The following is a 72,089-nucleotide window of genomic DNA, read 5'->3' as shown; positions in this document are numbered from 1 at the left end:
GACACATTTGTATGAAGTTCCAAAATCGTATTGCACGGCTCAGAAAACCATATCAGTTGCACGCAAAAATGAATCTCAGAACTGATCTGATGTATGGGATGCAATAAACAAACGTTTCTTTCATTATGAAAGCAATGCAGATCGAAAAAAAACGAACATTCAACTTACAAGATACCCAGATGCTAGCGAACCAAAACAAAAACACGAGTACCCTCCCTTGCATCGTTAGCAGACGACTTTTGAGAGTCTGTCAGTAATGTGTTTGGTGTGCGTCTTCAGTTTCTCTGGCAGTGTCGGTGTGGGAACTGACAGAAGCTAGGGAGCACAGATAATAGAAGCCCTGTCACATAGACTAATCACACAATCAATACACATTTGGCTCATGTTTTAAATGTTTCGAGTTTGTTAGTCAAACTCAAAGCAACAACACTGTCACTGGTGACATGCGTAGCGAGACCGAGAAGCGTCGTTACCTGGCACGGTTTGGCTTCGCTATCAAACATCGGCTGTTTCACGTGTTTTGCGAGCAAGTCTACTCTTTTGCCTGGCTCTGCAGTAAGTCCACATTGGCGATGAAAGTATCCAAGAACTTAACATGTGTGTATTTTTCCGTAATCCAGTCATATTCCTTCAAAATGCAATCAATCGGCGGTGACAGACGTGTCAGCAATTCGCGACTTCACCAACTCGGTTCCGTTTCCCTCACACCCATACCAGTTTAGGTTCATCAATCCAAACACACTCGCAAAACAGTTTATCACGTAGATACATTTCAAATAGGGAGCAAATGGTTAAATCTAAACCTACATATTTGTTCCCTAAAATTTGCTTCTCTGTCAGAGGCTCGTGTCTCCCGATGATATTCATCCGCTGGGCCTTGACTGAAATACAAGCCATATAAAAAACCACTCGTGTTGTAACCTATACATATATATCAACAGCATGCGCCTACAAGCTGTCTGTAGGAATTCCTACTTTGCATTGAATGATAATTTTGGGAAAGATAAAGTTAATTGTTATTAGCAGGCAAAGGAAAATCAAGATGACACAAACAGAATTTGATTGTGTGTTGTTGTTTTTACACAGAAAGGACAGTCTTGCAACCTTGTGGCTGCCACAATTATCGCTGCTTCACACTACACGGCTGAGGGAATCGACACTGTGCCAGCAGACAAAACTTGTACCACACTACAAATGTATGTGGAAGGGGCATGCTGCCAAGAAAACTGCACCATCTGCTCTCGATGACATACAAGTAAATAGGGCGGTGGTGTATGTTTGTGTGTAGAGCAATTTCCGGAAAACTACAACATTATGTTTAGGTTAGAAACAAACCAGCCCTGAAAGTGGGAAGTATTTTACTCGCCATAGTGAGTAGAAGCATGCAACTGGTGAGTAGAAATGTTCATCTACTCGCCAAATGCGGGTGAAGATGCTGAATCAAATTGTTGGTTTGGTTAGTAAAATTTGCTCTCTGGCTGGTACGTTTTCAGAATCACTAGCCAGAGGCTAGTGCATCATTTTTTTGACTTTCAGGGCTACAAGCTTAGACAGTTAAACAGATTGTTTTTTTAAACACAGGGAAGCGCGCTTTCCTGTGGGACGGTTTTGCTACTGCGCTATGCTGGGTTGTCACTTCAAGCGATCAGCGAGCCGTTACCTTATTCAACGTGGATGCTGGATTTCAGCTAAACATTGTCCTTGTGAAATGTACTGCGTTCAGTATCATTCTGTGAGTTTGACAGACTGGCGCAACTTGTTTTAGCATCTGTACCCAGCATAATATTTGCTTCTGTGTCAAGTAAAAAAAAAAAATTCATTTTCAGGTATGCTTCAAGACAAGTCAAATTTCCCCGGACTATCTTGAAGGCCTCAATTTTGACCCAAGAAGTCCGGATGCAAGGAAGCGCGACTAAGAGATCTTCAACAACCGGTACCAACCTTTGAAGGCTGCATATAGTTATGATATACTGAACTAGGGTTTTCAAGGTGTGATATTTTTTTCCAATACCAGTTAATTAAGTGAGTAGCAACAGTTAACTATTCTGTCAAGTAAAAATGTATGTAGTTTTGATATGATTACGGTATCTATGAGCGATCGTCGACCTATTTGCATAGGTAAAATCAGTACTCTGTTTACAGCGAGGGATGGTACGTAGTGCTCTCACCTCTGTGTGTGAGTTCAGGTTTAATTTTTTAAATGCCTGCAGTTAAGACAGAAGATTGTGGAAGCTGATGAGAACTTGTGTCAGAGGATAGTAAGAAGTGTTTCGGCTTCGTGCGGACCATACCATCTTCCAGGACTTACGTGTATTATTCGGAGAACGTATCAGAGCCGAGGACATGTGTTGTGAACAGCGATTCTCAGTGATGAAAGTGTAGTGTGTGTAGTGCCGGACTGTGTTCTTCTTCGGCTTCGGAATGGCAAGGAGGTATTGTGTGAGATGATTTATGATTTGATATCCATGTTCTGATGATTTGATTCAATAGCGAAATGTTTGAAATGTTCATTCGTTTTGTGCCATGTTTGTTGTTCAAGAGCGTGTTGTCACAATCCCTTATGGATGTGCCGATATGGACGTGTGTGAATGTGGGTGCAGACATGCGCGTTTGAGCGAGTGAATTTAGAAGCCCCGTGCTTGAAAAAGTCATTACCGGACCACTAAATCAGCAAACATAAAAATTCCTTAACATACACATTGATCTGATCGAGGTAATAACGTTAGCACTTTTTTAAAAATTTATTTATGTTATTTTTTATTTTTGGAGGAAATTATAATGCAATTCACTGATTTTTAAAAACATGATTCCAATTGTCTTACTTGAACAAACATTTGTGTACACAATTTGTTTTACTTACTTTTTTTTTCAAGGCTATAACAAGGAAAAATCTTATTGAACTGATTTTGGGACCGTGTACAAGCTGACAGACTTGAACTCAAAAGTTGCGGAAGATTCTTGGTTGCGACTTTTGAGTTCAAGCCGATCAGTTTGTGCACAGTCCCAAGATTTGTCTATATTTATTTATCACTTAAAATGAAATACAGTTTTTCTTTTAATTAAACTGTAGATATGTCAGACTGTTTTGAATAATTTTTTGGGGGTAATTTTCCTTAAGAAATAACTTAAGTGAAAACAAATTGTGTACTAAAGTGTCTTTACAAGGGAGACAATTTGAAGCCATTTTAAAACTAAGCAGTATATTGCATAATAATATCCTTCAAATATAACAAGAAATAAGGAATAAACGTCTCTTGACATGTTGTCTACCTAATTATCTTCATCGCATTTATCTAAAGTGGAAATCGTTATGTTTGTAAGCCCACATACAATCATTTATGCAACAAAGTCAGACCAGACCAGATATTTGATTGATAATGGGCCCTTTATTTTATACAGCGCCAGAGTAAACGATATATTATACACCATTACATGACAAAATAAGCTTCTTGCTCTTTGGAGTGATGTGGCCTTTGGTAGCTCATCAACCCAGTAATGTAATGTAGACCTGCCTTTTTTACAAAATAGGTACATGCATACCGGAAGACCACCATATGTGTACAACCATACTGCAGTGTCGTTTGTCAGTAGAGAATCGAGAGAAAAAGAGCGTATGTTTTCCTTCAGCTTCATGTTGTCTTTCTTCAGGCCAGAAACATCTTCAGTCAGACGCTTAATCACAGAGGCCTGTTATGTAATTGTCATCTGCAGCTCTGCCAACTTGAGCGTAGTCTGTGTTCCAATAACAATACCCTAACAGGTAGTCGTGTCCCTCTTTGCAAAGGCATGATCTGGCCCTGGTCCTCAGCTCTCACTAGATGCGGAGGGCAAAGGAATGGCTGCTTCTGTAAATACAAAATCAAATGTATACATGAGCAATAGAATTAGCATCAATGATCTTGTATCAGATTACACATGCATCACACTCACAGCATTTAAGCATGAAATACACGAGTGAAATAACTCCTGAAATTGAAACAAACTTAGGGGTGCGGGAGATGCTCCCCGGAAATTATTTCGGAGTGTTCTATGCAAAATCAAAATTGTAGAAATCTAGAGCTATTTTTGTTGTTACATCAATTCAATGGTACATTTCTGAGAATAAAAAAGTGATTCAGCATGGGCATCATCGATGCCCTGAAAACTGCATCACTATCTGTATCAAGTAACCTCCTTAATCTTCTTGATTTAAGAGTCGGTTGATTGAATGCACGCGGCTTGTCGACATATGTCTAGATCTTGTTTGTTTGTTTTCTAAAATTTTGAATCTGTTTCGTGACCCTTCCTATGCATCCTTTTTAGGCTGCCGATTCATTTTAAATTTCTTATACACTGATGTAGGAAGACAATTTGAAGTCAGCAGGTCATACATTGATAAAAAAAAAAGCTTACTGGGCTCTGAGTCTCTTCCAGTTCCAATGATATTTTCAGCGTTAACACTGGGGGGAAGCAAAACCGCCTGCTTGTCGTCAGTCTTCAGCGGACAAAGTCACGTCTCCGACCAGTACCTTGTCCTTCTGCTAGAGTCACTTGTTCTTGATGTTCTCTCAAATCCAAGATTAAGGGTGGGTACGAAGTCAACGGAGTTGGCATCGTTGATGGCCATGCCACAGACACGAAGTGACGCGAGCAGACTTTTGAATGGCACGACAAACCCCTGTCGTCGGGTTGCTTGCACCCATCGCGTCCTTCGCTGTTTGGCCTTCGCACTTGCACCCGTCGGAAAGCTATACAATGACAAATTCTGTCCACCGTATTTCTCTTTCTTCCTTCCACTATTGCACTTGCAGTTGTAAACACAACAGTAGTATTTGCCTCGTCGTCTCCGCACTTTACTTTGCACCAAGCCTCGTTGTCGATTTTTCCTTTTGCCCCCTAGTTCCGGTAGATCTAACAATAAAGATCACAGCGCATGCGCCAAAATCTAAGTGAAAAAGGTCTATTATAGAAAAAGTCCTTAACAAAAGTTGCGCGAAAGACACCAGAGACAGTATTTTTTACCTCTTTTGAAACGATCATAACATTTGAGCCCGTAAAAGAATGTTTCTGAAACTTGGCACACATGTCATGGCACCCTTCTGTGCAAAGTATACAAAGTTGAGTGCATGTCACATTTGTTTCTTGGACGTTACGAACGTTCACAAATGTTTAACCAAAAACCGTTACAACGTCCATTCTCGGGTTCTGTTTGCTCTAAGTACTGCAACATATACAGATGAGGGCCTTTTCCATCGTTCTGTGAAATGTGGAGAGGCTGCTATTTGTAGTTTTAGATTTATTGCATATCAACTGCGACTACCCAGCAAAAACACCATAAAAACCATGGATTTTTTGCCGTTTTTGAGGATTGTGGTCGCTCTCCTTTGCACGCTGGATCAGCCTGACTGCGCGACGGATTTGAACGAAATTTGTATGACTTGATAGGTAAGACACCATATAAACCTTTAGGTGTAAAAAATGCAAACTATCCATCAGTTTAAGTCACCGTTTCGACGGTTGAAAGTGAATCATGTCGTCACAAAACGCAAATTGTGAGGGTGAGCGTGGTCAAGAACCTGGGACGTCATACCCACTTATTGCTCAAATTAAAGAAACACATGTTTGAGCGGAAGAAAGACTGATCTTCAAATACACGTACACGTATATTTCTGACCAAAAAACTGCTGTTTAACGTCTGGGGTATACCACTGAAAAAATATCCCTAACTTTTTGTGCTCAGTGTATGTATGTATGTATGTATGTATGTATGTATGTATGTAAGTATGTATGTATGTATGTATGTGTGTATGTATGTATGTGTGTATGCATGTATGTATGTATGTCAACCGCGTTGTTCCGGGCTTTAAGCTGATTGGAATACCCCAGGTATTTTACCAAATGGTGAGCACGCTTCCTGAGTGTCAGCGCTGCGATAGGTTCTTATCAGGTCTGGCCAAAAAAAATGCAAATACCTGCACTTGTTATCATTTGTGACACACAATTCATTTCCAAGAGATGCGTTTTGAGATAACGTGATATATTTCACGCGAATAGACGAATGTTGACCTCTATGCAAGAATTTATGCAAGTCTGTATGCATGTACTATGTTAGCATATGTGTGTGTGTGTGTGTGTGTATCTATATATATATATACGACTTGTTTCTGTGTGTGTGTCTGTGTGTCTGTGTATCTGTGTATTTGTGTATTCGCCATGCACGGCCAAAGTTCTCGATGGATCTGCTTCAAATTTGGTGGGCATATTCAGGTTGACCCGGTACAGGACACAACCTGGTCGATATTTCAACACGTGCTCTCAGCGCGCAGCGCTGAACCGATTTTGGTTCCACCTCAGCTACCCGGGCCCCCATACCGACACACCATAGCCGCTACACCACATCACAACGCCAAAGTTCTCGGTGGATCTTTTTCAAATTTGGACACCGTATTCAGCTACACCCCGGACACAATATCATCGATGAGATATTTCAACACGTGCTCTCAGCGCGCAGCGCTGAACTGATTTTGGTTTTTGTGTTCATTTCACCATTATAAGTAACTCTTCCTTATCTCCTCATCTTCTCCAGGTTTTCAGCGTTTACCTCCCTTCCTTCGTATGGTGCACTATAGTTTGAGGGAGGCATCTTCGGATATTCCCGTTCTGTTACTATTTTTAGAAGGTCACCGCAGTGTCCAGAACGTAAATTGGACCCGTAAATTATCCTCACTGTAAAAGTGCAAAGGTCGAATCAATTTATAGCCACGCGAAAAATACACTGTCATCTATCTCTCTATAGATATGGCTTCTCTGTGTTTGTGTGTTTGTGTGTGTGTGTGTGTGTGTGTGTGTGTGTGTGTGTGTGTGTTTTTATGTGAGCAACACCTGTGCATTGTTCAGTTCTGTTTGTGATGTGGTCTGGCGGCTTTTGTGTAATTTTATGTACTGGCCTTCCTTTCAGAAGCCATAACAGTTCAAAAGGGCTTAGAGATAAGCTCTAAATTGCTCAATCCTGTTTGAGTGGAGTTCGCCTCCAAAGGTGATTAACACGGTTACATTCGTCGACAAGGATGGGACTCGATATGGTCAGGAATGGCATTATGGCCACTGAATCATTTTCGTGCTGTTCCCATTCCACGAATCTGGGAGGGACCTAAGCTTGGCGGGTCCATTGTTCGGACCCGGCGAAGCCGGCGTACGGCTCTAAGTACTTCTTCCCGGCGAAGCCGGCTACCCGGCGAACCGGGTATTCATTCTAGTATGTGTGTGTGTGTGTGTGTGTGTGTGTGTGTGTGTGTGTGTGTGTGTCTTTACATGTACAGAAAACAAATCTGCTTCCAGATTATACATCTTTCTTTCTTTATTTGGTGTTTAACGTCGTTTTCAACCATTCAAGGTTATATCGCGACGGAGATTATACATGCAAAAGAACTATCACTCAACAGCTACTTGTGCATATATTTATTATGCGGAAGATATTGCTGAAGAATTGAAGTCAGTTTTCACGTCAACTCTTGTCTGTATATGTTGTTGGGTGTGACTTTCTCGAATGATAAACCGATCAGTTGAAATACAAGGGCATCACAGGGTTAGAAGTATTAATTATATGTTATGAATAATATAGAGTAACAGGGGATATGTTTAAGTGCGCCCAACCTGGGACTGAACTGGATTCGTAAAGGGGGGCTCACACAGGCGGAGCAAGGGTGGAGTATGCTGCACCAGGCGGAGAGATGACGCTACTTCCGTTGCAGGAGTGGAGAAAGTGGTGTGTGCGGTGCGGAGCAAGGAATAGGACACGTTTCTATTTTTTGGCTCCGGTGCAGCGGTGCAGCCAATCAGCGCACTCATCATTTTCTCCGGAAATAATATGTGAGTTGCTTCCCTTGTTCCCCCAAGGTAACTGATCGAAAACATGGCGCCTCCGATGACCGATGAAGAGACGTTCGATTTCATCGAGCAACTGGAGTACCATGAATGTCTGTGGAATCAGGCTGTACAATTTTTTTTACAATCGTTCGGCATCGAAAGAAGCCTATCTAGATCTTGCGCGGCGATTCAACTAGACTGTGTTTTAAAACCGTGCAAGTTTGCCGAATAACCACAAAATGGGTCACCACTTGCCAACACATTGGAGTCACTACAGTTTGCACGTGAATTTAGTGCAGCGATCGCCGTGTTGATGTCTGTGTCAAATAACGGGGTCATATCATAGGGGAATCCCCTACCGAAGCAGGATCGGAGCGTGTGTGTGAGAGGGCAGGTGGAGAGCGCTCCGCTCTTGCTCCGCTCGTGTGTGAGCCCCGCTTTAGGCAGAGGAATGTGGAGAAAAGACCAGTAAGTTTTGACACAAGACAGTTGGGTATGTTACGGCACATATTGTCGCCCCTGCATATATTGTCGCCGGCGACAATAAAAAAAGCGACCTTGGCGGCTCATATTGTCGTCCCGGTGTAACACGAGAAAATTACTCCCACGAGATTTTTACTCCGGAGTAAAAATTTCGTACGAAAATGTTACTCCCTTTACGAAAAAACCACTCCCCCATTACACGAAAAGATTACTCCCCACGACAGGTGAGTTCCGAGTAAACATTTCGTACACAAATGTTACTCCCCAGACGAATAAAAAACGAATAAATTACTTCACCTTAACACGAGCAATTTAACTTCCCATGTCAGGTGTACGAAATGTATACTCCCTTGTCCCCTGTTAGTCTTGGTGGTGGAAGTGGTGGAGGGAGGGTAGCGCGACATTCGTTTGCGCGAGATCACATATTGGCATTATCCCTTCGCCCGCATCCCATTTTCGCGTATGAGATTTTTACTGGAAGTAAAATATAGGGGAGTAAAAATTGTGGAGGGAGTAATTTTTTCGTTCCTTTGGGAGTTCTTTTCTCGAACGAAAAATTTACTCGGAGTAAGAACTTCGTACGAAATTTTTACTCCGGAGTAAATTTTTCGTGGAGTAAAAATGTCGTGTTACACCGGCACATGTTGTTGGCCGTTCGTGCGCTTATCTTCTATTCGAAAGTGTGTGTGTGTGTGTGTGTGTGTGTAGGTGTGTGTGTGTAGGTGTGTGTGTGTGTGTGTGTGTGTGTGTGTGTGTGTGTGTGTGTGTGTGTGTGTGTGTGTGTGTGTGTGTGAGAGAGAGAGAGAGAGAGAGAGAGAGAGAGAGAGAGAGAGAGAGAGAGAGAGAGAGAGAGAGAGAGAACTCGAACTCGAACTCGAACTCGAAAACTTTATTACCGAGGGATGATAGCACTAGGTCCATATGGTCCTTTCTTACAGCTAGTCCCTACTATAATACACACATGAAACAAAGAACAAGTATGAAGAATAAAAAATAAAAAATAAATCACACACAAAAAATCAAATAAAACAAAATTATGTAGAGAAAAGTATAACAAAATAAAAATAAAAAATTCAAAAGTGTGCTTGTTAATGGAAGCATACTATACACTTTCTCTTTCAGGTAGAGAGGTAGAGAGAGAGAGAGAGAGAGAGAGAGAGAGAGAGAGAGAGAGAGAGAGAGAGAGAGAGAGAAGATAAGATAATTCTTTATTTACGAGGGTGATGGAGTAAGCATGTGAAAAATTGCTTTTTTACATCCAGCCCTCGCCCGTGAGGAAAACAATCTAATCAAATAAACAATGTGAGTAAATTAACAATTTGTAAACACACACACAGAGACAGAGAGAGAGAGAGAGAGAGAGAGAGAGAGAGAGAGAGAGAGAGAGCGTGCGTGCGTGCATGAGCGAGGGTGTGTTAGTGCGTTTGTATGCGCGCGCGTATATGTGTGTGTGTGCGTGTGGTTGCGTGCGTATGTCTGTTCAGGTTTTATTCATCTCTTGGGCCGTCTAGGGGTATGGAAAAAATACAACAGAACGCGACTTTACTACAAAAACAGTGTGTGTGTGTGTGTGTGTGTGTGTGTGTGTGTGTGTGTGTGTGTGTGTGTGTGTGTGTGTGAGTGTGTGTGTGTGTGTGTGTGTGTGTGTGTGTGTGTGTGTGTGTGTGTGTGTGTGTAGCGACCCTCAGTGCATATTTGTCGCCACTTCGTATATTGCCGTCAGTCGTCTTTTTATATTTAGTCAAGTTTTGACTAAATATTTTAACATCGAGGGGGAATCGAAACGAGGGTCGTGGTGTATGTGCGTATGTGTGTGTGTGCGTGCGTGTGTGTGTGTGTGTGTGTGTGTGTAGAGCGATTCAGACTAAACTACAGGACCGATCTTTATGAAATTTGACATGAGAGTTCCTGGGTATGAAATCTCGGAACGTTTTTTTCATTTTTTTGATAAATGTCTTTGATGACGTCATATCCGGCTTTTCGTGAAAGTTGAGGCGGCACTGTCACGCCCTCATTTTTCAACCAAATTGGTTGAAATTTTGGTCAAGTACTCTTCGACGAAGCCCGGGGTTCGGTATTGCATTTCAGCTTGGTGGCTTAAAAATTAATTAATGACTTTGGTCATTAAAAATCTGAAAATTGTAAAAAAAAATAAAAAATTTATAAAACGATCCAAATTTACGTTTATCTTATTCTCCATCATTTGCTGATTCCAAAAACATATAAATATGTTATATTCGGATTAAAAACAAGCTCTGAAAATTAAATATATAAAAATTATTATCAAATTTTTTTTTTCGAAATCAATTTAAAAACACTTTCATCTTATTCCTTGTCGGTTCCTGATTCCAAAAATATATAGATATGATATGTTTGGATTAAAAACACGCTCAGAAAGTTAAAACGAAGAGAGGTACAGAAAAGCGTGCTATGCAGCATAGCGTAACCACTACCCCGCTCTTCTTGTCAATTTCACTGCCTATGCCGTGAGCGGTGGACCACGAGTATACGGTCTTGCTGCGTTGCATTGCGTTCAGTTTCATTCTGTGAGTTCGACAGCTACTTGACTAAATATTGTATTTTCGCCTTACGCGACTTGTTCAGTTTCTGTTACTCTTTCGCTGAATATAGGACGGGAAGGCTTCCCTCGTTTTTCACGAAGTTGACTGTAAACTTCTCTTTCCGTACTCCCGCTGTCTGTGGCCACTCAGAACTCTGCTCTTCTGCTTTTTATATTTAGTCAAGTTTTGACTAAATATTTTAACATCGAGGGGGAATCGAAACGAGGGTCGTGGTGTATGTGCGTGTGTCTGTGTGTCTGTGTGTGTGTGTAGAGCGATTCAGACTAAACTACTGGACCGATCTTTATGAAATTTGACATGAGAGTTCCTGGGTATGAAATCCCCGAACGTTTTTTTCATTTTTTTGATAAATGTCTTTGATGACGTCATATCCGGCTTTTCGTGAAAGTTGAGGCGGCACTGTCACGCCCTCATTTTTCAACCAAATTGGTTGAAATTTTGGTCAAGTAATCTTCGACGAAGCCCGGACTTCGGTATTGCATTTCAGCTTGGTGGCTTAAAAATTAATTAATGACTTTGGTCATTAAAAATCGGAAAATTGTAAAAAAAAATAAAAATTTATAAAACGATCCAAATTTACGTTTATCTTATTCTCCATCATTTGCTGATTCCAAAAACATATAAATATGTTATATTCGGATTAAAAACAAGCTCTGAAAATTAAATATATAAAAATTATTATCCAAATTAAATTGTCGAAATCAATTTAAAAACACTTTCATCTTATTCCTTGTCGGTTCCTGATTCCAAAAGCATATAGATATGATATGTTTGGATTAAAAACACGCTCAGAAAGTTAAAACAAAGAGAGGTACAGAAACGCGTGCTATCCTTCTTAGCGCAACTACTACCCCGCTCTTCTTGTCAATTTCACTGCCTTTGCCATGAGCGGTGGACTGACGATGCTACGAGTATACGGTCTTGCTGAAAAATGGCATTGCGTTCAGTTTCATTCTGTGAGTTCGACAGCTACTTGACTAAATATTGTATTTTCGCCTTACGCGACTTGTTTGTTTGTTTGTTTGCCTATGTGTCTGCTTATCTTGTTTTGTTTTGTTTTCTGGCTGGGCGATTGGTGTTTGTTGTTTGTTTTATGATTGTTTGGTTGTTTTGTTTTTGCAGCTCCTCTGGGTTTTTTTCTTTTTGATTTACTGTGCGTGTAAGCGTGCTTGCGTCTGTACGTACGTGCGCGTTTGTGCGTATGCATGTGTCTAAGTGCGTGTGTTCAAGCATCTGTGCGCGTTGATTTATGTTCTGAATCGGTGACTGCTTCAGAGCTTCACATTTTTCTCAATTTTAGTATTTTAAAAAAATGTTCTTTTTTATTTTGATACGAAACTCTGCTGCGCGCAGGACTTTTTTTTCCTTCAATACATTGATAGTGCCGGAAAATATGATACAGCTCATTTCATGGAAACTTATCTTTTTGTATGGTACTTGAGCTATAAAGTTACCAAGCGGCATGAATAGTAGCACACACATACAGAGAGAGAGAGAGAGAGAGAGAGAGAGAGAGAGAGAGAGAGAGAGAGAGAGAGAGAGAGAGAGAGAGAGAGAGAGAGAGAGAGAGAGAGAGAGAGAGAGAGAGAGAGAGAGGAGGGAGGGAGGGAGCACGCACGCACGCACGCAAGCAAGCACGCACGCACACACACACACACACACACACACACACACACACACACACACGCACACACACAAAAAGGCACATACATACACTTATACACTTACACACACACACACACACACACATACACACACACACACACACACACACACACACAGACACACACACACACACACACACACACACACACACACACACACACACACACACACACACACACACACTAGTACGGTTGGTAGAAGCGCTGACCAACAAGTGTTCAGATATTTTTCTAATTGTCGTTTCTAGACAGTAAAATATGTGCTGAAAACGGTCAGCTATCGCACCATCAAGAAATCGGTTCCCTCGTACCCCTTTAAGGCTCTGGAACCACCCCGGGTGGCAATATCGGGTCGCAACAAAGAGTGTTCCCCATAGCCGGAAAGAGCCTCAACCGTGAAAGATAGAAAGAAAGGTATTGAACAAAAAAGACGCACAGCACCAATGTAAACCATTTGTGGTATCATACTTTTATTAAAATATTGATGACCATGGAATAAATGGGTTATTTTTAGATTTCTGACAAAAAATCGCGAAAAACATGACAAATTGTCGTTTTTATAGCCTAAACGATGAAAGATTTAAAGAAAAGTATTGAACACAAAAGATAGCAATGGATAATGGCAACAACATTTGCTCTCATTGTTGTACAAAATTGTTGATTGTTTTTTAATACTTTTCCGTTTTTGTGGATTTCACGAAGCATGCCAATTAAACGGCAGTCCAGGTAACTCGTCCGAATTTTTGCGGCTAAGAGCCTCAACATTTGAAGATAGAAAGACTATCATTGAACAAAAACTATGGTAAACACTAATGTTAATAACTTTTGATTTCACACTGATATTGAAATATTGATGACCATGCAATTAATGGGCTATTTTCAGATTTGTGGGTACAAAATCGCCCAAAACATGACAAATTGTCTTTTATCTAGCCTAAACTATGAAAGATTTAAAGACAAGTATTGAATATAAAAGATTGAACGGGATAATAGCAACAACATTTGCACTCATTGTTGTACAAAATTGTTGATTGTTCTTGAATATTTTCCGTTTTTGTGGATTTCACAAAGCGTACCGATTAATCGGCAACCCGTGTCAATCATCCGAATTATTTCATGCTGCGCCAAAACGATTGAAAATGGATGGAATATTAGTGTTTGAAGACAAAAGGCGCACATTGTCATGTTAAGCATATCTTGTTACACCGTATACACATCAAAATCGTGATAGCTCTTGGTTTGAATGTTACAATGTTTGATTTTGTGCAAGTTACACACATTGATACTGACAAAATGTAATGATATTCCAGCGCGCTCTTTGGGTCCCCAAAACACTGTACATGGTGAGTCCCATTGTGGTGCCAAAGTAGAAAATAATTATATTCACTTTAGCGATAGTCCGCAGTAGACGACATCATATGACACAGACTGTAATGATAACTCAAAACTCGTCATCGCTTTCAGCAAACGCGTCAAAGTCAACCTCCTCATCTTCTTCCTCGTCTTCCTCGTCATCCTCTTCTTCACAACCACCATCTGCCAGAAGATCGATCAGCGACACAGGTAGGATGGGCTTGAGGCACCACACGGGTTCCAGGACACCGTCTGCATTTTTCGTCCATCCCTGCCCCCGGTCGTAGGGTTTGGGCCTCTCCAGAATGCCTTTATGAGCACGCTTGTACAGGGCAACGCGGTGGTTTACTCGCTGAATGTGCGGCATCAGAGCAGATTGGCAGGGAGGCATGCAGGCTAGATCGACCTTAAACTTGGACGTGAGTTTCTCGTTGTCTCTCACCATCTTGCGGAGTAGCTTTCCACGAACGACATCAACTGATTTCTCACGACTGTGATTGTACATCAGGCACTACTAACTACTAAATGTAATCCCTAAAATTTTAATCTCATTAACAACGTGGAAAGGCAGATTAGGTTCCGTTGGTTCTCTCCCCATTCTCAAAGCTTTCGTTTTATCTAAGTTTAATTGTAGCCCTGAGACTTTGCTAAATTGGTTCAATATGTTCATTGCCGTGTAAGCATCATCTCAGTTTTTTTAAAAACAGGGTTGTATCATCTGCCATTTGTTTTATCTTTATGACCGTACCATCCTGATTAATCATGTTCGGTGTAATTATTCCAACTATTGGGGAACACTCTTTGTTGCGACCCAATATTGCCACCCGGTCCAGAGCCTTAAAGGGGTACTAGAGAACCGATTTCTTGATGGTGCGATAGCTGACCGTTTTCAGCACATATTTTACTATCTAGAAACGACAATTAGAAAAATATCTGAACACTTGTTGGTCAGCGCTTCTACCCACTAAACTACACACACACACATTTTCGAATAGAAGATAAGCGCTCGAGCGGCAGACGACAATATGTGCAAGCACGACAATATGTGCCGCTAGGGTCGCTTTGCCGGCGACAATATATGCAGGGGCGACAATATGTGCCGTAACAGCGTATCTTCTCTGTCTGTCTGTCTGTCTGTCTGTCTGTCTGTCTGTCTGTCTGTCTGGCTGGCTGTCTATGCGTCTGTCTGTCTGTCTGTCTCTCTCTCTCTCTCTTTCTCTCTCTTTTAAATGTGAAGGTATCTTGTCAAAACAACTTCAACAAAGCGTAAATTAGCATTTAATAAGTTAAACCATACAGCAATAAATCCAGACAAAACAAAAACCATGCTTGTAACTACTAGACAAACAAAATCATAACTTAAAATCTAAACTTCTGCCATGAAGGATTGATAATCATTTTGCTGAAGAAGTTATAACAATCACACAGTTCAGGTTGTAATTCTTGATAACGTTTTCTCCTGGACTGATCCCGATGTACGAGTATGGTAAGTAATTCTCACGAGGTTTTACTTGCAAAAAGCCCTTTTAGAACCAGCATTACAGGTAGCTCTTTTTTAACGCTCATATTGAATCAGACTTTGTATTACTGCCTTTAATGGCTGGGTAAAAACGGTCATACACGTACAAATCCACTCGTGCGAAAACACGAGTGTACGTGGGAGTGAGTGTCAGCCAATGAACGCAGAAGAAGAAGAAGAAGAAGAAGAAGAAGAAGAATCAGACAATGATTATTCGTCAACATTATGAGAGTAATTGAGTGCATCTACTCATAAACCATTTTTTAGTTGATATAAAGGTTATTTTGTTACAAGTCTTGGTTTTAGACGAAGGTTATCAATTATTAACCAACCTTCCACTCATAGGTATATGATCTTAAAAGTTAGTATCCCCCTGCATTGCGTATGTCGACGCCCGTTTTTCACTGCTTTCTTTGTATATGATAAACCGACCAAAGGCGGCATCGTCCCGAACATAACCTTCACACTGTCCAAAACCGTTTGGAATTCTGGGTATACAAATCCTTTCATGAAATGACGTCAGTGTTTTTTGTCGATTGGTATATGCATTGATTTCGGAGCTGAACTGCCAACATAATTGCAGTTACATTTGAATGATATGCTACTTGAGTTTACTTTCCAAACTGATACAAAGTGAATGGTCAGTTATCAATTTACCTCAAACAGTGAGATCAACAGAACGAACAGTACACAAATAAAAAATAAAAACACCTCGGAAACCTGTCTGTTTTTGTTTTTGTTTGCTTGATTGTTTGCTTGCTTGTTATTATTTTTGTTCGCATACAAAAACCGAAACATTATTACATTTTTTTCTCTCTCATGGGTGAGGACTGGATGTAAAAACACACTTGTTTGCTCAATCAATTTTCCTCGGTGATAGAAATACAATTCGTATTTTAGCATGCTTAATTTTGTTCATTCCGTCACACACACACACACACACACACACACACACACACACACAAACACTCACAGACACACACACACACACACACACACACACACACACACACACGCCGTGGCGCACACATGGACAGAAAAAAACCAGTTTCACATTCGTGACTTTATTATTGACTTTATTAAGTTATACCGCTGTAAGTAGCTTCAAGTAACCTCTCACAGAAAGTACCCTTTTTGTATCGACTTCCAGCATAGTAGCTGGGACATCTGCAACAGTGTCACAGTGACACAGGGTTGGTAAGGCAGCGACAACATTTTTCACTGATGAAAAACCTGCACACACAAAACAGTTTTTCAGTCGATTCTAATGCATTAATGGGCATTTCTACATGTCAACGCACACACATGCACAAGGTTAACAAGAACTCTCTCTGCCCGCCTGTCTTTCTCTCTGCTACTCTGGTGAAGTCATTAGCATTAGGACGTAAACGAGCGCGCGAGTGTGTGTCTCTCCCTATTTCTCCCGCTCACACACTGTCAGACATGACATTTATGGGTTTTATGTATGAACATGTATGTAATATGAGTACTTAATTAACAATGAAATGATGAAATGATACTGTTATTAGTATGCATTATTCAGGGCCGGACCCAGGGGGGGGTTCCAGGGGTTCCGGAACCCCACCCCTGGAAAAAGCATGTACCTTGCTTTGAGTGTTGTTGTTTTTTTTAAAATAAATTTTGTGTGTGTCTCTAACAAATTTTATTCAATGTGAAACCCTCAAAACAAGGCCCAGAATGCACCAGATTGCACAGATTTTAACCGTTTTTCAAAAATGTTCCGGGGGAGCATGCCCCCGGACCCCCCTAGTTCGCGCGCCTGCTTTGCAGGCGCGCGCTTGTGGCTTCGCCACTTCGCTGATTTGCCCCCCAAAAAAAGGAGGAACCCCCCCCCCCCCTTACAACTCATTTGGTCCGGCCCTGTTAATTGACAGAAGACTCGCATCGTGAAAACATTATTATTGATTCGCATGCCTGTTGGACCATGATTATGGGGCCTGTACCGTTACCTGTTGAGTCGAGTCTCCACGCACTCACGTGCAACAGGTGAAAAACCTGAATGTCCATTTTTTTGTAAGGTGAGCTGTTAGATTTGTCGCCAGTCACCTAAGCTGTTAGCATCACTTGCCAATTGAACATGTAAGCGGCAAGTGGGGAAGATTCTTTGCTCGCATGCTGAGGTAAACTATTTTTCAAGATATGTTTTCGATAAGGAACATTAGTATGATTATGAATAAGAATTCTTAATATTCGCTGTTGTGTTAAGTGTTCATTGTACTAGTTCTTAATCTGGATATTCTGAATAGTTGTTGTTTAATGTGTGGATAAATAACTGGGACAAGGATGGGAATTGATATTAGTATTGACAGTAGTTATTTAAGAATTTGTGTGTGTGGTTGAATGTAGAGAGTAATTACAGCCCAGGGTGAATGGTGAGTGAATTGTTGTGTGTGTTATGCCTATGGAAATACTGACTCAAGAATTACTTCCGCAGGAGTCTTCCCAGACAGAAGATGGAATTCGCGAGAGCTTGTCTGAACATTCAAGCAGACGCATGAAGAAATGAAGATGCACGAAGCAGAGCGACGTGATCTTATAACCGGACTTTACGGACCACGCCAGGAGTCGCCGCGTCGGCTGGGTGATGGAGAAACACAGATGAACTACACTACGCTGTTCTGGTGATGGGGTAACACATAATTTACTCATCTAGAACCCTGGGCGTATTGTGTCTATGTGTGTGAATGCTGAACGTTGAAATATATACATGCTTTCCCAGTGAGCTATATAAACATTTTGAACTCCACGTATTTTCTTGTATTGTTGGAATGAATCGGAGGAGAAGTGTGTGTGTGTGTGTGTGTGTGTGTGTGTGTGTGTGTGTGTGTATGTGTGTGTGTGTGTGTGTGTATGTGTGTGTCGTGTTCCGAGCGTACATAAACAACACTCACATCAGGTACGTTCATCTAGTTTACTTGTCTAGCAAACTGCTACAGATGACAACAATACAAGGTCGATGCGGTAAGCCATGCCTAATCAGTGTCCCGCGTGCATGCCAGAGAGCGAAGCGAGTAGTGGGCGGAAAGGCACCGTTGCACATGCGCGCCCCATCACATGACCGACCGAGTTCGACCGACACGACCCGAGAGGTACCGAATACCGTCACATCTCCCCCCTTCAAATAAAAAGATATAATGATCTTGATGAAACGAAACGTTATCGTTATCATTTAAAATTAAAGTTCAATAGGGGTTTCAGTAACGAATCTTTCGACCGGAACCGAAACAGTCATTGTTTATTTGCTGTTGATCTGCGGAGTCGATGGTTCACTCTTCGAAGCGGGACGGTGGTCTCACAGTTCGTCCGCTGCGGGTTTTGATGACCGGAGTCGACGTTTGCTGCCCTGGGTTAGGCGCCGCTGGAGGACGTCGCGGGGACCCAGGCGTCGGTGGAGGTTCCGGAGAACGAAGACCTGGCTGGTCTGCATTGCGCTGGCTTGGCGTTTCAGGAACAAGACTCTGTTGGGTTGGGACAGGGTAAAGGACAGGGATGTTGGTCATGGTAGGCCTGTCTAACACTTGTCGGGAAGACAGTCTGAGGTGTCGTCTGTTCCGACGATACTGTCCCCTTTCTGACCGTATCTCGTAGGACCGTGGTGCACACTGACGCAGGACTGTTGCTGGTTTTCCCCAGGACTTTTCGTGATCTAGCTTCTGGAGAACAGTGTCACCTGGTATTAGTGGCGGTAGGGTCTCTGTCCCATGACGTCTGTCGTGGTCACTCTTGTTTCTGAGCTTTGCTTGCTCGTCCCGCGCCTTGATCGCATCCCTTCTGACCGTCTTTGGGATGAGATTGCTTGCGAGAGTAGGGAGCGTCGTTCGCATCTTTCTTCCGAGTGCTAGCTCCGCTGGGCTCGTTCCTGTTGGCGTCGTAGGTGTAGCCCGGTGACTGAGTAGGGCTAAGAACGGGTCTTCTTGAGCGAGCTTCTTGGCCTCTTGTACTGCTCGCTCGGCTTCTCCATTCAACTGAGGAAAGTATGGACTGCTAGTCGAGTGAGTAAACTTCCATGCTGCTGCGAAGATCCGGAACTCTGTTGACGTGAACTGAGAACCGTTGTCCGTGACGACGACATCTGGTATTCCGTGGTGTGCGAAGATGTTCTTCATCCGTCCAATGACGACTTCAGATGTCTCTCTCGGAAGATGAGCGATTTCAAGATATCTTGAATAATAGTCAATCAGAACAAGATAACTCTGTCCCTTGAAGTCACACAAGTCTGCAGCAACCATCTGGAATGGTCTGTCTGGGAGTTCTGTTGTCATAAGTGGCTCACTTCTTTGGGATGGCTGCTTCTCTTCGCAGTGTTGACATGCTGACACTCTTTGCTTGATGTTTTCATTGATGCCTGGCCACCAAACTGTCGACTTTGCTCTTTCTCGACATTTGGTTATCCCGAGATGGCCTTCGTGAATCCGGTTCAGCATTTCTTCTCTCAAGACCTGCGGAATGACGATCCGGACGCCTCTGACGAGAAGACCTCGATGTATGCTGAACTCCCCTCTGAATGCGTAGTAGTCTTTCAGAGCTGGCTCTACGTCAGTGACGTACCTGGGCCAACCGTTGGCCGTGTAGTGTAGAGCTGCTTTGACGACAGGATCTTGCTGACTCAGTGCTGCTATCTCGTCTAGTCTTTTGTCTGAAACCGGCCATGAAGATTGGACAGCGTCGACGTGAGCTTCCACATCTTCCGCCAGTAGTGTGGCAACATCGGCTCTGTCTTCCGATGTCTCTTCTCTCCCCTCTTGGACAGGCGACTGAGGACTTCTCGACAAGGCGTCAGCCACCACAAGCGTCTTGCCTGGTGAATAACTTGCTGTCAAGCTGAATCGCATCAGTCTCATCAGCATCCGCTGACATCTGATGGGCGTTTCGTCCAAATCTTTGGTGTTGATGAGAGGAATGAGCGGCTTGTGGTCGGTTTCGAGCGTAAATTTCTCCAGACCGATCAGATAACGTTCGAACTTTTCGCACGCCCACACAGCAGCTAGACATTCCTTCTCAATCTGGGCATACCCTTGTTCCGTTGATGTCAGAGTTCTTGAGCAGAAAGCGACTGGCTTCATCTTCTCCCCGTGCTGCTGCAGGAGTACGCCGCCAATACCGTAGCTGCTCGCGTCGGCACTGACCGTTGTCGGCTTAGTCAAGTCGAAGTAAGCGAGAGTAGGAGCTGCTGTCAGGAGCTCTTTCGCTTTTGAAAACGCGAGTGTCTGTGGCTGTCCCCAGTTCCACGCCTTGTCTTTCTCCAGCAACTCGGTGACAGGCTTCAAGACTGACGACAAGTTTGGCAGAAATCGTCCCAGAAAGTTCATCATGCCCAGAATTCTTCTCAGTTCTGTGACGTTGGTCGGGTCAGGCATGTTGATGATGGCATCAATCTTCTTCTTGTCTGGTCTGATTCCGTCGGCGTTGATCACGTGACCAAGGAACTCGATCTCTGACTGCTTGAAGCTGCATTTTTCCTTGTTGAGCTTGAGCCCGGCCTCGACAATCTTCTTCATGGAGCTCTCAAGATGCTGCTCGTGTTCTTCATCTGAGTTGCTGTAGATGAGAACGTCGTCGAAGAAACAGATCGTGTTTTCTTCTCCCTTCAGGATCGTCTCCATCGTACGTTGGAAAATCTCGGGAGCGGAGGATATTCCGAACGGAAGTCTTTTGTAGTAGTACCTTCCGAATGGCGTGATGAAGGTTGTGTACTTGGCAGTTTCTGGGTCGAGAGGAATTTGATAAAACCCCGACGTTGCGTCCAGCTTGCTGAAAATCTTCGCTCCTTTGAGTCGATGCAAAATGTCGTCGAAAGTCGGAATCGGGTACCTCTCCCTCTTGACTGACAGGTTCAGCTTTTTCAAGTCCGTGCAGATCCGGACCGCTCCAGATTTCTTCAAAACTGGCACCATCGGAGAACACCAATCTGTTGGCTCGGTTATTTCCTCAATAATTCCGGCCTTCTTCATCCTTTCCAGTTCTTCTTCTACCTTCTTCATCAAAGGTATGGGTACTCTCCGAGCTGTGTGCAGACTGTAGGGCTGGCTGTTCTCTTTCAAGACGATCTTTGCCGGTGGGCAGTTGACTGGTTGCTGGTCCAACTCACCGAACGCTGGCTGTATGCTGTCGAGACGTTGGACAAGTCCCATGCGTTTACAGGCTTCTCTGCTTAATAAGCTCTCTGTCTTGCTGTCGACGACATAGATATCCAGGTGAAACTCTTGACCGTTGATGTTGGTAGTGTCCCTAAAGAATCCTATGCAGGATATCTGTCCGCCTGCGCCGTGCATGACTGCACAGGTGGGGATAAGTTTGGGACACGGGACAAGGGTCAGGTAGAGGGATTTGGAAATAATGGTCACATCTGCACCTGTGTCGATCTTGAACTTGATCTTGCGACGTCCAAATGATAGGTCAGTGTACCATGCTGGTTCAGCTCCCTGCTTGTGTACGACACCCATGTAGTACACTTCTTCTGCGTCGACAGCGTTGACTTGCTTGGAACGGCAACAAGAAAAGTAATGTCCGTACCTGCCACAGCCGTGACACTGCTTCCCTTTTGCCGGACAGTCACTGTCTTTCTTGTGTTGTCCACGTCCGCAGCGTGAACATGATGCATCACTTCTCCCCTCCTGAGGAAAGCGACGACCGCCACCACGCGGATGACGAAATCCACCCCTGGAACCGGCGTGCTTGGTTGCTGGACCGCTGCTGCCACTGTCACAGCTGGTACCTGCTGCACCTGCACCGCCGCGAGGGCGTCTGTTGAATCGCTGCGTACCGGTGTGTACAGCGTCAACACTGGAACGTTGCTCAGACAGCTGTCTCTTGACTTGCTCGTACTGCCTGGCTTGCTTAATGGCGTCTTGCAAATTCAGGTCTGCTTGCATTTGTAACTTTTCTGAGAGTTCTCGGTCGTTCACACCAAGGACGAACCTGTCGCGAATGGCTTCGTCGCGGTTATGAAAATCTGCGTGCTCAGAAAGTTCGTACAGGGCTCTGACGTAAGGTTCGATTTGCTCGCCGCTGTGTTGGCTTCTGGTGTTGAAGACGGCTCGAACGTGTATGACGTTCTTTTGTGGAACGAAGTGCGTGTCAAATAACTTCAGTACGTCCTCCAGTTTTGCTTCGTCATTGTCCTCGTCATATTCGAACTGTTCGTAGATCTGTTCGGCTTGTATGCCCATAGCATAGATTAAGGAACTGACCTGGACTGAAAATTGTTCTTTGTCTAGTTTAGAAGCAACCCTGTAGCGTTCGAAACGCTTACGCCACGTGAGCCACTGGTCGGGCCTCCCAAAGTCGAGTGGTTTAGGCGGTTTGATTGGCATGCTCTTCTTCTTCCGTACGACTATGCTCGACTATTTCAAAACTCACGGTTGGGTAAAGAATCCCACCGCTGCCACCATGTCGTGTTCCGAGCGTACATAAACAACACTCACATCAGGTACGTTCATCTAGTTTACTTGTCTAGCAAACTGCTACAGATGACAACAATACAAGGTCGATGCGGTAAGCCATGCCTAATCAGTGTCCCGCGTGCATGCCAGAGAGCGAAGCGAGTAGTGGGCGGAAAGGCACCGTTGCACATGCGCGCCCCATCACATGACCGACCGAGTTCGACCGACACGACCCGAGAGGTACCGAATACCGTCACAGTGTGTGTGTGTGTATGTGCGTGCGTGCGTGCGTGCGTGCGTGCGTGCGTGTGTGTGTGTATGCATGTGTGTGTGTGTGTGTGTGTGTGTGTGTGGAGCGATTCAGAGAAAACTACTGGACCGATCTTCAAGAAACTTGACATGAGAGATTCTGAGTATGGTATCTCCAGGCGGTTTTTGGCTCACGTAAGTGTAGCCTATGCGATGGTAACTTTGTCTGTCTGTGAGTGCGTGCGTGTGTGTGTGCGCGTGTGCGCGTGTGCGTGTGTATGTCTGTGGTAGAAACTTTAACATTTCGTCATTTGAAGACGTCACATTATGGCGTAAGAGGGTTAGACGTCACGCGAAGGAATTACTGAAAGTCTCGGTTTTGAGCGGGCCGAGACTAGTTGGCAGTCGTGCCCCTGTAAGTAGGCTACATGCAGACAGACAGATCTAGATCTAGTGTCTCGCTTTCTTGCACAGTGTCACCTATGCTTACTTTGTGTGTGTGTGTGTGTGTGTGTGTGTGTGTGTGTGTGTGTGTGTGTGTGTGTGTGTGTATGTGTGACGGAGTGATTGAGTTTGTGTTACTGTTTGTCTATTTTTTAAGTGAGCCTTGAAGGCTTCGCCTCTTGTTTTCTCATTTTTTTGATAAATGTCTTTTATTACGGCTTTTCGTGAAAGTTGAGGCGGCACTGTCACGCTCTCATTTTTCAACCAAATTGGTTGAAATTTTGGTCAAGTAATCTTCGACGAAGCCCGGACTTTGGTATTGCATTTCAGCTTGGAGGCTTACAAAATAATAAATGAGTTTGCTCATTAAAGTTGTCATTAAAATAAATTTTTCGCAAACAGATTTAAAATTGATTGCATCGTATTCTTCATCACATTCTGAATCTAAAAATATATACATATGTCATGTTTACTGTTAAAATGTGATCACAATTAACACAAATAGAATAATTAATCTTAAGATTAAAATTTAAGAAATCGATCCAAAAATGATTTCATCTTATTCTTTGTCATTCCCTGATTCCAAAAACATATAGATATGATAGGTTGTATTCAAAACAAGCTCAGAAAATTAACAAGAATACAGAAAAGCGCGCTTTCCTGCTTAGCACAATACTCTACCGCCCTATTCTGGCGTGTTGATTTCACTGCGTTTTGCACGTGGAAGGTGAGTGATTTCCTTCTCGCGGGGATGGACGAAGCTGTACTGTCTTGGTGAACAAATACAGTGCGTTCAGTTTCATTCCGTGAGTTCGACAGTTTGACTAAATGTAGTAATTTCGCCTTACGCTACTTGTTCAATCTTAAAATAAGTTGTTATCTGTTGATATCATTGAATTAATGTGTCTATGTAAGTATAACTGTCATTTAAGGCGAATGTATGTATACTTATGTTCACGTCGATGTCAATGTGAACGTCAAGATCTGCATAACTTGCGAGAGACAGGAGAGAAGAAACCGTTAGCAAAATTGTATTTTGACTTGCAGGTATAGACGTTCACTTTGACATTCAACAATTGTGGAAGACGATGAGAAAGACAGAGAGACACACCCACACAATAACATACACGCGCGCATATATGATTACGTCCGAAGGTAAACTTATATCTATTTTTGACATGGCTGGTGGTCAACATTGTAAAACAGCGCTTACATGTAACTCGACATGCATACTTTTCAGAGTACGAACACTTTTACCTCTTCTAAAACAATTTTCACAATGGGGGTAATGCTACGTTTTGCAGATCTGTGAAAAATGTCACGGTCAACTGTTTTCATTTTTTGATATTTGATTGTGAGGAATATACTCTGCATTGTGTCATCTTTATTAATATAATAATAATAAATGAGCATTTATATAGCGCAACATCATAACTTTACAATTATGCTCTTTGCACTACCCCCCGCGGGTTAGGGGGAGTCCCATATTGGTTGGGACGAGAAAGAATTTACCCGATGCTACCCAGCATGTCGTAAGAGGCGACTAACGGTTCTGTTTTTATATTTAGTCAAGTTTTGACTAAATATTTTAACATCGAGGGGGAATCGAAACGAGGGTCGTGGTGTATGTGCGTGTGTGTGTGTGTGTGTGTGTGTGTGTGTGTGTGTGTGTGTGTGTGTAGAGCGATTCAGACTAAACTACTGGACCGATTTTTATGAAATTTGACATGAGAGTTCCTGGGTATGAAATCCCCGAACGTTTTTTTCATTTTTTTGATAAATGTCTTTGATGACGTCATATCCGGCTTTTCGTGAAAGTTGAGGCGGCACTGTCACGCCCTCATTTTTCAACCAAATTGGTTGAAATTTTGGTCAAGTAATCTTCGACGAAGCCCGGACTTCGGTATTGCATTTCAGCTTGGTGGCTTAAAAATTAATTGATGACTTTGGTCATTAAAAATCTGAAAATTGTAAAAAAAAATAAAATTTATAAAACGATCCAAATTTACGTTTATCTTATTCTCCATCATTTGCTGATTCCAAAAACATATAAATATGTTATATTCGGATTAAAAACAAGCTCTGAAAATTAAATATATAAAAATTATTATCCAAATTAAATTGTCGAAATCAATTTAAAAACACTTTCATCTTATTCCTTGTCGGTTCCTGATTCCAAAAACATATAGATATGATATGTTTGGATTAAAAACACGCTCAGAAAGTTAAAACAAAGAGAGGTACAGAAAAGCGTGCTATCCTTCTTAGCGCAACTACTACCCCGCTCTTCTTGTCAATTTCACTGCCAATGCCGTGAGCGGTGGACTGACGATGCTACGAGTATACGGTCTTGCTGCGTTGCATTGCGTTCAGTTTCATTCTGTGAGTTCGACAGCTACTTGACTAAATGTTGTATTTTCGCCTTACGCGACTTGTTCCTTTTACCCTTGTTAAGTGTTTCTTGTATAGAATATAGTCAATGTTTGTAAAGATTTTAGTCAAGCAGTATGTAAGAAATGTTAAGTCCTTTGTACTGGAAACTTGCATTCTCCAAGTAAGGTCATATTTTATACTACGTTGCAAGCCCCTGGAGCAACTTTTTGATTAGTGCTTTTGTGAACAAGAAACAATTAACAAGTGGCTCTATCCCATCTCCCCCCTTTCCCCTATCCCATTTCCCCCCTTTCCCCGTCGCGATATAACCTTGAATGGTTGAAAACGACGTTAAACACCAAATAAAGAAAGAAAGCCCTTTGCGCTTGACACATTTAAAATTAAAACACAGTTATACAAGCATTTACATCTACATTCATAGTCAGCAACGCTTAATTAAGTAAATGGACTGGGCGAAGTAAATGGACTGGGTGGCCGAGTGGTAACGCACTTGCGCTCGGAAGCGAGAGGTTGCGAGTTCGACCCTGGGTCAGGGCGTTAGCAATTTTCTCCCCCCTTTCCCAACCTAGGTGGTGGGTTCAAGTGCTAGTCTTTCGGATGAGACGAAAAACCGAGGTCCCTTCGTGTACACTACATTGGGGTGTGCACGTTAAAGATTCCACGATTGACAAAAGGGTCTTTCCTGGCAAAATGGTATAGGCATAGATCAAAAATGTCCACCAAAATACCCGTGTGACTTGGAATAATAGGCCGTGAAAAGTAGGATATGCGCCGAAATGGCTGCGATCTGCTGGTCGATGTGAATGCGTGATGTATTGTGTAAAAAAATCCATCTCACACGGCATAAATAGATCCCTGCACTTTGAGTCCGAGCCTGGAGATACGCGCGCGATATAAGAGTTCATATAAAAAAAATTAAAAGCATACACCATCAAACATACAATACACAAGATTCTTCCACTGACTAAGTAATAAAAACATGAATAAAATAGGTAGTGAAAACAAGGAAATATCAGCTGAACAACAAATACACTACATGTAGCCTACTGATGGACTGAGACAAAAAGATCAGGGGTTGTATTTCTTGAAGAGGTGCGTTTTAAGTGCTCGTTTGAATGCTTGGGGTGACTGAGAGTGGCGGATGTGAAAGCGGAGAGAATTCCATTGTGTGGGTGCGCAGAAAGTAAAAGTGCGTTGTCCGTATGTTTTGGTTTTGGTGTGTGGAATGGTGAGGATGCGACAGTCAGAAGAGGCACGGAGTTGTCTTGCTGGAGAATAGACGGTGAGGAGTTCAGAGAAGTAAGCAGGAGACGAGCCAGAAAAGAAATGAAAGCAGACGGTGGACAGTTTGTGGTCAATGCGGGCTTGATTAGGTAACCAGTGCAGTGTGTGAAGAAGTGGTGTTGCGTGATCTCGTTTTCGTGCTTTCAGAATAAGGCGTGCTGCCGAGTTTTGGACTTTTTGTAGTTTATGCAGGAGGTACAGAGAACAGCCAGAGAGAAGAGAGTTGCAGTAGTCAAGTTTAGAAAGAACAAAGGCACAGACGAGAGTGTTAGTTGTTTGAGAGGAGAGTGTGTGGCGAATGGTGCTGATCTTACGAAGCTCAAAATAAGCTGCTCTACAGACTAAAGATATATGTTTGTTAAGGGTCATGTCAGATGAAAGGGTGAATCCAAGGTTTCTAGCTGATGGTGAGAAAAGAATGTCGGTGTTGCCTATTTGAACAGAAACAGGTTGGGGAGAGGGAAATGTAGTGTTCTTTTTGCACAGTAAGACTTCAGTCTTATCATCATTCAGCTTAAGTTTGTTATCGACCATCCAAGATTTAACATCAATGATGCATGTCTGAATGGTCTGTGTGGCGGAATGTGTCTCTGCAGGGGGACTGGGTTTATACAGCTGGGTGTCATCAGCAAAAGACTGATTTAAAACAGAATGGTTTTGAATCAGTGTGGAGAGGGGCTTAGTGTACATGATGAAAAGGATGGGACCGAGTACTGAACCTTGAGGAACGCCGAAAGAAATAGGGGCTGGAGCAGACATCTGGCCATCGACAAGCACAGCCTGAGTCCTGCCAATGAGATAGGACTCAAGCCATGATAGCGGTGCACCGGAGATGCCGTACATACAGAGTCTGAAGTCTATGGAGAAGCGTGACATGGTCAATCGTGTCGAACGCTGCAGAAAGGTCAAGTAGGGTAAGCACTGACCCATCACCACCATCCAGAGCAGACAGAATGTCACTGATTACTTTAAGTAGGGCTCTTTCAGTACAGAGAGAAGGGCGATAAGCGGACTGAGAGTGCGAGATCAAATGGGTGTTCAAATATGACAACAGCTGCTTCAAAACTACCTTTTCAAAAACCTTGGACAAGAATGATAAATTAGATACAGGACGATAGTTCTTCAAAATATTGACATCAAGACTAGGTTTTTTGGCTCACGTAAGTGTAGCCTATGCGGTGCTAACTTTTGTCTGTCTGTCTGTGCGTGCGTGCGTGCGTGCGTCCGTATGTATGTATACGTGTGTGTGTGTATGTCTGTGGTAGAAACTTTAACATTTGAAGACGTCATATTACATTGACGTCACATTATGACGTAAAAGGGTTAGACGTCACGCGAAGGAATTACTGAAAGTCTCGGTCATTGATATTTTGAGCGGGCCGAGACTAGTTGGCAGTCGTGTCCCTGTAAGTAGGCTACATGCAGACAGACAGATCTAGATCTAGTGTCTCGCTTTCTTGCACAGTTTCACCTATGCTCTTTCTGTGTGTGTGTGTGTGTGCACGCGCGCGTGTGTGTGTGTGTTTTGTGTGTGTGCGTGCACGCGCGCGTGTGTTTGTGTGTGTGTGTGTGTGTGTGTGTGTGTGTGTGAACAGAAAAATGAGTTTACATAATGACCAAATAGAAACATCAGTTGAATGATCACAATTTAAACTTCAGCAAGCTTACTTTCCCTTTATGAGCCATAGGAGTCTCTTCCCCTCTCCAACCAACGCCCAGACCCCCCCCCCCCCCTCCGCAGCCCCACACCCCCGCTTGCGATCCCAAACCATCCTTATCCATACAATAATGTCGAATACATTTGTACTCATTTCTCTCATTAATAATATCCAGTTACCGCGTGAAATGCTTCGGCCTTTGTTTTGGCATAACGTCCGTTGGCACAGTATACGAACCTAGTTCCCTCTCTGGCCTTTTTCTCAATATTTCTTTTCATACAAAATAACCGAACAGTATATATTGAGAATACTACATGGCTTGCTGTGTCGTACCAGATTTACACGAGTTGAAAAAAGAAATATTGAACTGCGAGCGAAAGCGAGCTGTTCACTATTTGAAAAAGCAACGAGTGTAAATCTGGTACGACACAGCAAGCCATGTGGTATTCTGTGTATCCTACATACTGTACTTACGTGTATTTTACTGAAAATGCCCTGCAGTCGAGGCAGCTAAATTGAAGACGCTTGTTTTGGAACCTCGATCTCTTCTAAAGCCTCGTGCAATCTATTACGTCAAAGTAAAGAAACGTCACTCTGAAAGTGTGGCGTGACGTGTTAGTTCTAAAAATTCATCGAGGGTAATTAGCGAGCGCAATTTTTTTTTCTATAATGAATTTTGTCTTGGTGACTTTGGCATCATAAGCAGTGGAAAAACAGGTCCCTGCCAGACTTGCTTGACATGACCTCATTTACATGATATACACACGTGTGATTTGAACGATTATTATCTCACGAGTGTCTCTCTCACGTATGTAGGATAAAATTGAATATCCCTGCTACCACAATGAAAGGTACCCTGGCCATCCACCTCATAACTCCGCGTTTTGCCCCTTCAAAAACATGTTTTGCTTTTTAACAGACCACATAATGATGGATCCTAAAACAGAATTGAAAACACCCCCCAAAGCGAATTTGCGATTCCTAAACGCCCCACTGAACGACTGACATCACAGCCGCTTCGGTCTTTTCCGGAGGAACACCGCGTGCCACTTCGATCGCGTTGCACTTGCAGTCATTCGGCGATGCCACCTTGATTGTCAGTTAATAAAGTTATTATTCAAGCAATATGAAAGAAATTAGTTTTTTCTTTTGTTACACTTACACATAGTTTTATGAAGATCAATTTCAGACTCGGCAAAAGAATGGTTGTATCATGAGCGACTGTCACAAGCGAGAGGTGCGGTTCGGTCAGTAGGTTAGTCACTGTCGAACTGTTCGGTGCGAAGCACGGTTTTGTTTCTGGTAACTATATTGATTTCTTCAATACTAATGTACTAATGTTTACGCTTTGCGCTGCGGTTTAATATCTGTGCTTGTTATTGGCTAATACGGTGAGCCCACGCCGTTTAGTTTGCAGACCGTGCACATGTGAGCTTTGTGTAATCGCGTTTTCATCATAACATACCACCGTGCTAAACCGCTTTGGGGGAAATGGTTTAAAAAAAAAAATAAACAAAATAAACAAATGCATCAGGGTTGAAAAGATTAAAGGGTGGAGTTAAGGACACAACATAGATGACAAAAATAAAGCAAACAAGAAAAAAAACTTTAACCAGGAAGGGAGTCAAACCAGAGTCAGCTGACCTTCAAGCTGGAGCACAAACCACTAGGCTAAACAGCAACTGACAAAAAGAGTGCTGCAAAAGTGAAGGCATTTCAGGGTTACTCCGTCGTATGTGGTGTTTCTCGCGCATGAAGGTTCTGTTACCAACTCTACGGCTAAGAAAGGTTGCATTTGAAGTTAAATGTCCACTAAAATATCAAAGGGAACACCATTTCTGAACAACACAACGGTTTGCGCTCGCCTCTCGCAGTCGTTCAGGTGAAACTGACCAAATCGGCTTGCATGATGCAGCAGATATTTGAACACTTCCACGTCACACTGAAACACTGAGCTACCGTTTAGTAACGTGATATGTTTTCAATTGTTCGTTCACTTATATTGCTTTCAGATTTAACACACCAAGATGAATGAAACAGTGGCACGGTTTTCGTTGCGAAAATGTGCAATGGCAGTGCTACGCGATCGAAGTGTGTATTATGTACACGCGGTGTTCCTCCGGAAAAGACCGAAGCGACATGTGACGTCAGTCGTTCAGTGGGGCGTTTAGGAATCGCATCACACCCTCAATCTTTTCCTTTAGCGAAGTCTACTTTTGTTGGTCAATCGGTGTACGATGTCGTTAAAATATATTTCCTCCAGCACAATAATTCGGACTCTTTTGTCGTTGTTGACAGCTTTACTCTCTAGTCGCTCGCAGGGTCAAGTGTTACTGTATGTTACCAGTATCCCGCTTTCAAACAAAATAATTATCGGTAAAGACGCAAGAGTGTTTCGGTGTAACCGGACGTTCATTCGGAAAGGGTAGGGCGGTGTGCAAAATCACTTGTATACAATATTATTTGTGACCCTCCACCACGAAAAGAGTCGCATGTCACCTTTGCATGATTTTCATATTTTTACATTTTCATAAAGAGTTTTTTATGCTCTATCCAGTGGTGAAAACCGTTTTAGAAAAGAGCGAAAACTGTTTGAGTTATAAGCCTGTGACTAAGGTGACCCTCACACTGTTACCATACACTCCCCGGACTTAACATATTAAGCCTAGCGCAGAACCGCGCGAGGTGACATGCGACTCATTTCGTGGTGGAGGGTCACAATTGGGTTTCACAAGTTATCTGTCAAGAGTCGAACAACAGAAAACATACAACGTGAACGACTTTTAAGGAAGACTTACCATATCTTTTCCTGGTTTATTGTTTTCTGATGTTTTACTCAGGACAGCCCGTTTCTTTATCCACCTGTGAAGAGGTTCCACATTTTCGTGATCAGACCTTCCTTGCAATCCTGAAAATATATAAGTACACCTAATCAAGTTACTTAAGTAACTTAGAGCAATAACTAGGCAATATTTGATGTTCAAAAACAATTACCCTGTCCAGGTTTCATGGGCTCTGGAAGAGTTTTGTTCTTTAAAACTGAGGCAAATATTGCCTGTGATAATAACATTGAGTCAAACGATGGTGAGCTGTTATGTGCAGTTTCCGTTCTATATGACAGAGGGGAGGGGGGACGGGGGGAGGGGAGAGGGAGGAGTGGGGGGGTGGGTGGGTTGGTGATGGTATGAGAGATAGGATTGCATTGGATTGCGTTATCATATTAGCTATTGCCCTTTGTGTTGGGGGTGACTATACATAAAGTAACATGACGATATTTAAACACAAATCAAGTAAAACATTACATACACACACTAAGGCGTTAAAACACTACGTAGTCTAAATGCTTTATACAAACACTTACGAACAGTGTCGTTATTTACAGATGCCATTAACAGAGTGAGCGTAACGTTGGTACATCTGAGACGCCATTTTGATTTTTGTGTGTGACAAATTGGACCTTAAAAATCTGTCACGAAATAAGCAATTCTAACCATATGGAACACACTTGCACTCGCATTTAACAGTATTCAATGACACAGTTCGTTTGAATGGCTATTTAGCATGCGTAAACCGCACACCACTTCTCGTGGTTTATTCAACCCCCCAGCGATCGTGGACCCGTTTGACCCACTTTCCCTTTTTCACATACGTGATGAATAAAAGTCATCAGTTTGTGGTTTCAACGCGACTCCTGTATCTGCAATATCATGGTATTGTGCACCTCTGGATCTAAAATGCAACAAACGACTGCGTGTGGCACAAACACAGCGCTGGCGGTTGACCGTTCAAAGAAACTGGCGACATGCAGACAATTCGTCTGCTTGGGCAAACACGACCTTGCATAACATGTTTCGGGGCTCCCTGATTTCAAACTTTAAAAACTTCGAATTGTACTGATCTTGTCTTGATGAACAAAATTATTATTTTATGATTTAAGAATGTTTGTCTCACATGCTGTCAATTTATTATTAAGATTTTAAAAGTTAGTTCAAGCACCAAAACGAGGCTTCCAATTTGTGTTAGAGTAAATCCGGCTAGCCACGCAAAAATAAATTCTTTGAAAATTGCTTTCTCTTTTTAGAGGGCACCTAGGATGTTCTCGAGCGGTACGTGTTTAAACGAAAGTGTGTTTGTACTGTGTGTAAAAGCCTGACAGTGTCTACGACCAGAAACTGATGGTTTACGGGAAGCGGAGTGGGCCTTTAAGATTACCTTTGCGTTGAAACCCTAACACCGCCCATGTCTGATAAAATATGTACATACAATTTGAGTATGTGGCGCATCTGTTTTTGCTCTTGAAGACATTTTTTCCCCCCGATGAGTCAGCAAAGACCTACCGTAAATTTAAGAACTCTTTCTGTCATGTCAAAGCACAGCAGACCGAATCTCTCAAATGACTTCAAATTCCGTATGTACCTTACAACACGTGTTAGCACAAATCACCGACATTTTGAAGGCAATGCGTTTGGGATCGAGTTACTGAAATGTCCGTTTTTACATTTAGTCAAGTTATGACTAAATGTTTTAACATAGAGGGGGGAATCGAGACGAGGGTCGTGGTGTATGTGTGTGTGTCTGTGTCTGTGCGTGTGCGTGTGTGTAGAGCGATTCAGAGTAAACTACTGGACCGATCTTTATGACATTTTACATGAGAGTTCCTGGGTATGATATCCCCAGATGTGTTTTTCATTTTTTTCGATAAATGTCTTTTATGACGACATATCCGGCTTTTTGTAAAAGTTGAGGCGGCACTGTCACACCTTCATTTTTCAATCAAATTGATTGAAATATTGGCCAAGCAATCTTCAACAAAGGCCGGACTTCGGTATTGCATTTGAGCATGTAGGCCAACAAATTAATTAATGACTTTGGTCATTAACAATCTGAAAATTGTAATTACAATTATTTTTTTATAAAACGATCCAAAATTACTTTTATTTTATTCTTCATCATGTTCTGATTCCAAAAACATATAAATATGTTATATTCGGATTAAAAACAAGCTCTGAAAATTAAAAATATAAAAATTATGATTAAAATTAAATTTCCAAAATCGTTTTAAAAACAATTTCATCTTATTCCTTGTCGGTTCCTGATTCCAAAAACATATAGATATGATATGTTTGGATTAAAAACACGCTCAGAAAGTTAAAACGAAGAGAGGTACAGTAAAGCGTGATATGCAGCACAGCGCAACCGCTACTGCGCTAAACATGTACGGGCTCGTCACTTTCACTGCCTTTTGCACTAGCGGCGGACTACGGTCATTGTGAAAAAATGCAGTCCGTTCAGTTTCATTCTGTGAGTTCCACAGCTTGACTAAATGTAGTAATTTCGCCTTACGCGACTTGTTTTTGTCTCATTGCCCTCTAAAACGGCGACACCAACACCATTCAGCATGCCATAATGCCAGCATGCTAGACAAGATAGCCTATGTGAATAACGTTTTCGATGCAGATTGTTCTTTCTACTGACAAGCAGATCGAACATGTTTCGTTTTATCAGTTCTGATTATTTTTAAATTTTAACGCGGGAACCTTGATTTTTCTAATTTGATTTTGGAGTGTGTGTGTGTGTGTGTGTGTGTGTATGTGCGTGCGTTCGTGTGTGCGTGCGTGCGTGAGTGTGTGTGTGTGTGTGTGTGTGTGTGTGTGTGTCTGTGTATGTGTGAAGAGTGATTCCGAGAAAACTACCAGACCGACCTTCATGAAACTTTACATACAAATTCTTCCAGATAATACCATCAGATGCGTTTATCCTTTGTTTTAGATCCATGTGTTTGAAGACGTCATATCCGGCTTTTAGTGAAAGTTGATTGAAACGTTGGTCAAGCTATGTTTGATTATTAAAGTTGTTATTTAAATGGAACGTCAACAACAGATTTAGAAAGTGTGCATTGCATTCCGTATCTTTTGCCCGAATCCAAACAACATTTATATAGACGTGAACACATAAAAAACAAAGAGACTGCCAACGTTCCAACATTCACAATACAAAAATAAGAAAGGTAAGTTGTTAGTCATATAATCATTCATTCGTTTGTGAGTTTCCCAACAAATGGCCGTACATTCCATCAAGCTAACTTCTTGTTACTAATTGTTTGTCTGTGCACTTGAAAGACCGTTGGGTCGATATGATTAATTGTGCCTGTAACGTATTTTTGTCAATAACAAACGTTTCAACAACTTACCTTTCTTGGTTTTTTTATTCTATATATAGATATGCCATGATTACTCTGAAAATGTGCTCAAAAATAAAGAAAATATGTGTATGCATAATAGGTACTACATTGATTCCTATGGTCCGCCAATACGAGCCCAATCCGTTTCGGTCACTGATTTTGGCTAACCAAGGCCTTTACTAATGTTAGTCTTGGTGATCATTGGTTGTCAGTGTTCTTTTAGTTTCCAGCCGAAAAATTGACTCAAGGCTTTGATATCGCTTCACGTGACTAGGCAAACTAAGTCCAGTGGTCACACGAAACTTCCGCAGAACTTGTAACTATCATTTGCTTGTAGGCGTGCAAAGTCAACAATCCAATGACGTGTCTTAAAAATTCTTTCCGAAATACGAGGTATGATCCAAACAAAATGATCAAATGTAATTTTTCACAGAGACTAATCGGCGTATCTGGTCCAAAATACAGTAGTCATTAGAAATACTCTTCTCCGACATCGATGCAAAGTCACAAGTGCCTAAGCCAATCAGAAGAGGCCTTAAGGTGGCCTTATTTGGGGTTGCTTTTGAGCTCTGATTTGACGGCTTTTTTGAGGTCCTGCGTGCAGTGAAACTTGTTGGCAAAAAGTCTGATTTTTAAAGAGGGTATAACCAGAAATCACAAGGGGTGTAATCAAGTCTGAAAAATGTGTGAGGCAAAAATGGCATCATTATTAGGAATGGAGTTACGGGCCTTCTTTTGAGGAGACTGACATTTTCATAAAGGGCTGTCTGGGTTTCGCAGTTTGCTCGCTGACTGCTAAACTCGTAAGTAAGTTTGGGTGAAAAGGTTTCTGCAAATTATGTGACACTGACTGTGCTGTTAGTAGACAGAATATTGGCAGCAAGGGGACCTTCGTGGTCGAAAAATACAGCGAATAGCCCTGTTTATACTTGGAAAACCTCGCTTACAAATGTGATGCATCTCGTCATTTTGGTCTAGATACCCTTTGTTTCTGTGTTCTCTAGCATTAAAGTAGAAGGGAACCAAAGTCTCATAATCAGTGACTACAGTAACAACAAATTTGGGTATACTGGGATCACAACGGTTGAGCAGATCGTGTGCAAGAGGACCCTGATGCTCCTTTCGTTCCCCTGTAAGCTTATGAGGCACCCATTTTGCGGCCAGCTTTTGAAGCGGAAGATCATTGAGTATAATTCTCTGGACTTTTCCATATGCAAGCTTAAGTTTTGCACTTTATACTTGCATGTACACTTTTTAATCTTTGTTCTTACATTTTGACACAGCAGCTACATTATTCTCGTTTGAAGCGCTCTTCAGAAGTTTTTTGGGGTTGTCAAAGTTATTCCCCTTTTCCCCCGTTTCGAGTTCCCTTTTCTTTTGTCAGATTGTAGAATATGGTACAGCTTTGATTCATGTAACATTCTTCAGCTTTGTAGCAATTTTCTTTGTACCATCATCCAGCTACACTCTTTCAAAAAATGAAGATTTTCATGGCGCTTGACAAAAGACACCGTTTCTTTAGGTATGATTATCTTGAAGAATTTACATGCACTGTTTCATCATTATCTGTCCAGGAAATTTGTGGGGATCGTTTTAAACACACACACACACACACACACACACACACACACACACACACACACACACAAACAAACACACACACGCACGCACCCCTTCCACCACACCAAACACATACACACACACACACACCTACACACACACACACACGCACGCACACACACACACACACACACACACACACACACATACATACACACACACGCGCGCGCGCATGTACCCACGGCTCCCTCTCAATCCTAGTCTACCGAAATTAGTCAAACATTAATTGAATGTAAACGCACACATTAACATACAAGTGAAGAGTTTTTTCTCTTTGATTGTAGGCTATAGCTTGATAAGTATTGTTGGTCTACTGCCCACCACAAGCGAAAATGTAAAAACAAAAAAAGGGAACAACATGTATAATGTAAAGAATATGTAAGTTAGGGTTACTTTCTCTGAGCACAATTGCCCGTGCATGACTCACTTCCAAAACCTCTTCCATGCCATCCTCCGTCTTGTGCGGAAGCGATATCAGCGAGCAAAAGCAAGAGCAGCAAAAGGCAGGATGACTTCCACAGTGCCATTTTATACCACTGCAAAAAAGTTTGGCATTTCATATAAAAAACGCTGGCGCTGGACCTGAGTACTCTTCAGACTGGCTCACTCCCCCAGTATGAAAGTTTTTGTCTTGTGCACGTGGATTAAAAAAAAAAATAAAAAAAATTATTAGAGTAAAATAAAACATTAAAACGTTCATAATAAACAATAGTAAACAAGAATTAAAAAAAAAATAAAAATAAAAATAGACCGCCCATGCCGGGAATCGATCCCGGATCACTTTTGCCATAGGCGGACATGATTTGCACCAGCTAGCTGGCTGTTCCATTAGCTGCACGGCAGTTGTACTCCCACCGCGAATTGCGCCCGCCGTTAAGAGTCGTTTTTGTGGATTATTTGGCATTTAGGTCCCAGGTAACATTATGAAGTTTCAATACGATCAATCGGACCTATTATCAAGTTAGTGTATCAAGTTTTGAACGAACTGCGCCCAGTAGTTTACCAGCAATGAGCTGTTAAGTCGAGACAGACAGACACACACACACACACACACACACACACACACACACACACACACACACACACACACACACACACACACACACACAATTGAAGTCTGCAGGACCCTCCTACTGCGTACTCTGGGATAATGTCAAATTGTACGTGTGTGTGTGTTTGTGTGTACAAAGTATGTAAGTGTGTGTGTGTAGCTACATACACGTAGCAAACAGAATGGCCGATTCTCCATGGTAGAAGGATTCGTGAGAGAGAGAGAGAGAGAGAGAGAGAGAGAGAGTTGAGAGAGAGAGCGAGAGAGAGAGAGGGAGAGGGAGAGAGAGAGGGCGAGACAGAGAGGGGGAGAGGAGAGAGGGAGAGAGAGAGAGATGGAGAGAGAGAGAGGGGGAGAGAGAGAGAGGGAGAGAGAGGGAGAGAGAGAGAGGGAGAGAGAGAGGGAGAGAAAGAGAGGGAGAGGGGGGGGAGAGAGAGCGGGAGAGAGAGAGGGGAGAGGGAGAGAGAGAGAGGGGGGGGAGAGAGAGATGGGGAGAGAGAGAGGGGGAGAGAGAGGGAGAGAGAGAGATGGAGAGAGAGAGGGGGACAGAGAAAGGGGGAGAGAGGGAGAGAGAGAGAGGAAGGGGGAGAGAGAGAGAAAGAGAGGGAGAGAGAGAGGGGGAGAGATAGGGTGAGAGAGAGGGAGAAAGAGAGAGGAAGAGAGAGAGAGAGGGAGAGAGAGAGAGAGAGAGGGAGAGAGAGGGAGAGAGAGGGAGAGAGAGAGAGGGATAGAGAGAGAGAGGGAAAGAGAGAGAGGGAGAAAGAGAGAGGGAGAGAGAGAGAGAGGGAGAAAGAGAGAGGGAGAAAGAGAGAGAGAGGGAGAGAGTGAGAGGGAGAGAGAGAGGGAGAGAAAGGGGAGGGAGAGAGAGGGAGGGAGAGAGAGGGATGGAGAGAAAGGGAGGGAGAGAGAGGGAGAGAGAGACGGGGAGAGAGAGAAGCTTTGATTGTTTAATGTTATAAGCTTTAAAATACCTTTAGACAAAAGGAGTTACAATACGTACAATGATATACCGACAACCACACTGGACCAGCCACTCACAATCCCTCTCACGAAAACACACACACACACACACACACACACACACACACACACACACACACACACACACACACACACACACACACACGCACACGCGTGTGCCCATACTTACCTTTTCTCTCTCACTCCCGCATAATTTTCAACAACAAAACCCAGTTGTACTGCTGATCATTTAAAACGAACCAACATTACTTTATAGCTAAACAATAAAATGAACACGGACCACCCGATTATTGAATAGTTTTTACTTTAATAATTAAATACTTCAACTTTCATCCCTTTTGTTTTTTCTCATATTCAATGCCGATTCAATGAAAGCTGCACGCGATCTCACTATCATCATATCACTGCACGTGAGCAGGTGAAACACACGGGGTTTTTTTCGTTTTTTTTTTTGGGGGGGGGGGGGGGAATCAGCATTTTTTTCAATGAGATATGGGCTTACAAACGGAGATGCTTTATTTTACGATCTTATAATATCAGTAACAGCTTATTATATATTATATTAAGTATACATTATATATCTACGGATGAAAACTGGACACAACGAATTAAGAGTATTAAACAGGTGATTTTAAACTGGGAAAAACGGAATCTTGGCATATTTGGTAAAATGTGCGTAATAAAAAGTGTTTTGATTTCTCAGTTTGTTTATGTAATGCAGGCAATATGCATCCCTGAACCTGTGTTGAAAGAAATTAATACGTTATTGTTTTGTTTTCTTTGGAGGAAAATTAATTGTAATAAGAAAGCATTTGAGAAAGTGAAGAGAAGTGTTATGTGCAGTGGAATAGGAACAGGAGGAATTCAAATAATTGATATTGCAAGAATCTATTCTGCGCGGCTGGCTTGCTCAGCTTTCGAATATGAATAACAATAGTACATGGACTTGGATTCCTAGATTATATTTCCGTAATTTTGGAACAGATTTATCATGTTTTAATTCAATTATTGGTCCTAAAAAGTTTAAAGGGTTAGATAGTCTTCAGTCCTCCTTCTGGAGCAAAGTACTGCGAGTCTGGTTGGAACATAATACACTGCACTCTCCTTCATCTCTGAAGATGGCATGCATATGGAATAATGTCGATATAAAATATCAAAATAATGTAATTTATTTTGACAACTGGGCAAAAAAAGGAATAACACATGTCAATGACCTTTTAGAAAACAATTCGTTTTGTCATTTCAGAATGTACAGAACTTAATTTACTCTATTTACAGTACATTGTTGTTCACTCGGCGTTGTCTCGTTAAGAACAATTATGTAACTGCTGTTACTGAAGAATTTTCGAAATTGTATTTTAATGATAAAGTGATGTTAAAAGCTAGAGATTTTCGAAATTTTATGACAGATATGAAATATAGTCCACCCTGTTGTGTTCGATTTTGGCTGAACAAACTTGGTATTAATATTGAAGAAAAAGTTTGGCTTAATGCAAAAAAGACAACAGAAACCAGACTAAAAGATTTACAGTGGAAGATATTACACGATATATACCCAACCATTATTCTTCTCTTAAAAATGGGACTCGCAAATAATGATAAATGTCCAAATTGTATTGAACAAGTTGCTTATATTGAAAATTTCTTTTTCTATTGCAGTAAAATTCACCATTTGTGGAAGCGTGTTGAAACATTGTTTTACGATCGATATAACATAGCAATTATTTTACAAGCAACAGATGTGCTGATTTGTGTGCGAGATAAGAATGGTTTGACACATGATATGTTTAAGTATCTTACCCATTTAATCTTGATTGGAAAAATGTGGATAAGTAAATTTAGATATGGGACACCCCTTGAAATATTATTTATTTTTCAAAGGGACTTAACCCTCAGGGGCCTGGTATGAAACAAGTGTAAGTTTAAATTGAGTGTTTGAAATAATAATATTTAGAGACGGTTATTTACGGGATAGAAATGTATGATATACTCCAGGTTTTCTACATGTTTGAATTAAAATTAAAAAAACCACAAAAAAACCAAAAAAATGGGAAAATGATGACACAACTGTTGAAGTCAGAGATTGGACCGATGTAACCGTGTGCCGAAACACTACGATCACCTCGGGAAGCGAAGTGCAATCAAACAGGTTTAAAAATGTTAGGGCTAATTTCTTAGCCCTATAAAAACTGTTATGCATAAACTTCCGGTATGGCTACCGCGTGAAGTACACGCTTTCAAGCACTGCCCGAGTCAATAAAAAGCTGCGTTCAGCCAACCATGGGGCCTAAGAAGAACAACCAGGTCAACCAAGCTAACATGGACAAGTTTATAGACAAGGAGGTAGGCGGGGGTGAGGTTGCCGATTTGCAGGAGCCCCCAACTCTGTTGTCAGAGGTTCGCGAGATTCGCACCGCCATTACAAATCTAAACACGCATGTGGAAGAGAAGATCACAATGGTTGAAGGGAAGCTTGAGTCTACCAAAAAGCAACTTGAAGAAAAGATTGAGGAATTAGAGTTTAATTCTAGAAAGTACAACTTGCTTTTGTGGGGTCTGGGCAAAACTACTTCTGAAGATTGTCAAGACAGAGTCAATGCTTTCATGAAGTCTGAGCTAGGGTTTGATCGAGGTTTTGACATGGCGGCCTGTCACCCGGTCAGAGGCGACACGGTGATTATTCGTTTTGTTCGACAACGTAACTGAAGTTGGTATTACGAATGGAGCGACTGAGAGAGAGAGAGAAAACGCCCTGTCTGAGCGGGAGAATGAGATTGAGATTGAGAATGGGAATGGGAATGTGAGTGAGAATGAGAATGAGAAGGAGGATGGGAGCGAATCTGAGAGTAACAACTCAGAAAGGGTGAGTGAGCCAGTGTGTCAAAAAGAACGTATGCGTTTCGTATCGTTAAATGTTGGTGGATTGTTGTCAAAATTGAAATATCCAGAATTCAACGAGCTGTTCTTGTGTAACGATATTATATGCCTGTCCGAAACCAAGCTAGATGATTTTGATTCCTGTGAAGTTGAAGGTTTTACTTGTTTTAAGAAAAACAGATTGATATGTAAACGAAAGTCGGGTGGGGTTGCAGTTTATATCAGGGACGAGCTCTGTAAACACATTGAAATTGTAGAAGACATTAAATTAAAAACAAGAATTGAAGAAAGTGCCAACAGTAAATACAGGTTTGTGAACTTCCCAGTATTTCAAGATGGTATTTTTATTGAGCTGTCTGAACATGTAGGTCAGCAGATGATTGAAAGGTTATTGTTGTGTGTGGTATATATGCCACCAGAAGGCTCACCCTATGTCAGACCCAGTGCTTACCAAGAGTTAGAAGAAACACTATCATATTTGAATGCAGAAAACGTTGTCATGATTGGAGATTTTAATGCTAGAAGTGGATATGCAAGAGACTATTTGGAAGACTGTGCTATTATGAATGAATTAACTGATGAAGTATCAACAGTGCAGATGATGGACATGTTTGGAATTATAAAAGAGAGGTGCTCAATGGACCATGTTATGAACAATTTTGGCCGCAGTTTTATTGACTTTTGTATTAGTCAACGATTATTAGTAGTGAACGGCAGAATGGGAGAGGACGCAAGATTGGGTCGAGTAACTTGTAATAATGTGAGTTTGGTAGATTATGTACTAGCTACGCCAAATGTTTTTCCGTCATTTTCAAAATTTCAAGTATGTGACTATAATGAATGTTTATCTGATGTCCATTGTCCTATATTTTTTGCCCTGTCAGATATCCTAATGGACAATGAACACGTTGAGAATGAAACTGAAAGCAATTATAACACTAGCAGTGTGTTGAAACCAATATGGAAAGTAGGAGCAAATCCGAATTTTGTAGATGAAATTGATGATAATAAAGTATTATTAGTGGAAGGGATATTAGTTTCCCTAATTGGTAGTGTAGAGGATGTAACTCAGGACCAGATCGATAATGTAATGAAACAAATAGAAGGAATTCTATCCGAAGCTGCCAATAAATTGAACATGCTTAGAAAGAATAAGCAGAAAAAAAAATAAATACATGTAGCAGTAACGATGCACATAGCGGAGTTAAGAAAATTTGGTTTGATAACGAATGTAAACAGACAAGAAGGAAATATAGAAAAATAAAGAGAAAATTTAAAGCCCAACCAAATAACAGAGAGATCATACAAGATAAGGCCCAAGCATTCAAGGATTATAAGGGAACACTGAGTAAAAGTTATAATAGTTATTTAAAGCAACTACATAAGAAAATTCGAACAATGAAGTCTTCTGACCCCAGCAGTTATTGGAAATTGATAAGTGGATGTGACCAGCAGAAGAAACAAGCGATGCATGATATATCCCGTGAAGTATTTGTAAAACATTTTGAAAAACTTAGTAATGTATCTGAGCACGACTTGATTGATGTGCAAGATGATGTGCTTGATGACACAGACCTTATGAATGAACAATTGAATGTTGATATTACAAAGGAGGAGGTGATGATATGTGTAAACAATTTAAAGAATAACAAAGCTTGCGGATACGATGGTATTATAAACGAGTTTTTGAAATATTCCTCACCAAAACTATTAACTATTGTAACACGTGTATTTAACTTGATATTGCATACTGGGAAAATGCCTAAAGCTTGGACAGTGGGGTATATAAGCCCAATCTTTAAAGGTAAAGGCTCAACAGCCGACCCTGATAATTATAGAGGAATCAGTGTACTAAGTTGTTTTGGAAAACTTTTTACAAGTGTGATAAATAAAAGATTGCATGCATTTCTGGATGACAATTCTGTGATCGGCAACGAACAAGCTGGTTTCCGAAAAGGCCACTCTACTGTAGACCACATTTTTGCACTACATTGTCTTATTGATATATTTTTACAACAAAAGAAAAAGTTATATTGTGCTTTCATTGATCTGCGTAAAGCTTTTGATTCTGTGCAACGCAATCTCCTGTGGCAGAAGCTGATGCAACGGAATATTAATGGTAAGGTATTGAATGTAATTAAGGACATGTATGATAAGGCACAATTGTGCGTGAAGGTGAACAGTGTATTCTCCGAGACGTTCACCTCAAACATCGGGCTTCTTCAGGGCGAAAATTTATCACCGATTCTTTTCTCACTATTTTTAAACGACCTGAAGCAGTTTTTGATTGAATATGATGTCAGCCTAGAGTTGCCCCTGAAAAGAGCCCAAGAAATAGATGTTGAACGCATTAATGACTATATGTATTTGTTCCTGTTAATATATGCTGATGATACTGCTATACTCGCCGAAACACCTGGAGAAATGCAAAAAGCCCTGGATGGACTAGATCGTTATTGTAAGAACTGGGGACTAAGCATAAATATTGAAAAGACAAAAATAGTTGTTTTTTCGCGGGGGAAAATACGGAATATCCCAAATTTTGTCTTGAATGGAGTACCTGTCCAAGTAGTTTGGGACTATGTGTACTTAGGTGTACTATTTAATTATAATAACAAATTTCATAATGCCATGAAACGTCAATGTTTGATTGGTAACCGTGCAATGTTCTCGTTAATTCGAAAATGTAGAAAACTAAATTTACCAATTGATGTGCAATTGAATCTTTTTGAGAAGTGTGTACATCCAATTTTGTTGTATGGTTGTGAGGTGTGGGGATATGATTCATTAGACATATTGTCAAGGTTTCAATTGCGATTTTTAAAAATGCTTCTTGATGTATATAAAACTACACCCACTTGTATGGTTTACGGAGAGCTTGGTCGTTATCCAATTAGAATTGAGGTACAATGTCAGTTACTGGTTTATTGGTATAAACTGATGAAAGAAATGAACGATGGTGCGAATAAGATGTCTTGTTTAATGTTAAAACTACATTTGAAGTTGTACCATGTACAAAACGTTAAATTGCCCTGGCTGTCGCATGTCAATACTATGTTAAATAAGTTGGGTCTATCATATTTATGGACAACTCAGAGTCTTGCCGTCTCAAGTTTTAAAAAGAGAAGAGATCAATTCCTGCAGGAATGGAACACTGACGTGAATGCCAACAGCTTGTGTTTTAATTACAGAATATATAAAAAGGATTTTTGTCTGGAAAGGTATTTGCTTTGGTTGCCTAGGAAACTCCAAGTTAAACTAGCAAAATTTAGAACAAGCAATCATAAGTTGCCAATACATCAGCACAGATTTTTTAATGTTCCTAGAAATGAAAGATTGTGTGACATGTGCGATAAAAATGAATTAGGTGATGAGTTTCACTATTTGTTCAGTTGTACCGACGAAAGTATAGTGTCTGAAAGAAGAACATTAATTAGTCCTTATTACCGATCTCACCCAAATTGTTTAAAATATGAACAGCTAATGAATTGTAAATCTAAGATAAAACTAATGAAGCTAGCAAGATTTGTAGCCCATGTTATGATTTTAGTATGTTAGCGTTATATCTAGTTTCTTTATTGGTATGTATATTATATATATGTAATACATGCTTTTGTTTTGTGTTTTTACAAAAGATGCATGGCATAATGGTATTGCCAATTTACTTCAGCTGTATATTATCGTTGTCCGCTTAATGTATACATATTATCTGCCTGATTTCTTACCTGATTTTGTTAAACCTATTTTTCTTTTTGTTTGCATGTATGGAAGTGTATATTGCCAATTTAATTTGGTCGTATAGTATTGTTGTATTTGTCCGCTCAATTTATATACATATATTAACTGTCTGATTTGTTACCTTTTTTTGTTGTTAAAGTTATATCTTTGTTTCAAAGCCCTCTGGGCCCAAAACAATAAAAGACTTGACTTGACTTGTATGTGTGACAGAGAGTCCGTGCTGAAAAGGGGCTCTAAGCTCAAGGGGAAAAAGTTCTCATTGAAAACGGACCTCCCCCCTCGCCTTCGCAGAATTCGTGCCGAACTGAGATCGGAAGCAAAGCAAAAGAGAGAAGACGGGAAAGTGGTGCGTGTTGTCGAAAGGGGGAAGGGGGTGTACTTGCAAGAAAAGCAAGGCAATATGTGGAAGACCTTATAATCTCACGAATATTCTTGTTTGTCACATTGAATTCAACCACAATGCGTAGCTTTCCTACGGATCTAAATCACGATAATCTAGTCTGATCGGTAAAATACAATCAGGGGAAAGAACTGTGATCGCTAAAACTGTATGCGCATACTCATGAGTTTCTCCCCCATGACCTACTTTTGACGGTCCTCTTGTTTTGCTGATGAGTTGTTTGTTTGTTTCGGAATTATTATACAGTACTATGTGTTGAAATAGTGCGAGCATAAGAGGTCATGGCATTTTGTTTTTTTCTTCTTCGCTGCAACAGTACATGTTTTGTTTTATTGCTACATGCAAAGCCACAAGTAAAGCCTTTGTTTTTGTGACACAGAAAAATGTACATTATACAAGCAAACACACACACACACATGCAACACACACACGCATGCACACACACACGCATGCACACACACACGTACACACACATACAGAGAGAGAGAGAGAGAGAGAGAGGGAGAGGGGGGAGAGAGAGAGAGAGAATGATAGGATATACAGTGAAATTGCAAATGTCTATTTTGAATCATATTTTCAGTCTACATTTTTATCATTGATTGGTGACTTTAAAGATACTGGGAATAAATAAAATTTCTGGTAAATGAAGGTGAGATGGGTATGGGTTGAAATCTGCCCTTAGAAATTACATTACGTAGCACGTGTCTGCTGTATTACCATTCTTAAAAGAAAACGGTCTAAAATGTGAACCATTGTTCAGAAATTGGATATGTACCGCTTGTTTTTTTTGTGTGTTGTTATTCATTGACAGCTTGTCAAATGAGATGCGTGAGGGATTGATGATTGTGTTCCAAGTGCTGTTATATTCTGATAAAAGAAATTTGCTAAGAAAAATGCGAAGTATTACATGTAACTGACAACTGATGGTACTTCATTAGGGTGCACACACACACAGACACATACTCCCACACACATACATACACACATGTGAGTACATGTATTGAAACTACCCATGCCTACAGTGAGTATGTAATGCAAATGATAACCGACAACTGTACAAGAGAAATGAGTGTCGACTGTTGATGATGAATGTAAAAATGAAAACCTACAACTTTTATTGTGGACTCTGACTGTGCAAATGAAAACCTTTAACTGGACAATTGAAATCAGTGTTTATTGTGGACTGTGGCAGTGCAAATGAAAAACTTCAATTGGACAATTGAAATCAGTGTATATTGTGGACTGTGGCAGTGCAAATGAAAAACTTCAACTGGACAATTGAAATCAGAGTTTATTATGGACTGTGGCAGTGCAAATGAAGAACTTCAACTGGACAATTGAAATCAGTGTTTATTGTGGACTGTGGCTGTGCAAATGAAAAACTTCAACTGAAATCAGTGTTTATTGTGGACTGTGGCAGTGCAAATGAAAAACTTCAACTGAAATCAGTGTTTATTGTGGACTGTGGCAGTGCAAATGAAAAACTTCAACTGAAATCAGTGTTTTATTATGGACTGTGGCAGCGCAAATGAAAAACTTCAACTGGACAATTGAAAACAGTGTTTACATTTATTGTGAACTGTGGCAGTGCAAATGAAAAACTTTAACTGGACAGTGTGTATGGACTGGGACTGTGCAAATTTATGAAAATCTTCAACTGACAATTGAATCTGAAATCAGTGCTTCTTGCGGACTGTAATGGTACAAATGAAAACCTTTTTATAACTGAAAAGTGAAATCAGTGATGGTTATGAATTATGATTGTGCAAATAAAAACCTATAACTGTTCAAGCGAAATCAGATTGACTATTGTCTAAGATCATACAAAAGGAAACCTATAATTGCATGTGAAATCGGTGTGGAATTTTGCAAATGTATATATATATGTGACACCAGTGTATCCCCCTTGTTGTAAGTTGTGATTTGTGTAGTATATTGAGACTAAATAAAAATGAATGTGCCACACATACACACACTCTCTCTCTCTCACACACACACACACACACACACACACACACACACACACACACACACACATATCACAGCCTATAAAGACATAGGCACCTACCTAAACCTCAAAGCCCAAGTCTGATTTAATGTTTCTGTGCTAAACAGTCACACATTTGTTAACCAGCCCTGTAAGGTGCTGCCTGTCTTTTTGTTTTTCTGTTTGCCGACAGCTAGCGAAAGAAAATTGAAACTGATGTTTGGTTGATTGATTTGCCTCTGTACTTGGATAAATAATGTTAATTCAAAGAAACACTGAGGAGTGTTAATTGGTAACAAATGGCAATAAAACAAGGAATAAAGTTCTGTTTATAAATGTTAACCTGTTTGCTAAACTGTAGTTTTAAGTTTTGAGTTAAAACTCTTCATAATTTATCGATTTAAAAATGTTGTCTTTTTATTTGATTAGCAGTATTGTACGTAATCTGAGTGTGCAGAGGCACATTACAAACGATAACACGCTTTTCATTGTCTGATAACTGGTACATACATCATTACATGTAGTTTCTAATTCTAGTCTGTTTCAACATTGTCTTTGAAATTTATATTCTGTTTTTGAACCCTAGTTTTCTAGTTTTGTTATAGTTCTGATTAGCCCTTGTATAGATAAAGGCAGGTGCTTTTTATTTTATTGAGTTGTGCTGGAAGGAGTCTTGAGTGTTCTTATTGATTTGATATATTGTCTGTATGTATTTAGGATGTCAGGTAGACATTCCTTTTTGTTTTGTGCTATTTTGTGGTTTGTGTTGAAAAAAACAGGCATTATTGTTGAACATTTTGCAGCATTCAGGGTGCATCTGGAAAACAAGACTGAATTTACTCTATGTCTAACGTGAAAATTGCTTCATGTAATGTCCAGGGGTTGAATAATTTTCAAAAACGTAGAGATGTTTTCCAATTTTTGCGTCAGAAGAACTGTTGCATTTATCTTTTGCAGGATACGCATTTCGAAGAGAAATTTGAAAAACAGATTAGAGCTGAGTGGGGTTATGAGTGTTTTTTTGCATCATTTAGTTCACAATCTCGAGGTGTCGCAATTCTTTTTAATAATAATTTTGATTTTAAAGTTACAAAAGTAATAAAGGATATCCGAGGCAACTTTCTGATTTTGATGATCAAAACAATGAATATAGAATTCATTTTGGTAAATATTTATGGCCCCAATAATGATGATCCTGAATTCTATGATAATTTGAAAGACAAAATTTTATCATTGCAAAACCCAAACATAATAATTTCTGGTGACTGGAATTTAGTTTTAAACCCAACATTAGATTACTGTAATTATAAACACATCAATAACCCGAAAGCAAAAGAAAAAGTAATGGACATTGCTTCTGAATTGGATCTTATAGATGTGTGGAGAGAAATTAATTCAGAAATACTAAGGTATACTTGGAGAAGACCCAACCCTCCACAGCAAGCAAGATTAGATTATTTTCTTGTTGCAGAAAGCCTTGTGACACATGTTAAAGACAGTGACATTCTTTATGGCTACAGAACTGATCATTCTTTAATTACTTTAGAGTTGGAATTCAAAAAGAAAACTCGCTTTAAAAATTTCTGGAAGTTTAATTCATCGCTGCTGCGGGACAGAAAATTTGTAGATAAAATCAATGAAACTATTGCAAAAATACAAGAACAATATTCGGCGCTTGTTTACGACAGAGCAAATTTACAACATATTTCAGTAGAAGAGTTAGAATTTACTATATCAGACCAATTGTTTCTTGATACCTTACTCATGGAACTTCGCAAAGAAACAATGGAGTTCAGTGCAAAAAAGAAGAAGGAAAATAACAATAAAGAAGAAGAATTGGAAAAAGAAATATTAGATTTAGACAAAAAAATACACAAAACGGATAATGAGCTACAGATGCTACAAGAAAAGAAAAATGAGTTATTAAATATTAGGAAGAGTAAGATTGAAGGTATTTTATTACGCTGTAAAGCAAATTGGGCCGCAGCAGGAGAAAAAACTTCTAAATATTATTGTAATTTAGAAAAAAGACACTTTGTCAGCAAACAAATGTTTAAATTAATAACAAAAAATGGTTCATGCATAGAAGATACTGAACAAATGTTAGAAGAAACAAAGCAGTTTTACCAAAATATTTATTCTGAAAAAGATGTAATTGATATTGACATAAATGACTATGCTCAATCCCTTCCAACACTATCAAAGGTTGAGTCAGACTCCCTGGAGGGTATGATTACGTTAGAGGAAGCCTCAAATGCATTAAAAAAACATGAAAAACGGGAAGAGTCCTGGCACAGATGGCTTTACAGTAGAATTTTTGAGTCACTTGAGAAAAAGTGACTCTATGTAATCGGTCAGTGTTAGTCTGTCCGGCCGGCCGTCCGTCCGGCCGGCCGTCCGTAGACACCACCTTAACGTTGGACTTTTCTCGGAAACTATCAAAGCGATCCGGCTCATATTTTGTTTAGTCGTGACCTCCAATGACCTCTACACTTTAACGATGGTTTCGTTGACCTTTGACCTTTTTCAAGGTCACAGGTCACCGTCAAAGGAAAAATTAGACATTTTATATCTTTGACAAAGTTCATCGGATGTGATTGAAACTTTGTAGGATTATTCTTTACATCAAAGTATTTACATCTGTAGCCTTTTACGAACGTTATCAGAAAAACAAGGGAGATAACTAGCCTTTTCTGTTCGGCAACACACAACTTAACGTTGGGCTTTTCTCGGAAACTATAAAAGTGACCGGGCTCAAATTTTATGTGAACGTGACTCCCAGTGACCTCTACACTTTGACGTCTGCTTTGGTGACCTTTGACCTTTTTCAAGGTCACAGGTATGTCTTGAAGGAAAAAAATTGAAATATCATATCTCTGAAACTATTCATCGGATTTGATTCAAACTTTATAGGATTATTCTTTACATCAAATTATTTACATCTGTATTGTGTTGTGAATAGCAATTTCTTCCTGTCCATCTGATGCCTCATATAATATTCAGAACTGCGAAAGTGACTCGATCGAGCGTTTGCTCTTCTTGTTTAAATTCTTCTGGAAACAGTTAGGTGGATTAGTGGTTAGATCTCTTAACGAGGGTTTCTTGAATGAGCAAATGTCAATAACTCAGAGGGAAGGCATTATTATCTGCATACCTAAAGGTGATAAACCCAGGGAATATATTAAAAATTGGCGACCGATATCACTGTTAAATGTTACGTACAAAATTGGTTCAACTTGTATCGCAAATAGGATCAAAAAGGTACTTCCTGAATTAATAAATTTAGATCAAACTGGTTTTGTGGCCGGAAGATAATTATATTGGTGATAACCTAAGGTTAATCTACGACATGCTACACTATTTAAAAGAAGAGAATTTACCAGGTTTAATAGTCTCACTTGATTTTGAAAAGGCTTTTGATTCAGTTAACTGGAATTACATGCATAAGGTATTAAAGGCTTTCGGTTTTGGTGAAGATATTTGTAACTGGATTTTGGCTTTTTATTCAAATTTAAGTGCTTCTGTGATTGTCAATGGTAAATCATCAACTCGATTTCCTATAAAACGTGGTTGCAGGCAGGGTGACCCAATCTCACCTTATTTATTTATTTTGTGTGCTGAAGTGTTAGCCTGTAAAATTAGGGAAAATAATGATATAAAGGGCATTCAGGTTAATAACACAGAACATAAGATAAGTCCTGTATCAGACCAATTGTTTGATACCAGGCCCGGTAGCTCAGATGGTAGAGCACTGGACTTGTGATCGGAAGGTCGCAGGTTCGAATTCGGGCCGGGACGGACACGGGTCAACTTTATGTGCAGACCCAGAGACGGAAGCCATGTCCCACCCCCGTGTCATCACAATGGCACGTAAAAGACCTTGGTCATTCTGCCATAAGTGCAGGTGGCTGAATACACTTAAACACGCAGACACCTGGGTAGCGCGACTCCGTTGCTGCTAGCTTTCCACTGGGAGGAAGCGACCCGAATTTCCCAGCGATGGGACAATAAAGTAATGAAAAAAAAAAAAAAAAAAAGTCAGTTTGCATATGATACAACCACATTTCTTGAAGGCTCGAATCAATCTTTTGTGGAATTATTTAATACTCTTGATGTATTTGCTTGTATTTCAGGACTTAAACTTAATTATGATAAAACTTGTAATGTTTGGGCAGGCAGTGAACGAAATAACCCTGCTCAGTTTCTTCCACATAGAAAAATGACTTGGAATCCAGAAAAGTTTAAGATCCTTGGACTGTGGTTTACAAATGATTTGACAAAAATGGCAGAAATGAACATGATGGATAAGTTCAATGAAGCCAAGAAATTATTCAATATTTGGATGAAACGTTCTAGTACACCGTTAGGCAGAGTTGCAATATTGAAATCATTAATACTGTCAAAACTGGTCTATTTGTGGATTCTGCTTCCAAATCCACCAGACAATATGATTCAACAGTTGCAGAAGATGTGTTTCGATTTTGTTTGGGACGGAAAAAGAGATAAAATGAAAAGAACTATTGCAGTACACTCCGTGCAAGAAGGAGGTATATCTATTCCAAATATAAAAACATACATTATGTCTTTAAAATTATTGTGGATGAGAAAATTTTTTCTTGGTCCCAAGTGGAGGGAAATTCTCTTGCGCAACTGTCCGGAGGTTGAATCAGTCCGAAATTTCGGACCCAAAATATTAGCAAAAACAAATGTCAATCCTTTTTGGAGAGATGTTTTTGAAGCATATTTGGAATATTATGGAACATTGGAAGTTACAACTAAAGATGAAGTTCTTGCAGAACCTCTGTTCTTCAACAACAAGTTTAAAATTGGTAATAATTCCTTTCATTATAAAAATTGGTCAGACAAAGGTGTTTTTTATGTGAAAGATTTGTTACAAGAAAATGGAGTGTTTTTGGATGTGGAAAGCTTTAACACAAAGTATTCACTTTCTGTCAATTTTTTGGAATACTATGGATGTATTAATAGTATAAAATCATACTTGCTCAAACATAACACTGTTGTGGAAGATAACCAATGTATGCCCTGCATAAAGGCTATTAACTGTATTACAAAGGATTCAAAAGGATCTAAGGTGTTCTATGACGTGTTGATAGGTAAAGCTTGTATTCCAAACGCATGTACAAACTGGGAAAAAATACTAACACAAACACCAGTTGAATGGCCAAAAATATTTAACGTTACTAGGAAAATTCTAATTTATGTAATTTTTGCAAAGTTGAAAAAGATTCGATTTACCATTACTTATGCAAGTGCCAACATGTCAGAACCTTTTGGGCTGAGTTTGAACAATTTCTAAAAAGGAAATGTGACAACTGTATTAGACTAAACCTTACTGATAACTTGATACTTTTTGGTTTTGACAGTAACATAAAGACAGATCAAGGCTTTGATTTCATACTCTTGAACGCTAAATTTTTTGTTTATAAATGTAGAATCAATAACATCAGACCATGTTTACGTGTATTTTTGAAAGAATTATCTTATCTACATAAAATTGACCAATATGTTTACAGTATTCATATGAAACAATATCAGTTTACCCTTAAATGGGCTCCATATAATGCATTATTAGCTGCCATATAAATTATGTATCATGTTGTTTTGTCAAATATTTATGTACCTTGAATTGTTTGACAATTAATTCATGCATGCCTGAATAAAAAATGTTGAAGAAAAAAAAAACTGTTATGCAAACCCGAAGGTTTCCATGAACATACAGACAATCGGAAACCACCAGACCCCATCACAAACAGAATTCCACAAACCACAGGTGTTGATTTGTAAAGGCCAACAACCCGGGTGCAGAGTCTGCTGTGAAAGGAGCGGTAGCCTCCCCTGTCACAATCGCCCCCGTTTGAAATGAACTTCGTCCCGAAGTTCCGAACCGGGGGACCACTGTCCATCCCAAGTTCGCAGAATGGGAACAGCACGAAAATGTTCAGTGGTCATATTATGCCATTACCTGAACATATCATGCCGAGTCCCATTCCTGCTCGCAAGCGCCAGATGTAACCGAGTGCCGAAACACTACGATCACCTCGGGAAGGGAAGTGCAATCAAACAAGATTGAAAATGTTAGGGCTAATTTCTTAGCCCTATCAAAACATGTTCATGGAAACCTTCGGGTTTGCATAACAGTTTTTATAGGGCTAAGAAATTAGCCCTAGCATTTTCAATCCTGTTTGATTGCACTTCGCTTCCCGAGGTGATCGTAGTGTTTCGGCACTCGGTTACACAAGCAAGCGGAGACTTTTGAATCTATAGGCACGAATAAATAATAATGGTGATAATGAAAAAAAAAGAAGAAACAAAAAGATTATATACTATTAATTATTTTTGGTATTACTATCATTATTATTGTTAACATTTTTTTTTTAAAGCTGAAATTGAAAGTTATAAGATAAGATAAACAAGTTGATATTTATTTCGAAGTAATTTCAGATTGTTATATAATTTTTTTTATCTACTTTGATTTTGTTTATTTCAATAAAAAAAAAGTGTGACCATTTGTTTTAAAATTATATAAATGTAATGGAAAAGAAGAATGTAATGGAAACAAAATGAATTTTGCTTTAATGAGGGCATTATAAATAGCTGCTAAGGAAAACATGAATAGATAAGAAATAGTTATTAAGGAACAATTAAATATGTAAGAATTGTTTGTGTGTGTGTGTGTGTGTGTGTGTGTATGTGTGTGTGTGTGTGTGTGTGTGTGTGTGTGTGTGGATAAAATAGGCTTTTTTATAAAAAAAAAACCAAAAAACAAACAAACCAAAAACCTTTTTTTTTTGGGGGGGGGGGGGGATTTTATTTAATTCTTTCTTTCTTTCTTTATTTGGTGTTTAACGTTGTTTTCAACTATTCAAGGTTATATCGCGACGGGATTTTATTTAATAAACCGACTGACTGTTTTATATTTTATGTAACAGGCGAAACACATATTCCATATCAGAGAGAGAAAACTGTCAAAAAATCAAGCATTGAGAATAATAAATGTGTTACCAAATGTTCACGAACATTTGACGGCTGCAACAAATTATTGAAAGGTTGAGAAAGTGAGCTGGTGATTATCAAACATTTTTCTGCCACAAGCAAAGGTCGGTCTTCAATGTCAGCGCTGGGCTAAATTGTTCGCACCCACCGTGACAGAGTCCGACCGTTGAAACTAATTCTTGTGTTGAAATGTAATAGAAAGTCAGTTCTAGTAACAGAATGTACATGACATGTTTTTACATTTAGTCAAGTTTTGACTAAATGTTTTAACGTAGAGGGGGGAATCGAGACGAGGGTCGTGGTGTATGTGCGTGTGTGTGTGTGTGTGTCTGTCTGTGTGTGTGTGTGTAGAGCGATTCAGACTAAACTACTGGACCGATCTTTATGAAATTTGACATGAGAGTTCCTGGGTATGATATCCCCATACGTTTTTTCATTTTTTTGATAAATGTCTTTGATGACGTCATATCCGGCTTTTCGTGAAAGTTGAGGCGGCACTGTCACGCCCTCATTTTTCAACCAAATTGGTTGAAATTTTGGTCAAGTAATGTTCGACAAAGCCCGGACTTCGGTATTGCATTTCAGCTTGGTGGCTTAAAAATTAATTGATGACTTTGGTCATTAAAAATCTGAAAATTGTAAAACAAATATTTTTTTTTTAAAAACGATCCAAATTTACATTCATCTTATTTTCCATCATTTGCTGATTCCAAAAACATATAAATATGTTATATTTGGATTAAAAACACGCTCTGAAAATTAAATATATAAAAATTAATATGAAAATTAAATTTTCGAAATCAATTTAAAAACACTTTCATCTTATTCCTTGTCGGTTCCTGATTCCAAAAACATATAGATATGATATGTTTGGATTAAAAACACGCTCAGAAAGTTAAAACAAAGAGAGGTACAGAAAAGCGTGCTATCCTTCTGAGCGCAACTGCTACCCCGCTCTTCTTGTCAATTTCACTGCCTTTGCCGTGAGCGGGTGACTGACGATGTTACGAGTATGCGGTCTTGCTGCGTTGCATTGCGTTCAGTTTCATTCTGTGAGTTCGACAGCTACTTGACTAAATGTTGTATTTTCGCCTTACGCGACTTGTTTATCATTTGTAATGTTATTTTATTGCAGCTTTGTCATTGCATTTGTTTTAATCTTACTTCTGAACATTTATTTTCACATTTGAAACCAATTGATCGGTCGCACATTCGCATGACACGTGGTTCAAATGACTTGAACATGCACGTATAACTTGCGAAATATGTTACAGTTAGCGAGGGCGTCTTTAAAGTGCGAAAGCAATACACTGAAACAGTCAATAAAATGTGTCGTTTTGTGTTGCAAAACCCACTAAAACAGCATCAAAAACAAGAGAGGTAAGTTGTTGGAACGTTTGGTATTGACAAAACAATACGTTACAGTCACAAATATATCGACCGAACGGTCTTTTAAGCGCACAGACAAAAATTAGTAACTAGAACTCTCTTGATAGAATGGTCAAGCTAACTTCGCAACAAGCGGCCGACCATTTTTTATCAAGCTAAGTTCTTGTTACTAATTGTTTGTCTGTGCACTTAAAAAAACCTGTTGGGTCGATATATTTGTGATTGTAACGTACTGTTTTGTCAATATCAAACGTTCCAACAACTTACCTTCTTGTTTTTTGATTCTGAATTTGGGAACGTTGACAGTCTCACTGTTTTTGGATTCACTAAAACAGCATACAAACCAATCTTTTGCGGCTCCTGGCAAGAAATGTACGTATACGTTTGGCATACCAAGGCATCATTGCTACCTGGGATATATGAGTAAAATGGACTGCTCTAGAGTGTAAATTACTTTTTCTACTCATTAACCAAAAAAACAACTTCTTTACTTTTTGAATGTTTTTACAATTTTTTTATTAGGTGTTGACGGTATCCAAACAATAATTTAGACACGTTTATTAAGTACAATCAAGTTGTTAAATAACGCGAAAGGAGACTGTGTGTTGTTTCTTACTATATGAATTAAACACAATATTTTCTGACTATATCCCTCCCCCCCAAAAAAAACCACAAAAAAACAACAACACACACATTATAAACAACACATAAAAAAAGCTCTGTTGGGCTGACAAAAGACATACACATTTGAATCTTCAAACCTTGCATATTAAGATAGATATGTGTTTTCTTTACCTAAGTTGCTTGCAGGCTTTTTCTAGCCAATGTATTTGGTTTGAATCTTTCAGGCCGTTTGATTGACTTAATTTTTAATGTCGCAATCAACGATTTGTGTTTTACCTCTACGTCACGGTGTTTTCAAAATGTTGTAGCAGTATGTAAAAGTGCTATAGTTGTCCAAAGACAGGCATGCTGAGCTATTCTTACCGTTGCTTCCTCTACTTCTAACTAGTCAGAGATAGTTCGCAAACCTCTCTAATCTATTTGCATATCAAGTAAATAGTGCAATATATAAAAACAAAAACAAAAACACAAACCTACATTTACAACATACAAAGATAATCCCTTTACCTTCAAAAACACGTATTCACTGTCACCTTGCAGTAAAGCTCTAATGAGAATGCTCTGTACCTTTTCTTTACATAGGCGAACTGAATTCAGCCCTGCGTCACCCACAATACTCCTGAGCTATATCATTGCCGCGAGACGAGGCGACATGCCGTCATAGCTGATAAGTGACCAGATATGGTTGGCTCAGCGGGTCAAAAATGCCAAACGACAAGACCTTTCAGAAATAAGATCTTATGTGTCTAAGGCCATGATGGAAATAAGGCCTTGAAATAAGGCTTTAATTTTATTATCAAGGCCTTATTTATTGAGCCATATTTTCCTGCCTCTTGTATATTATTATAATTATTATTATTCAAGTTATTGAGACATCACAGTGCGAGGGATTTATAGAGCAAATCTAGAAAATGAATAATTGAGCGAAGCGCCTAGCGCTGAGTTAAAAAAATATTTTCAAGATTTGGTCTATAAATCTTTTAGAGCACTGCGATTGTTTAAATAACGATATTATCAGTAACTACAATAGATTAGAACGTTTGACATGGCACATTTTTCTGCGGGCGTTTGGATAATTGTGTGGACAGGTCGAGTTAGATCTACTTTTGTGTGTGTATCGGCTATGCGCATTTCGGGGGTATTGACGGTTTAATCGCAGAAAATGCATTTTGCGATTTGATTACCCTCTGCACAGTTTTATCGATAAGAAACTAACAGTATGAGTTACAGTTATGCTAAATGTACCCGTAAGCATACTGTTTCTCTTTAGTATTCAGTTATTTATTGGTAAAATAAACATGTTCCGGTATGTTCTATGCTCCCAAAAAATGAACGACCCCCAAGCAACTGAGTGACGTCCTCCGATGTCAAAGTCACACGTTGGGTCGCTCATTCGCAACAAAAATAAAGTTGGCAGGTTATTTCTCGCAATGACCTGCATTCATCTGGGAGGTTGGTGCTATGATTACATGGTAAGAGTGTTTTGAATCCTTCGCGTGTTCTGTTTACATCGTAGTTGTCTTGAAATATGCGAAAACAGTTCATTTCAGTACTGAACTAAGGCTGTCGTCTGCTACATGAACCGTAGGGCAGTCAATCGACTTCCAAAATCAATGCTGGTCCAGCTCGACATCTGTCAGAAAGAAACACTTCTGCTTTTAGCCGCGGGAAATTTTGGGTCAAGCATCATTGTTAGGTAATGTGGAGACGATAAGCTACATGCTACTAACACGGCGGATGAGAAGAATTTTCGCAAGTCGAAAGAAGAAGCACAGCCTCACTGTGGCACAGGCACCTGAAATCTGTCAGAAAAAACCCACTTCTGCTTTTAGGGAAATTGAGGGTCAAGCATCATTTGGTAATGTGGAGAAGATAAGCTACATGTCACTAACACGGAGGATGAGAAGAATCTTCTCAAATCGAAAGAAAGGGCGCACAAGCAAGGCAAGGCAAAGGGCGGATCCCCGATGAATACGCTCTGTGGAAAGGTTAGCGCTAACAGTTTTAAGCACATTGCCATTAGCCAATAAACTGTTTCACATTAGTCATGTGACACCAGCACTTACTGACAATTGTTTTCTATATGCGTCAACCAGCGGTGTTGGCCAGACACATGGGCACCGTCACAATCGCATTCGTGAAGTGAATGACACTCGGCTGTGTGATCCCAGCCTTCCCATTGTTGGTGATTGTTGGTGTTAGTGTTAGTATGTGTGTGTGTGTGTGCGTGTGTGTGTGTGTGTGTGTGTGTATGTGTGTGTTTGTGTGTGTGTGTGTATATGTGTGTATGTGTGTGTCTGTGTGTCTGTGTGTGTCTGTGTGCGTGTGCGTAATAAAAGTTAAACGTTCCGAAACTGTTCATTTTAGTTTAAAAAATGCATAGCAGGTCATAATTCAAATTCAGAGCTGTACAATTGTTGAGTTCATTATATCTTCGGCCAGCAATGCAGTGTGTGTGTGTGTGTGTGTGTGTGTGTGTGTGTGTATGTGTGTGTGTGTGTGTGTGTGTGTGTGTGTGCGTGCGTGCGTGTGTGTGTGTGTGTGTGCGTGTGTGTGTGTGTGTAAGTGTGTGGATGTGTGTGTGTGTGTGTGTTTGTGTGTGTGTGTGTGTGTGTGTGTGTGTGTGTGTGTGTGTGTGTTCTAATTGACTTAACTTTTGTTTTTAATATGTACGTAAATTACACACAAAAAGCAATATTTCTATACGTACTTAAAGAACACTACCTCTTTAGGTTGTATAATAACTGTCGTAAATACATTTTACCCAGGTCAGTATGTACCTTACTATGATTTTTAATGTAGTTCTTGTAATTTTACACTATTGTTTCAAATAAAAGCATTTTTCCGTTTCTTCTCCTTGTTATTTTTGTTCTCAACGAATCACCATGTACCTACACACCTTAAACAGACATACCAACACAGCCGCCAATCAGCAATCACTAACAGAACATGCACTCAACATTTGTACTGCTTTATTTCACAGTCACTTCACATTTTCCAAACAATCCCATCTTCTCGACTGTTCAAAGACTTTCTTACTGCCTGAAAAGACTTTCTTACTGCCTGAAAAGACTTTCTCACTGCCTGTCTGTCTCTCGTCCTTGTCATTACAATCCTCATTATCCAAAACACCAACTTCGGCTGTTCAAGTCGAACCTCCCTTTTACGCCCTTTCAAAATAAAGCCTGAGTTCCTACATTGGGGTTCGTAATGGGGCGGTTCATTCTATATGTTAACACAGTCGCACTCTGACGCCTATGGTTGCACACACACTAAGCACACACCGCACGTTCTACATGTTAACACAGTCGCAATCTGACGCCTATGGTTGCACACACACTAAGCACACACCGCACGTTCTACATGTTAACACAGTCGCACTCTAACGCCTATGGTTGCACACACACTAAGCACAAACCGCACGTGCTACATGTTTTCAGCCCTGTTGATCTCTGGTCAACCCTATTTCTTGTTGTTGCTATTGTTGTCTTTTTTATTGAGCTAAAATTGCTGTCCTTATTCCTCTGTGTGTGTTGGGGGGAGGGGGTTTGATCTATGTGCGAGTATGAATGTGTGTGTGTGTGTGTTTGTGTGTGTGTTTGTGTGTGTATGTGTGTGTGTGTGTGTGTGTTTGTAGGGACGTTATAAAAGCTAAACGTTCCATAAATGTACACAATCATCGTGAAAATACTCAGAAGGTAATAAATCATAGCAGTACATTCATAGCTGTAGAACTGTTACAATTTCAATATCAGGCCTGCGAGTGAGTTTGTGCGTGTGTGTGCGTGTGTGTTTGTGTGTGTGGTGTGTGGGTGTGGGTGTGTGTGTGTGTGTGTGTGTGTGTGTGTGTATGCGTGTGTATGTATGTGTGTGTGTTTGTGTGTGTGTGTGTGTGTGTGCATGTGTGTGTGTGTGTTTCATTTCCGTAGAGGTTACATGCCGAGTCTCAGTGATTATTAAAAATAATGGTCGAAGTTAGCGGATCATGAAAAATGCGAGCTTCAGCGAGCTTTTTCATGACCGCGAACTGAGACCATTATTTTTAATAATCACTGAGACGAGGTGTGTAACCTCTTTATTCCCCCTTTCTTCAGTTATTCAAAGAAAACAGGAGTTTTTGTGCGAAAGTTTGATCGAATCCGAATCACTCAACCAGTCAACCTGCGCAGGCGATCGATTAATGCGCGGTTGTATAGTTCCGTGCAAATCATTCCATTCTGTTAACACTTCTTGTCAGTTTCCCTGTTTTAGACTAAAATCAAGTACACAGATAAGCTGTTATTCTGCTGTGGCGGTAAAGGCAGATATTGTGTGTTCTGTTTATGTTTTAGTATCGCTAAAGATAATGTTCTTTCGTCAAATGGGACTAGCAGACGAACTTTTGCACCCGTGTTCCAACGTTAATTACTGTATGAAGTTCAGTTTTCTGGGGAAAATAGTGTATGAAACCGCTTTATGTTGTTTAAATTGATGAGATGTGTGCATTTGGTTGCGTGTGATCTGTTTATAAAATGAAATATTGTTGAAAACTGACCGTCGGATTGCAGTCAGTGTTGTCGAAGAAACTGCGTTAAAAGAAGGGGAACTACTCTTGTCGGCTAGAGTATGAGTTACTTGCCTTGGGAATTTGCTTGTGATGAACGGTTTGTGCACGTCAGATCTAGATTCAGAAAACAACCGAACTCATGGATTTTATATGGAGATTCATGTGTTCAGGCCTGTAGTTGTTAATTTAAATGCGGTATGTTTGTATTGTTTGCTCCAGAAATGTATACTTCGTACATTAGAGCGTTTGGAACTTTTCAGTCGCAAAAGTAGTACCGAAACAGAACAGCTTCTCAACCCATTGCACTATCGAGGATTCAGGCTGTTGCTGGCTCGTTATTTGTTTGGTTGCTGGGTCATTATCGAAAAATAACTAGCTCTACAAGTTTACAGAGGTAAAGAAGCAGAGGGGGGAATAAATTATTTTATTGTCCCATCGCTGGGAAATTCGGGTCGATTCCTACCAGTGGAAAGCAAGCAGCAACGGAGTCGCGCTACCCAGGTGTCTGCGTGTTTAGGTGTATTCAGCCACCTGCACTTATGGCAGAATGACCAAGGTCTTTTACGTGCCATTGTGATGACACGGGGGTGGGACATGGCTTCCGTCTCTGGGTCTGCACATAAAGTTGACCCGTGTCCGTCCCGGCCCGAATTCGAACCTGCGACCTTTCGATCACAAGTCCAGTGCTCTACCAACTGAGCTACCGGGCGTGTGTGTGTGTGTGTTTGTGCGTTTGTGTGTCTGTGTGTGTGTGTGTGTATGTGTGTGTGTGCATGTGTGTGTGAGTAAACAGCTTGAAAGAAAATAAATTAACCTAATTTAGTTCTGATTCTACCAATTTGATGTCGTTAAGTGACTGGTGATAATTTATTTGATGTTTCGATGTGTACGCGTGTGTGTATATGCGTGTATGTGTGCGTGTGCGTGTATGTGTGCGTGTGTGTTAGTGCGTGTGTGTATGTGTGTGTGTGTGTGTGCGTGTATGTGAATGACTGTGTGAGTGTGTGTATGTGTGTGTGTGCATGTGCGTGTGTGTGTGTGTGTGTGTGTGTGTGTGTGTGTGTATGTGTGTGTGCGTGTGTGTGTATGTGAGTAAACTGCTTAAAAGCAAATAAATTAACCTAATTTAGTTCTGAATCTACCATTCTCATGTCGTAAAGTGACTGGTGATAATTTATTTGATGTTTCGATTTACGGAAATGTGATGTATTACCCTCGCTTAAAACTCACACACACACACACACACACACACACACACACACACACACACACACGCACACACACACATATACACACACACACACACACATGCATACACATACACGCACGCACACACACACACATACACACACACAAACTCACACACACACACACACCCACTTACACACACATACACGCACAAACACACACAAATACACACACGCACTAACACACACGCACTAAGACACGCACACGCACACGCACACATACACGCATATACACACACGCGTACACATCGAAACATCAAATAAATTATCACACTGTGTTTGTGTGTGTGTGTGTGTGTGTGTGTGTGTGTGTGTGTGTGTGTGTGTGTGTGTGTGTGTGTGTGTGTGTGTGACGATTAGAAAAGGCACGGCGCGACGAGTGCTCATTCATGATCAAGATTTGCCTACACTAGCAGCCTCCCTACATACATACACCAACACGGCAACGACTGTGATAAGGCGAGCATGGCATAATGGAGGCTTGAGATAAGGTGATTATTTCAAATCTGCCTTCTGCACGTACCTTTTGTTTTGTCCAATTTTTGGACTGATAACCTTGATCCTTGATTCCTTAAATCTTTTGTGGTACAGGAACAGCGCCACAAATTTCTACTTGTACTGTCTCACAGGTACCACGTTTCGGAATGACTTTTTGCAGTTGCTAAAATGCTTCAAAGTGAACGAATCAACCCTGTCTGTCACGTTTCACTATATCACTTAAGGTGATTATGAAACGGTTAGTTTCTACTAACTAACTAACCACACCACGATCCACTCCCGCAGTCATACAATTAAAAAGAGACAACAGAAGTATAAGTTTCAGACGCCTGTTTATGTACAAACTCGCCACCTCCCTCGAGACTTCACTCAAAATATGTTCCTTTTACGTTCACAAAACGTAAAAAACCCGTGGTCACTGACAAAATGCCAGTTAGAATATAAAAAATTATAGTAACACGCTGATCCCGTGTAAAGTTAGACAAATAAGACTGTTCTGCTCCAAAAGCGCTAGTCCATGCAGGTGTCACACACCCCACGTCGTCACTACTCAAATATAATCACAGATAAGAAAAATGACAACGGTGGTCAACGGGGTGCGTAAGACATGGTGCACTTAGCTTTCTTTCGCCACTGGGTGGACGGCCTGTAATTAGTCTTTTTAGCCTCCACAACTGCTCCGTCGAATGAAGTGCTGGTTAGCGTGGTGACGAAGCAGGGAACTGTGGAGGCATCAGGCGCCGCACCCAGTCGCTGGTTAGCTGGTTAGCCGGTTCGCTGGTTAGCTGGTTAGCCGGTTCGCTGGTTAGCCGGTTTGCTGGTTAAGTCCGGTCCCGGTTACCACGTCTGCAGCTAGCAGTGTCCCGAAAAGGCAGCCGTACAGAAGATAGGAAAAGGCTGCAAACAGAAAGCATCGGTGCACTAAACATGTCAGCTACCCCTCACCCTCCACCTTTAAACATGTCATCTTTACATATCTCATCGAGCACGTGGGCCTGCACAAATGGACTTTTCACAACAACAAAACAGCCGTTTTCCGTCCTTCTCTCCCTATCTGCAAAAACCATATACAGATTAGTATTTTAGCGTCACAGAGAGCAAATTATGCGCTAACCTGGAAAGAACAACAGAGAGTATTTCATTCCACAAACACAGACTCGTCAACAGCGTTAAATAATGATTTATTACCTCAAACAGCCTATGAATGTAGCACTCTCATGGAAGCAAAACCCGCTTCCTCCCTGGAATGGCCTCTGTTCGTCAACAGTGACAACAACATCCAAAAAACCCTTGCCGAATACTTATGCGAAGACCATCGCACGGCGAAGGAAAATTGACGACTCGTCCTCAGCGAACATGTGGCGGTGAGAAGGTGATATCTCGTTGAAGTTCCTCTAGAGTGCCCGAATAATCTATTCGGTGAAGACCCTCATACTCTAGAAACCGCTGTATCGATCCTTCTTCTTCTGCCGCTGAGTGTCAAGTGTCCAGTTACGGTGTCTCAGACAGACCACCTTGACAAAAACACGTGACTAACCTTGTCACATATCAAGTTCAGCTATCCACAATTCTGCCTCGCCAGCAGAATTACCCCCGAAAAATCCGTGCGGCACAATCTCCGCGTGCTCTGCGCTGTCAGCAAAACTCTGCCGTATAGCCCCGACTCACGCACAGGCGCTTTCTGTCGCAATTGACCAAGAGAAGGCACCCCACTGAGTGACACTTTCTTGGTCTATGTTACTAGATTGTGACACACCTCCCCTCTTCAAGACGAAACCTCGGTTTCGCTCCCAGTCATGTTCTCCTCTACAGCCCGAGAGAGAAAATCGGCTCCAACATTGTTGGCGCCCGGAATGACGCGTACCGTGAATTGGTACGGTTGGAGAATCAACGCCCAGCGCATAAGTCTGGCGTTTGCCAACCTTGCAACCTGAAGATATTGCAGAGGTTGATGGTCCGTCCGTACAGGTACGCTTCGAACTTCTGGATGCCCCAGACAATGGTGAGACACTCGCGTTCAACCGTTGCATATGCTGCCTCGGCCGAGGTCAGCTTACGGCTGGCGAAGCAAACAGGGTACAAAAACCCCTCTGTCTCCTGAAGCAACACTGCCCCAAGTCCTTTCCCTGAAGCGTCTGTCCTCAGCACGAAGTCCTTGTTCAGGTCTGGTAGCCGGAGTATAGGCTGACTGGTGAGTCGCCTCTTCAAGGTGTTGAATGCGGAGCTGCATTCCTCAGTCCACACTACAACGGTCGGTTGTAGTTTCTTGGTAAGGTTGGTCAGTGGTAGTGCAATTTCGGCGAAGTGCGGGATGAAGCGTCTGTAGAAGCCGGCAAGGCCCATGAAAGACCTGACTTCTTTCTTAGTGCGCGGTGGCTCCGCCTCCCGAATCTTCTGGATCTTGTCGTCCTCTGGAACGAGCAGTCCCTCGCCGACAACATGACCCAGGAAAGACAATTCCCGAAATCCCAAGTAGCACTTGGACGGTTTAGCTCCCAGATTTCCGTCCTTCAACCTTCCGAACACGTCGCGCAGGGCGTCGAGATGTTCAGTCCATGTCTCAGTCGCGATCAGCACATCGTCGATGAAACTGCTGATGTCCTCGCGCTTCAACGGTTCCAAAAGTTTCCTCATCATGCGAGTGAAGACGGCACCTGCATTCTGTAGTCCAAAAGGCATGACTGTCCACTGGAACTGGCCGAATGGAGTGGTGAATGCAGTCTTTGGGCGATCTTCTTCGGCAACCGGAATTTGCCAGTATCCCTTGGTGAGGTCCAGTTTGGAAAAGTACTTGGCCTTGGCCAAGTGGCTGAAGAGGTAGTCCACATCAGGCATGGGTTCCGCGTCAAACGCCGTAATCTTGTTCAGCTTCCGGTAGTCGACACAGAACCTGACGCGTCCATCCTTCTTCTTCACAAGTACAATCGGTGAACTGTAGGGAGAGTTTGCTGGCTCGATGACGCCCAACTTCGTCATGTCGGCGATTTCCTTCCTGACCACCTCCTTCTGGGCATGAGGCATGGGATACTGCTTCGTCCTCACTGGCTGTTTCTCCAGCAAGTCGAAGGTAAACTCCTCTAGATGCGTCTGAAGTGGTATGTCTGTAAGGACCCGTGCTGCATCCTTCAGGATCTCTTGCAGGTCCGCCTGCTGGTCGTCCCCAAGATCAGGTGAGATGTGCACGTCCGTGTGATCCTCACTAGCCTCCAGCGGACAAACTGGTACACGTCCTCCTCCCTGTTCCTCCGTTGTCTCGTCCATCACGACGGCCACTGTCTCTGTCACTTTGTCCTTTTCCCCGTAGGCAGTCCTCTCTATGTAGGCGCGCAGCAGGTTGGCGTGGTACAGGCGTGCTTTCCCGTTCATGACGATCCTGTAGTCGTTCTGGCCCACCTTCGCTGTCACCTCAAAAGGTCCTTGCCACTGCAGTTGTAGCTTGTTGTGTTTGACAGGTAGAAGTAGCAACACCCGTTCTCCAATCTTGAAGCTGCGCGGCCGTGCCTTGCGGTCGAATCCTCGCGCGTAACGCTGTGCTGCTCTTCCCAGGTTCTCTTGAGCCAGTTTGCAGGTCTCTTCAATCCTGTTCCTGAGTTCTACGATGTAGGTCGCTGTCGTCTGCACCTCCTCGTCAGCTTCTTCGTCCGTCCAAGCCTGACGCAGGATAGCCATGGGACCGCGTACCTGTCTGCCGTACAACAGCTCGAATGGGGAAAAACCCAAGCTCTCCTGAGGAACCTCGCGGTATGCAAAAAGCAGTGCTGGGATGTACCTGTCCCACGTGCGTGGTTTCTCCTGAGCCAGTTTCCTCAGCATGGTTTTCAGGGTACCATTGAACCTTTCCACCAGTCCGTTGCACTGGGCATGGTAAGGAGTGGTGAAGTGCTGCTCCAGTGATAGCAGTCGTGCTGCCTCCGCCATCACTCCTCCCGTGAACTGCGTGCCTCTGTCGGTGAGTACTTCTGATGGAATTCCCAGCCGGGACCACATGGTAACCAGTGCCTCAGCTACTCGCGTAGCTTCGATCGATTTCAGAGGGATCGCCTCTGGGTATCGAGTGGCGTAGTCCACCATGGTCAAAATGTATCTGTTTCCGTCCTCAGACGCAGGCAAGATGGGCCCGATGATGTCAACTGCCACCCGACGAAAGGGTTCGTCGATGAGCGGCATCTTCTCTAAGGGGACCTTCCTCACCCTTCCTTTGGCAACCACCTTCTGGCACTTATCGCATGACGCACAGAAACGTCGGACATCCGTGCAGATGCCTGGCCAATAGAAGTGGCGCCACACACGGTCCGTGGTCTTCTTGGTGCCAAGATGACCTCCAAGGATTGAGTCGTGTGCCGTTGCCATGACTCCCTCGCGAAACTCGCGAGGCACGACAACCTGTTTGAAAGCTCCTTCTTTGTTGCTAAACTCACGGTAGAGCAACTTCTTCTCCCTGAGGAACTTTGACTTCCCATGCTTCCCGCTCAGCTTCACCTTCCCCGACTTCGCGTGCTCCCGAGGAGTCGCTAATGTCGGGTCCAAATCCTGAGCCTTCGCGAGAAGCGCGGGGGTCACGTTCCCCAGGGCAGCTCGTGCAGCAGGTAGGGGTTTGAGAGGTTTGTCCTCTCGCTCCGCCTGTGCCCGCGTGAGCACTGAAATGACGTCGGGAGACCGATAAACGGGAACCTCCCTGGTGACGCCGTCCACAAACTGGACACGGTTCCCAATGAGCAGGTCGCATGGAGGATCGTCCATGACGACGGCCACAATGGTCCCCGTGAACAACGGTGTTACGACCTTGATCACTGCCGTGTTCAAGTCGTAAGCGTGAGATGCCTCGGCCATTCTCACCCTGATGCTGTCTCCTGTGTAGGCCATAGCTGGAACTAGACTTGCCCGTACCACTATCATGTCTGCCCCGGTGTCCCGCAGACCTTCGCCCTTCACTCCGTTGACGTAGACGTTGCAGTGGGGCTGGAAATGTTTCCTGGAGCACGGAATGCAGAGTTGTGGAATTGTGCATGAGCTCGTGACGTCCCTGAACTCCTCACTTCCCACAAAATGTACGCCCTTCTGGTCAGCCTGTCGCTTATGGCAGTCCTTCTTCACGTGGCCCCGCTTGTTACAGTAGAAACACTGGATGTCAGTTCTGGAACTCGATCCCTTGTGTCCCTGATCGTCCTTCCCGTCCTTGGGTCCTGAAGAACCTGAATTTCCTGATTTTCCCGGCCGTGAGCCTGAAGATTTGCCGGAGATCGCCTGGGCGTCCTCGTGTACTCTGATCCAGTCGGCTGCCTCCTGAGTAGTCTTTGGCTGGTGCTCCTGCACGAAGGTCACCACCTCAGGTCGCAGGCTGGACATCAGTTGTTCCATGACAATGAGGTCGGCAAGGTCGTCGACGGTCCAGTTCTTCTCGGCCATCTCCACCCAGCGCCGCAGGTAAAGATTAAGACGTGCCACAAACTGATGACTCAGCTCGCCGCTCAGTCTCTTGCTGTTCCGCAGACGTCGTCGGTAGGCTTCAGCAGTCAGGTTGAAGCGCTGGAGTAACGCCTTCTTTAGTGCCTGATAGTTCCTCGCCTCCTCGTCATCCAAAGCGTTGTAGAGTTGCAATGCACGTCCTTTTAAGCAAGTGCTGAGGCGGCTAGCCCACGTGGCCTCTTCCCACTTCTGGTCAGATGCAATACGCTCAAACCGGCGTAGAAAGTCGTCGAGCTCGTCTTTGTCATCGTCGAACGTCGGCAGTCTCGTACGGTCAGCAACAAACGTCGGCGCGCTAGCCTGAGTAAGCGTACCCTTCTCGGCCTGTAGCCTAGCTAGCTCTAGCTGGTGTTCGCGATCCGCCTGCTCTTTCCGGTCTAGTCTGTCACGTTCGTCTCTCTTTTCCTGTCTGTCTCGTTCGGCCTGTCGTTCCTGTCTGTCAAGCTCTTCTTTTCTCGTCTGTCGCTCTATGTCTTCCTTACGTTCTAACTCCTTGCGCTTAACCAAACTACGCGCTCTAACGCGTGCGTCTCGCTCTGTCTGTTCCTCACTGCCAGGAGTCTCAAAAGTTATTCTCCTCGTAGGAGATCCCCCTGTAGCCATGGTTAGTTTAGCAAAGCTTTATCACAAAAGTAAGTCTAACGCAGCTATAGCTAGAACACGCGGTGATGAAACAATGGATACAGAAATCCAGCAACCAGAAAATGCAGAAGAAAAATCCAAACGGTGTAGAACAAAACGCGTAGCCTACTTTATGGCTGCTTTTTGCGGTGAAACAGAGTGTTTCCCACAGCCGTGGCCTACTTTATCGGCTGCTTTTTGCGGTGAAACAGAGTGTTTCCCACAGCCTTGGTTAGGACAGAAGTCCTCGGACCATTCCCCCCCCCCCAATTCCAACAAAGTCAAAATATGGAGAAAAATCCAAGTAAAACAAGACGATAGAAATGTAACCTGTTACAGAATGCGAAACAACAATGTAGAGAAACACTGAGTAAAACGAATAACAAATCCGCTAACCCCGCTCAGCGCTCTGCAACGGAAAACTCTGAACGTACAACAACAAAGATTCACAAACAAAGGAAAGGGAAGTAATCACAGTTAGCGCATACAATAGCTCACAAATTACAATTTACATTTCCTGCAAGATGTGAATCGCTTAAGGTGTGGTATATGATCAAAACTATACAAAAAAGGGTAGCACCAAGCAGAAATAAGTCGAGCACTGACGAGATTATCTGCTCTTAGTTATCCTTAATTGGTGGGTCTTTATCAGTTGGAAATTAACTGAGTAAATCCCGGCTTGGCCCCCATGTGTCACGTTTCAATATATCAACTAAGGTGATTATGAAACGGTTAGTTACTACTAACCAACTAACCACACCACGATCCACTCTCGCAGTCATACAATTAAATAGAGACAACAAAAGTATAAGTTTCAGACGCCTGTTTATGTAAAAACTCGCCACCTCCCTCGAGACTTCACTCAAAATATGTTCTTTTACGTTCACAAAACGTAAAAAACCCGTGGTCACTGACAAAATGCCAGTTAGAATATAGAAAATTATAGTAACACGCTGATCCCGTGTAAAGATAAGAAAATACGACTGTTCTGCTCCAAAAGTGCTAGTTCATGCAGGTGGCACACACCCCACGTCGTCACTACTCGAATATAATCACAGATAGAATAAATGACAACGGTGGTCAACGGGGTGCATAAGACATGGTGCACTTAGCTTTCTTTCGCCACTGGGTGGACGGCCTGTAATTAGTCTTTTTAGCCTCCACAACTGCTCCGTCGAATGAAGTGCTGGTTAGCGTGGTGACGAAGCAGGGAACTGTGGAGGCATCAGGCGCCGCACCCAGTCGCTGGTTAGCTGGTTAGTCGGTTCGCTGGTTAGCTGGTTAGCCGGTTCGCTGGTTAGCCGGTTTGCTGGTTAAGTCCGGTCCCGGTTACCACATCTGCAGCTAGCAGTGTCCGGCAAAAGGCAGCCGTACAGAAGTTAGGAAAAAGCTGCAAACAGAAAGCATCGGTGCACTAAACATGTCAGCTACCCCTCACCCTCCACCTTTAAACATGTCATCTTTACATATCTCATCGAGCACGTGGGCCTGCACAAATGGACTTTTCACAACAACAAAACAGCCGTTTTCCGTCCTTCTCTCCCTATCTGCAAAAACCATATACAGATTAGTATTTTAGCGTCACAGAGAGCAAATTATGCGCTAACCTGGAAAGAACAACAGAGAGTATTTCATTCCACAAACACAGACTCGTCAACAGCGTTAAATAATGATTTATTACCTCAAACAGCCTATGAATGTAGCACTCTCATGGAAGCATTCCTCCCTGGAATGGCCTCTGTTCGTCAACAGTGACAACAACATCCAAAAAACCCTTGCCGAATACTTATGCGAAGACCATCGCACGGCGAAGGAAAATTGACGACTCGTCCTCAGCGAACATGTGGCGGTGAGAAGGTGATATCTCGTTGAAGTTCCTCTAGAGTGCCCGAATAATCTATTCGGTGAAGACCCTCATACTCTAGAAACCGCTGTATCGATCCTTCTTCTTCTGCCGCTGAGTGTAAAGTGTGCAGTTATGGTGTCTCAGATAGACCACCTTGAGAAAAACACGTGACTGCCCTTGTCACATATCAAGTCCAGCTATCCACAATTCTGCCTCGCCAGCAGAATTACCCCCGAAAAATCCGTGCGGCACAATCTCCGCGTGCTCTGCGCTGTCAGCAAAACTCTGCCGTATAGCCCCGACTCACGCACAGGCGCTTTCTGTCGCAATTGGCCAAGAGAAGGCACCCCACTGAGTGACACTTTCTTGGTCTATGTCACTAGATTGTGACACTGTCATCTCAGAATCAACCCTGTCATCTTCAATAACACAAATGTCAGAAAGTGTTACCAGGAGAAAAAAAAACATGACACAGAGTTATAGGATTAAAACACCCAGGTCTACTACCTTTTCATACTAATGCCAGGGGGCATTTAAAGAACTGCACGAGGGGCCAGGTTCATCGAATCGCTTTGGTCACCCTGACAGTTTGCTTCGTCATCCTTTTGTCGGTATAAGGTGTTTTTCTCAGTTATATGTATCTGTAACATGAAAATGAAAATAGAACAGGACTGTGCACAGGCTGGTTAGCTTGAACTCAAAAATCGCACACAAAAGTCGTCCAATACTTTTTCCTACAGTTATACTTAAAGACACAGTGCAGCTCACAGCCTTCGTTTTGCGTTTTTGTTGCAGCTGAGTGCATTTACAGTTCAAAAATCCTCCTATGGTAGTAAAACAAACCCAAAACTACCCAACGACGACATCTGTGAAGCTCGACAGTTTCTTGTTCACGCGAGTGCATAAATTAACCTAGTTATTACGTGGTGTTTGGTCGGAGTTCGATTCAACTGAGTGATTCCGGCCTCCATTTTGTTTTACACAAACTCATGATGACGTCTGACATAGTCTGCTAGTGACGTGTCTTTTTGTGCATGATGTGGTGATCTACCTGATTTAAATTTAGATCCAAAAATAGGTCAAGACCAGCCGGGTCCGAGTACGAAATTAATTCGTAAAAAAATC

At 41.6% G+C, this 72,089-nt stretch overlaps 1 long non-coding RNA gene across 1 annotated transcript; it reads right to left on the bottom strand.

Moving 5' to 3' along the window:
• Positions 1 to 16,494: 16,494 nt before the first annotated feature.
• LOC138947382 (uncharacterized) lies at positions 16,495 to 57,376 on the bottom strand. The gene is made up of 4 exons (XR_011449645.1): positions 57,248 to 57,376; positions 37,107 to 37,215; positions 31,677 to 31,786; positions 16,495 to 16,679 (listed from the first exon to the last, which is right to left on the bottom strand). It is a non-coding gene; the product is annotated as an uncharacterized lncRNA (long non-coding RNA).
• Between the last annotated feature and the right edge of the window lie 14,713 nt (positions 57,377 to 72,089).

The sequence above is a fragment of the Littorina saxatilis genome, linkage group LG14 (genome assembly GCF_037325665.1).
Source record: "Littorina saxatilis isolate snail1 linkage group LG14, US_GU_Lsax_2.0, whole genome shotgun sequence".
Taxonomy (NCBI): domain Eukaryota; kingdom Metazoa; phylum Mollusca; class Gastropoda; order Littorinimorpha; family Littorinidae; genus Littorina; species Littorina saxatilis.
Note: the sequence above shows the minus strand (reverse complement) of the source record. Positions and strands in the feature narration are given on the sequence as shown.